This window comes from Malus domestica, chromosome 05, assembly GCF_042453785.1.
Source record: "Malus domestica chromosome 05, GDT2T_hap1".
NCBI classification, from domain to species: domain Eukaryota; kingdom Viridiplantae; phylum Streptophyta; class Magnoliopsida; order Rosales; family Rosaceae; genus Malus; species Malus domestica.
In genome coordinates, this window is record NC_091665.1 from 3,149,642 (window position 1) to 3,221,730 (window position 72,089).

The following is a 72,089-nucleotide window of genomic DNA, read 5'->3' on the forward strand; positions in this document are numbered from 1 at the left end:
TAAATGGTGATTCAATGTTTGGACATAATATGGGTTTTCGAAACCATTATTAAGATAGTCTTAATAATATATGTCTAAAACTATGAATCACAAGACATGTAAGTTGTAGAGATCCATCCATCATGAATCTAAGCAAGCTAGTGGGAGTTATGAGCATCTTATGAGAAAAGGATCAAATCGTTTGATTTCTCATAAAGATGTAAATGAATCTTTTGTTTACTAGGTTTACAAAAGATTAGTGGGAGTTAATCATGTTCCTAAAATTTAAATATATATATTTGATATATTAATTTTGGAAATGAAAAGAATACTTCTTCGTAAAAGTTATGACTTTAAATATTCTATAACGATAGAATGTATGCAGGAGGTAATCATGTTCCTAAAATTTAAAATATATATGATATATTAATTTTGGAAATGAAAAGAAAGCTTCTTCGTTAAAGTTATGACTTTAAACATTCTATAAAGATAGAATGTATATGGGAGACATTGTCTATATACATGGGATGGAAATCTATAATGATAGATTTTAGGATATAATTGGATTATATCAATTCCTAATAATAGACAAAAGATGATAGGAAGTTTCTCATATGATGATGAACTTCAATCAAATAGACAACTCTAGTAAGACTAAGGAGTTGCTCTTCTAAAAGAGAATGTACTCTTTGACTCCCAAAGAAATAATGCGTAAATAAAATCCTTTATGCATACGCATAAAGGGGATTTATGTATTTCATATTGTATGAAAAACATTGATATGAGTTGTACCTAGAACGGTACAAGACAATATCAGTGCAAGCCCAGGATCAGAACCATGGCAACTGTCAAAGGAGTCCTTAAGTATTTAAGAAATACTAAAGGATAGATTCCTCAAAGAATGAGGAAGAATTAGAGTAACGTAATGGAAGCGTAAATGTATTAGATTATGAATCTAATTCATCATTGGATGTTTCTTCATTATGAATGAAGAGATAAACGAATATCTCTTGATTATGACTAAAGAGATATTTGGATGGAAACATTAAAGTAATGACTTTAGTGTGTTCCATTATGAATGCAAAATATATTGCCATATAGAAGTTTACAACAATGTTGTTTGGATGAGAAAGTTCATTTATGAACTCTCTATTCGGTTCCAACCAGAAAGTGTATCTAGTGTACTGACACTATGACACTAATGGGGCGATAGCTCAAGCCAGGGAATCAAGGTCACATCAAGGTCCGCACTCATATGAGAGACTGAACCACATGATTGAGAATCATGTATAATGGTGACGTCGTAATTCTCAAGGTTGCTTCTATGGATAACATATAGATATCCATTGTCTAGGCCTACTATTCAGCCATTTATGAAATGACTACATAGGAGGTATCATCACTGATGACCAAGCTGATTGGCTCTAGAGCAAGTGGGAGATTGTTGGAAATGTGCCCTAAAACCAATCATGTGATGATACTTTACGGACATTTCACATGTTAAACTAATCTAGTTTAATATAAAGGGCAAAGCTTATTGTTTGAGTCGTCTCATATAAATGTTATATGCTTAAACGATAAAGTCCAAGGAATATGTGATTGGGAGAATGCGATCTAAAGAAGTTAGATTCATGAGACCATTCTTTCGTAGACACATCCTAAACGTTCCTGATCATAGGATTGCCAATTGGGCATTGACAGTCCGTTAAGATCAGTACGTACTGTGTCTTCTCTCAGGGAGAGTAACTAGTCTCGAGTCATTGGTGTGTGTGACATCAAGACAAGTATGTAGGTGCTCAATAGAGAATGAGTTCACTGAACACGATCAACGAAGAGTTCTCATATTCATGTCATATGAGAACTCATGGTTGGGATAATGCAAAGTGGTCCTTTGACTTGAGGCATCACAGTTGTCTTGTGGTTAAGTCCTTAATCTTTGATTATGTCAAAGTCACCCCATCGGGGTGTCCACGGCATCATTAGGGTTAAGCCACTTAGTCATGGAGGCAAGTGAATGCGCAACAAGGGATCTCTAACCTTCAAACCGTTTGAGGGAGAATACTCTATGATATGATTAAGAATCTTTGGCCAAAGTATGAATGAGATTTAGGAAAGCGTTCCAAATCACATTCAAGGTAATCATATAAGCACACGAATCACATTGGATAGTAGACATGAATAAATAAACTATCAAACCAAACAATGTGGTCAAGAGTATTGTATTAGAGAAAGACCGTATTGCATTTGTAATCCTAAACTGAATAGGTTCTCCACCTCTTCTGATTAGCTTGGGTAACCATGATATGCTGCTAGGTGTCACTCATGGTTTATGGAAGCCCTAAACGTGTGTAATCACCAAAGGGAGAATTGAAAGTAAGTTTCAATTCACAATCGATGTGAAATGGTTTTAATCGCCCACTGCCTCGCTAAAAGGAACCTAATGGATCGCACACCGTGTAAGGTGGAGATTAAAGAAACAATGGAGATGAGTAAGAATGATTAAATGGTTTAATTATTTATTTATGGCAAGGATTAATTAATATGTTAATTAATCAAACGAATAAGTTCGTTAAAGACCTCGGGATAGTTTTGGACCTTAAGGCCTAATGGGCTTCGAACGTCAAGTCCATTGACTTAAGTTGTATGACAACTTAATTCACTAAGACCCAAAAGCCCAAACTACACCCTAAGGCCGGCCATATTGTTAAGGGTAGTGAACTTGGACTTATTTACAAGTTTGCCACTCAAATGAATAAAGGTATAAATATGACTTTATAGCCAAAATTCATTAAGGGTTTGTTTTGGAGAAAATGGAGAGAACATGTCTCTCCATTTCTCTCTAAAGAGGTCGGCCCCTTGGAGGGTGCATCTAGCAATCCCACTACTCTAAGGTCACTCATTTCTTCTCCAATCTCTCCTTGGTGAAGAGACTTAGAGATTCTCAATTTTGGGACCTTGGAGAAACCTTTTCATCCATCCAAATCCATAGATTTTAGATGCAAGGAATGAAGGCCCTCTCTTTGGGTGATTAGCCTTTGCTTATGCAAAGAGGAATCTACAAAGGTATAAATCTCAACTCACTTTGTTTTGAGTTGATTAATGGTTCACCAATCTACTAGGCTTTGAATTTCATGGTTAATGTTTTGTTTTTGAATGCATGAAAGCATGATTCCGCCTTTTAATTGTTAAATGCATGCTATAGATGTTATTCAAATGAACATGTTTTCACAAAATCATCCTTCATATTCCACCTTCAGTGGAACTGCTTTTACAAATATGGGCTGAAGTCTTCTTCTCACCGCTTGCTTACCTCTAAATTTGTAGGCGGCCGAGGCTCTTTGTAAGTGTTTTACAGTTATTTTTTGTGTGATTATGCATGCCTCCTTTGTTAACATAAACATATTTCCAGAAACATGCAATATGAACCACAGTACTTCAAACACAAATCCATGTTCATAATCCTTTAAACACCTAAAGAAAACCTTACCTGCAGTTGAATTTGAAGAATGTCCGATTTCTACAGCAAAGTAGAAGTGCACCTTCTCCTCTCTTCAGTAATCAGTTTGCTCTTAACTAGTAATAGGTCAAAATTCAAAGAATAGAGCACGTACAAACTGTGAGAGCAGATGCCACTTTATATACAACATAATCCTAGCCAAGTCTTTAGAATCCATATAGACAATCAATTCATTACACATAGTGTTTCAGCATAACATAGGTTACAAATCCATTCCTAATAAGACTTCCTATCTAATCTTGAATCAAATAACTTAATCCACATATTCATACTCATGCTCATATTCTAACATCCTTTGATTGATAGCGCTTAGTTTAGATTTTATGCATTTTGCTTCCAATTCAGCATCACCTTACGAATGTGAAATTTAGTTACTTGGTTATATGGTGCTTACTAACTGTACTTATGTTTGCAATAGACATGAATTTTTGAATTGCTTCTTGCACTTTAAAAAATGAACCACTTTTGCCAAGAACTGAATAGAAGGGCTTCCTCTGTTGCATTGGAAACGTACGGTGGGCACAAACTTCCGTGTAGGATGGAATTGACGAAAATCTACACTGTTGAGGTAAGAAAATGACATAAATTAAAGTGCCCTTGTTTTTCCTTGGTGTATCGGTCCGCGAAATTTTCAAATGACATAAATCATAAATTTTGTTTTTCCTTCATTTCAACTAGTTCTGCACCCTGTGCAATTAAACTACCAAATCTTTATATATAAAGCCAGCAGCCCTAATTTGGGGTCACGGATTCACCAAAAAATATTTGGATCCCAAAACAAAAAAGTTGAAACGTAGTCCAAAATAAAGCATCAAATAATATAAAAGTATTTTCGTCATACAAACAGTGTTTTTTAGTTTTTTTTGTACAATATTTTTTTATTTTATAATTAGTACCTCACAATGGGCTAGCAATAATGTGATTCAATCAATTGTTCATTAAATATTATTTTCTCTATTTTTAAACACGTTCAAAACATCTTAATTGGAGTGTAGTGTCGGTTATAAAAAGGTCTTTCGCACGTGCATAATAATGTGATCAATTAGTTGTCAATTTTTTTTTTGAACAAATGATATTATCTACACTATGGGGGAGGGAGGTGGGCTTAGCCTCATAATGAGTTAACAATAATGTGATTCAATCAGTTGTTTATTAAATATTATTTTCTCTACTTTTAAACACGTTCAAAATATCTTAAGTGGTGCATAGTGCTGGTTATAAAAAATGTCTTTCACACTCACATAATAATGTGATTCAATTAGTTGTCAAATGATTTTTTTTTTTAACAAACGATATTATCTACACTAAGGAAGAGGGGAGTGGGCTTAGCCTCACAATGGGCTAGCAATAATGTGATTCAATCAATTGTTTATTAAATATTATTTTCTCTGTTTTTAATGTAAATTGTGATGACCCTTCCTGAATTATTATATATTTTTCTCCCCGAGTGTGTAAAGTGATGGTAATGCCCCCGTGGTTTAGTGATGTGGATGTACATATGTAGTTTAAAATTATTATTTCTACCGTCGTAGTTAAATTGTACTCGACGCCATGAGTGTGTTGATGTGACCTAGGCCGAATCAGATTCGTAACGAAGAAGTTACGAACAAACGAGTGTGTAAATAGGCAAAAATATATTTTATGGGTTGGCTATACCTTACCCACCAATCACCTTAGTTCCTGATTTCTTTGGCCCAATTAAATTAAAAATCTCTCACCTTTTTCCTTTTGCCCAATCACGCACGCACACACCCTTACTCTCTCTCTTCTCTCGGACCTTCTTCTTCTTTCTTCTCCTTCTGTACACCTGAGCCACCCTTACCTCACAATCATCATCAAAAATCACGGATCGAACTAGAAATCACTACCATCGCACTCACCTCGACCCCACGAACTCATTGGTACCCTTAGGTCGAGGAATAGACATCGGGAATTCGAGAACTCGCGAGCTCCGACGAGGTGTATTTTTCTACGTTGTGATCGTGGTCTTTTCCTAAGGTTTAAACGCTCGAGGTGGGTCCTAATCAAATTTATAGGGACCCTAGATTAGTTTTGGAGCAGTTGGAATGTTGGAATAGACGAGAACACAGAGTTGCAGGTTGGCCGGTTGTTCCAAGCCTTATTCCGACCACTTTCTGTCAGTTTTAGAACCTCAAATAAGTGAGATTGTGTTCTTCTAGTTTAGAGCTTCAAATCCATATAAAATTCGTGGAATTTGGTTGAAAAATGATGAAGATATTAAAGTTTTAAGATTTTCCAGAAACCGGCGACACAGACGGTAGCTGGCGGCGGATTCTGGCGAAGCCACCAGAGAAGGAGGAGAATATTCTGTCAACTTTGATGGAATATACTAATGGCGTTAGGTAACTCGGTTAGTTTTTAAACAAAATATTCTACTATTTAACGGAATATTCCCTAACGGCGTTAGGGACTCCGTCAGCGTGCCAGGCACGTGCTTGCGTGTGGCCGGCACGTGAGACGTCAGGAAATTAATCTAAAAATATCAGAGTGTTCGTGTTGTTGAGTATGTCACGTTGGTATATTCAAACAACCCATTTGAGCAACATATGAGAAGTTATTCCTAGAGTTTGTGTATGTGCTTTAGAATTAATGTAAAATTAGTTATTTCGCATATAGGTGAGACATACCCGAAGGACGAGCGTGGTCAGGTGAGACTTGGGGGCTACGATCCTGCTACTTACTAGTGAGTGAGCTTTTGTTTTCTATATATGTGTATATATGCTTATGATTCCCATAAACTATTTTAAATGAATGTAAGTTTTAAATGTCATGTCATGTGTGCATTATGTGTTAGTATTACATTAGTATAGCTACGCATAGTATTGGATGAGACTACAGAGGCTTAGGTAAGCTTTAGGTGAGTACATCATCATGGTATTGGTTGCGTTGTGTGTGGTTATATGTTGATGCATGATAGGGATTTTACTACACACGTAAACGGGCTAAAAACTCCTATAATACTTGGAGGAATGACAAGGTTATTGTAGTATAAACGGATCTCGCAAGGTCATTCTCCACAGGGATTATTAAATAATTCGAAACAAACCAAATTCCAATTAATTATTGTAAACTAGAAATTGAGATGATTGATTTTATAACCTACTTAAATTAAAAACGAATTTAATTAATAAAAGTAAACTAATATGCAATATTAAAGATGAAAGAAAAGGAACCAGTTTTGGAGAAATCAAATTAAGAAAGCACTAGGGTTCCACCATCACCTAGCAATCCCATGAACTTTTACCAATTACTTATGATCTACACATGCCACTTTGAAGGTTAAATTTTCCTAATTCATATTCTACTTGGAACCTCCAACATAGAACGTATATTAAACATGCAACCCGTCCGGACGTTCGGATCAAATCTGAACATGAAAGACTCATTATGCTTTATGAAAACCCTTTGAAAAACCATGCAATTCTTAAGACGTGGTGTTCATCTTAAGTGAAATTACAATTATTAATCACAAGAAGCCAGCGTCAATTTCAGGGAACCTTCTGACCAAAATTACATCAAATTACTTTTCTAAAGATCCTAATGGTGATCAGGCATTAAGACAATTAGATAGTTTTAATCTCGGTAATTAATAATTCAAAGTATGCATGCAATCAATCATAAACAATTAAATAAAAATCACATATTCATGCTAAGGCTCACGGCTTCGCCCTAGCAAAAGGAATTAGTTATTCATATTCATAATTAAAATCATAGAAAATATTATTAAGAAAATGATTGAAAGCACCTTCAAGTAGAAAATCTCCAAGAATCCTAGCAATTCTTTCTGTCGCCAAAGTTTCATAAAAGAAAGCGTAGAAAAAAAACTAAGAACGGCAAAGCAATATATTTGCTAAGCCATCCACAAACCCTAAAACATAGGTCTCTTATTCCAATTAGGAAACTAAGAAAAATAATAATATATATTAGAAAATAAAACCCTAATTAAACTAGGAGAATCTCCCAAGCACTTGTCCAGCCATGTTTTAGCCTCAGATGTCCTCCAAATCTGACCCAAGATTGTTTTAAAGATTAGGACGTTCCTAACACATCTCCAGAAGGCCACAAAACCATCCGAGGTTATCTTGGGCTCCAAAAACGCAATTTAAGCCCACAAACGTCATTTTTCAACACCGCACATCGCTCCTATATTTTTATTGCCAGAAAATAACTGCTTGGTGGAAAAATCCCAAATTTTGATACGATCAAGCTAAGTGACTCACAAACGTCCCCCAACTAGAATTACTTCAAAATTCGTCCATTTGGTCCTGTTTTACTCCAGAGGAAGTCGACAGTCCTATATTGAAAATACAATTCAAAGTATCAAAATTCTTCCAAAATATTTAATAAAATATACTAAGAATAGGGTAAAATATATAATATAAAATCTACTCATCAATGCATTTTGAGCTCATTATCCTGCACCCTGATGTTAGTGCTCCCGCCCGTGGTTAGGGCACAATCTTTCACGTGATGTTCACCTCCTGAACCGCACGCACACCTTGGATCCAAGTTTGGTGCACAGCCTTATTGTACAGACCACAATAAGTGGTACCGACTCGTAGGTGACCCGTGATTATTCGCACAGCCTTCACGTGATCGTAGCACTTAAGCTTACTTATCTACACCCAGCCTTGTCGTACAGACCACAATAGGTGGTTCCGACTCGTGTGCAGGCATTCTTGATGAGTTATAGATTCAGCCGTACAGGTCACATTAGGTGGCTCCGGCTGTCATACTATTTTACATTGATTCGTATCACTTGGCTTACACATTTTATGGTTGAACATCTTGACATGGCATACCTCTGTTTTCACTGCTTTTAAGCATTAGCTTTATGTACCTACTTGTGATTATTTTTTGGGAAATTATACGGGTTTTACAATAAGGGGTTAGTATGTTCATAAAGACAACTGTGTTTTCAAAAGCTTTGTTTTTGCCCACTCACGTCTTCTGTTTTGCGCCCCGCCAGGTTCTAGATAGCTGGTCATCCTTGGTGGCTCACGAGGACTTTCACAGTGGTTTTGACATCTCTATAAATAAGTAGGGATCTTTTCACTGTTGTATAATTAGTACTTAGTTGGCTCGACTGCACTTACCTATGCTCTGATATTTGTATAACTTGCTTGGTTACCTTCACTCACTTATATTATCTTAGTTTAGATAAGTTTGGTTTTAAGTTTTTATTTATTCACATTTCTTTTATTATCAGTTCTGTTGCGCATTTTGGCTACGTCAGCTTCACATGACGGCTAACACGTCTCGACTTCGGTCGGGGTGTGTCATAAATTCAATAGAATGTAGATGGAATTTAAAAGACCGATTTATTATGTGGATTCAGCTACTTTGATTGGTTTATGAGGGGTTTCTTCTAGCATGGTCTAATATGATTCATTTAGTCCAAATATTTGACTTTCTTTTTGTCATAAAAAAAGATATTGAAGCAATTTATGCATATAAATATATAAATGTGTAAGTTGTGCGTAGCACGCTATAATTCAAAAAATATTTTTTGCATTGATGTAAGCACGTGCATGAAGGCTAGTCAAGAAGAATATGTGCCTTTGTTTGCTTCACTTCAACCAGTCTTGCATAGATACCAAAATCCAAAGGTACCAAGGTCAAACTCTTGGGAAAAAAATTGTGCAAAAGCCAGTGTTTTCTCTATTTCAAACACGCTCCTCTAGTCCATAGTACCCATCCATAGCCCCCTTCCCATAGCCTCTAACCCAGCCACACAACCCACCATCTAATCTCAAGCACAGATAACCCAAACCATCACACAATTGATAAATTCATTCTCAGAGTGGAGTGTATTGCAGTTCGTTTCTTCTTTTTTTGTAGTTCTTCTTTTTGTTTTAGGTAAAGTTTTATCTGAACTTTTGGGTCGCTGGAAGAGACAGTGTCCCTCTCAATTGAAATTGTAAAATGAGAACTCCTTTTGCGGAATTTGAACTGGAAAATTAGAGCCCCAATTTCCCTGAGTTTTTTCATTCGTCAATTGTTGATTTATGGGCGTCAAGTTGACAAACGCAAAAAAAATTGAACTCCCATCCCTCAAATCCCGACTTGTAGCTAATTTCCGACTTATTTTTCCACATCCAAACACACTGTTAGGGAATTTATTGTTTCTTCTTATTCGCCAAAGGGGCAAAGTAGACATAAAAATAAGAAATAAAATATTTAAACCAAAGTTAAATGTCACAACCTTATTCAACAAGGAATGACTTCTTATTCGCTAAGCAATATCCTTATGTGTATATAAACAACTGACTTGAGTCCTTTTGGTTTTAAATTCGAACTAAAACTGTCATGTATCTGTTCCTACCGAGTTCTTCAGTTTGGTTGCATTTGACATCTCTCATGTTCTTCTGTTTGTGTAGGTGAAAAGGGTAGGCCAAGCTTGTAGCTAGCTCCCATCCTATTTATACAGAGAAAGTATATAAGCAGACAACACAACCGTGCTTCTAAGAGCATCTCCAATCTGCCAAATGGGATTGTAAAGCAACGTTTACATTTCCCGCAACCCGTCCGGACGTTCGGATCAAATCTGAACATGAAAGACTCATTATGCTTTATGAAAACCCTTTGAAAAACCATGCAATCCTTAAGACGTGATGTTCATCTTAAGTGAAATTACAATTATTAATCACAAGAAACCAGCGTCAATTTCAGGGAACCTTCCGATCAAAATTGCATCAAATTACTTTTCTAAAGATCCTAATGGTAATCAGGCATTAAGACTTAGATAGTTTTAATCTCGGTAATTAATAATTCAAATTATGCATGCAATCAATCATAAGCAATTAAATGAAAATCACATATTCATGCTAAGGCTCATGGCTTCGCCCTAGCAAAAGGAATTAGTTACGCATATTCATAATTAAAATCATAGAAAATATTATTAAGAAAAGGATTGAAAACACCTTCAAGTAGAAAATCTCCAAGAATCCTAGCAATTTTTTCTGTCTCCGAAGTTGCATAAAAGAAAGCGTAGAAAAAAAACTAAGAACGGCAAAGCAATATATTTGCTAAGCCATCCACAAACCCTAAAACATAGGTCTCTTATTCCAATTAGGAAACTAAGAAAAATAATAATATATATTAGAAAATAAAACCCTAATTAAACTAGAAGAATCTGCCAAGCACTTGTCCAGCCATGTTTTAGCCTCAGATCTCCTCCAAATCCGACCCAAGATTGTTTTAAAGATTAGAACGTTCCTAACACATCTCTAGAAGGCCACAAAACCATTCGATGTCATCTTGGGCTCCAAAAACGCAATTTAAGCCCAAAAATGTCATTTTCCAACACCGCGCATCGCTCCTTTATTTTATTGCCAGAAAATAACCGCTTGGTGGAAAAATCCCAAATTTTGATACGATCAAGCTAAGTGACTCACAAACATCCCCTAACTAGAATTACTTCAAAATTCGTCCATTTGGTCTTGTTTTGCTCCAAAGGAAGTCAACAGTCCTATATTGAAAATACAATTCAAAGTATCAAAATTCTTCAAAAATATTTACCAAAATATACTAAGAATAGGGTAAAATATATAATATAAAATCTACTCATCAATGCATTTTGAGCTCATTATCCTGCACCCTGATGTTAGTACTCCCGCCCATGGTTAGGGCACAATCTTTCACGTGATGTTCACCTCCTGAACTGCATGCTCACCTTGGATCCAAGTTTGGTGCACAACCTTATTGTACAGACCACAATAGGTGGTACCGACTCGTAAGTGACCCGCGATTATTCGCACAGCCTTCACGTGATCGTAGCACTTAAGAGTAGTTATTTACACCCAGCCTTGTTGTACAGACCACAATAGGTGGTTCCGACTCGTGTGCAGGCATTCTTGATGAGTTATAGATTCAGCCGTACAGGTCACATTAGGTGACTCCGGCTGTCATACTATTTTACATTGATTCGTATCACTTGGCTTACACATTTTATGGTTGAACATCTTGACATGGCATACCTCTGTTTTCACTGCTTCTAAGCATTATCTTTATGTACCTACGTGTGATTATTTTTTGGGAAATTATACGGGTTTTACAATGAGGGGTTAGTATGTTCATAAAGACAACTGTGTTTTCAAAAGCTTTGTTTTTGCCCACTCACGTCTTCTGTTTTGCGCCCCGCCAGGTTCTAGATAGCTGGTCATCCTTGGTGGCTCACGAGGACTTTCACGGTGGTTCTGACATCTCTATAAATAAGTAGGGATCTTTTCACTGTTGTATAATTAGTACTTAGTTGGCTCGACTGCACTTACCTATGCTCTGATATTTGTATAACTTGCTTGGTTACCTTCACTCACTTATATTATCTTAGTTTACATAAGATTGGTTTTAAGTTTTTATTTATTCATATTTCTTTTATTATCAGTTCTATTGCGCATTTTGGCTACGTCAGCCTCACATGACGGCCAACACGTCTCGACTTCGGTCGGGGTGTGTCATAAATTCAATAGAATGTAGATGGAAATTAAAAGACAGATTTTATTATGTGGATTCAGCTGCTTTGATTGGTTTATGAAGGGTTTCTTCTAGCATGGTCTAATATGATTCATTTAGTCCAAATATTTGACTTTCTTTTTGTCATAAAAAAAGATATTGAAGCAATTTATGCATATAAATATATAAATGTGTAAGTTGTGCGTAGCACGCTATAATTCAAAAAATATTTTTTGCAATGATGTAAGCGCGTGCATGAAGGCTAGTCAAGAAGAACATGTGCCTTTGTTTGCTTCACTTCAACTAGTCCTGCATAGATACCAAAATCCAAAGGTACCAAGGTCAAACTCTTGGGGAAAAAATTGTGCAAAAGCCAGTGTTTTCTCTATTTCAAACACGCTCCTCTAGTCCATACTACCCATCCATAGCCCCCTCCCCATAGTCTCTAACCCAGCCACACAACCCACCATCTAATCTCAAGCACAGATAACCCAAACCATCACACAATTGATTCATTCATTTTCAGAGTGGAGTGTATTGCAGTTCGTTTCTTCTTTTTTTGTAGTTCTTCTTTTTGTTTTAGGTAAAGTTTTGTCTGAACTTTTGGGTCGCTGGAAGAGATACTTTCCCTCTCAATTGAAATTGTAAAATGAGAACTCCTTTTGCGGAATTTGAACTCGAAAATTAGAGCCCCAATTTCCCTGAGTTTTTTCATTCGTCAATTGTTGATTTATGGGCGTCAAGTTGACAAACGCAAAAAAAATTGAACTCCCATCCCTCAAATCCCGACTTGTAGCTAATTTCCGACTTATTTTTCCACATCCAAACACACTGTTAGGGAATTTATTGTTTCTTCTTATTCGCCAAAGGGGCAAAGTAGACATAAAAATAAGAAATAAAATATTTAAACCAAAGTTAAATGTCACAACCTTATTCAACAAGGAATGACTTCTTATTCGCCAAGCAATATCCTTATGTGTATATAAACAACTGACTTGAGTCCTTTTGGTTGAAATTCGAACTAAAACTGTCATGTATCTGTCCCTACCGAGTTCTTCAGTTTGGTTGCATTTGACATCTCTCATGTTCTTCTGTTTGTGTAGGTGAAAAGGGTAGGCCAAGCTTGTAGCTAGCTCCCATCCTATTTATACAGAGAAAGTATATAAGCAGACAACACAACCGTGCTTCTAAGAGCATCTCCAATCTGCCAAATGGGATTGTAAAGCAACGTTTACATTTCCCGCAGCCGGAAGTTGCTCCAGTCTCGGTGCTTTTGCTACTCACCGGAAAATGCAGGTAAAGATGCATAAGGTGGGCTCCTCAAAGGAAAAAGAAGAGAAGGGTTCACGCGCAAATATGCCTAATACTCGCCAAACAAGCGATAGTTGGAGGCCTATATATTTGGAAGGTCAAGATTCAAGCATACATTAATCCAAAGTTTGTAAATAATCGAATAAATACCATTTGACAAAAAAAAAAAAAAAAAAAAAAACAGACCCCTTCACATATAGGCATAACATTTGTTCATCCATCTACCAAATTTTTTTTCCTTTTAATTCTCACACAAAACACTTCCTCATTCAAATTTTTTCTAGGTTTTCTTCAACCTTCTTCCACATCTCCTCATTCAAAAAAATTTGATCGAATTGTGCGGAAAAAGTGATGTTAACAAAAAACTAAATAAATAGTAAAAAAGTTAAGATAAAAAAAATCTACCCCGGGGTGGTGGCGGCGGTGGGGTTGAGGCAGTGCCGGCTTTTTCACCGGGGGCGATGGTGGTTAGGTTGAGTGACTTGGTTCTATTAAAAATCAAAGGACTTTAGTTGCATTAGCCTGAGGGAGGCTGGTTCAAACATGAAACAGCTTATTTGACATACGTAAAATCTTCACAGATCCATCTTAAAAAGAACAGTCAAATATATATCAGTTTTCGGTGATGAATTTTTATTAGTTACATGAGTTAATCACGACTTCATCAAATGTGAATCCAAGATTATTATTGCTGACCAATATGTGAACTCGTTGAAGGCTCATCAATTTTCACCGCCTCTGCATTGCCATGCAAACCTTTACCAACCCTCTCGTTCTTCCTTATTATTTCGTCGATATGAACATCGTCGTCAATTGTCAACACCACAGCTTTCGACCCATGCAGACCTTCTACGATGTCTTCCTTCACCTTCCGATGTTCGTTGACGTTAACGATTTCGGTTTCCCATTGGACACCTGAACTCTTTGCTTTTCCATGCAAACCCTCGTGACTAATTGTCTCATTCTTCCTTATCTCCTCGTCGATATGGACATCATCCTCAACTGACAACACCACGGCTTGGGGTCCCTTGGGACCTTCGACAATGGCTTCCTTGATCTTCCGGTGTTTGTCGATGTGAATGAAGTCGGTTTCTTGGATTGTCTTTTTCTTTCTCCTCTTGATGCAACAGAGTAGGGCAACTGCAAGGAATCCAAGGAAGAAAACGGAACCTAATGATATGAACACAATGACTATGACGGTGGGATGATTGTCCGGGGTTGGTGATGGTGGCAATTGCGGTGGCGGAGGGCGTACGTGAGGTGGGGGCGGTGGCCTAAATGGCTGATGTGGAGGTGGTGGTATTATAAATGGCTTATGTGGTGGTGATGGGGTTGAGGGGCTTGGAGGCTTTGCCCCCGGGGGTGGTGGTGGTGGGATTGATGGACGTGGTGGCTTTGCTGACGGAGTTGGCGGTGGGGTTGATTGACTTGGTGGTTTTTCTGATGGAGGTGGTGGTGGGGTTGAGTGACTTGGAGGCTTTGCTGACGGAGGTGGTGGTGGGATTGATGGACGTGGCGGCCTTGCTGACGGAGTTAGTGGTGGGGTCGATTGACCTGGTGGTTTTGCTGATGGAGGTGGTGGGGTTGAGTGACTTGGAGGCTTTGCCCCCGGGGACGGAGGTGGTGGAGGGAAAAATGGGAAGTAGTAGCTATTTGGATTGGCCATCTTATTTGTAAAATAAAGTCTGTAACGTGGTAGATGAGAATTGAATTGTTGTGGAGAAAGTGGTGGACTTGAAAAGCCTATTTGTAGCAAAGAGTTTATACTAAATTAAAAGTAAGAGTTCATTTTTTAATGTTCGTGACTTAACTCTCATTCTAAGATTCGGAGCTGGAAAAGGTTTGTTTGCATTCCAAAACACTTCTCAAAGTTTTCTTGTTTCTCTTATATTGCAATTCCTCCACCAAGGTGATATAGTTTTTTAGTTTGCTGAGTGTGTGTGTATATATACACAAGCCCTTTATCCAAATGGATTTCCATTCTTGGGTAAAAATGAGACTAGTTGTAGGACCTACTCTACATCGATTTTCAATGATTTGAACCGTTTATCTTGCAAGTCTCGATTCATAAATCATCCTTGCAGAAATTCAATTCAATCACAAACCATTTGCCTATTTAATTATCACAATAAAATTTCGTTGTTTTTTGTAGAACAAAGTGTCAATTTCTTTGTACTCTTAATTAGACGCCTCAAATATTTCTGATTTTGCTAATATTTTGTAAGGATGATCTATGAGGTGCAACTTGAAAAATACACGGTTTAGATCGTTAAAGTTCAATGTGGTGTGAACTCCACAACTAATCCGCATTTAAAAATAAATAAATAGAGATCGTTAAAGTTCGATGTGATTAACCTTAATATTTATCATTTTGTGTTTATTTTTATGATCTCCAATTGACAAATTAAAATTCAAACTCCCAGTACTAAAGTTTAGCACAAAAGAAAATTGGGGTTTCGGAAAATTGAAAATTGAAAGTTTCAACATTTCAATCAATAATTCCACTCTTTGGTGAACAAAGAGACATTTCACAATATGCAATATATTAAACAAGATCAAATTACTAGTTGATGCCATCACACAAGTGATACAAAGTAATCACACAAAGCAACAAAAAAAAAAAAAGCGTTGGTTCAATGGGGCAGCCCAGCTATCCATGATGGATCCGGATGGCACCGACCCGTTATCCTTCCACTGCCAAGAGCGGGAGGTAATCGTTGCTCTGTGAAACCAGCCTTACGCGGTTCCATCCGCTCTAGAAATCGTGTAGCCTAGAGCCTTCGCTCAAGCCACACAACTCAACTCCTAGCTTGGAATGGGCAGGCCGGAATAGAGCCACTCCAGACCCGAACAGCCAACGCTGAACCAATGTTCCAACACCTCAATGCCCCCACTTGGGTTACAAGCTTGCGTTACCAAGCTCGACGATTATTCATCCTTGTGCTGGTATTATGAAGAACAGTTTTGCACTTCACTTGCCCGATGTGGGACTGTTTAACTAGCTTAAATTTATGTATGTACTTTAGAAAAATTTAATTATTATTATCAAAGAGAGGGATGATTCAAAACTATTATAATAATTTAATCGATGAAGAGTTTTGAAATGTTAAATAAGCAATTGGATCACCATGTTTTTGAAATGTTAGACAGATTTCTAGCTGCTCGACAAATACTTCTTTGGTCTTGAATATTTTGTTGTAGGCAATGGAGCGACGGTACGCGTATGACAGGATAGGTGGCTTCCGAGGCCGAATACATTCAAAGTGTTATCAGTGGCACCAGTTTCGCAGAAACATATGAGGGTGCAGGACCTACTTGATCCGGTAAGCAAGTCTTTGAGCCTCGAAGTTTTATCTGCGTTATTTTTGGAGGAAGAGGTGAATCTTATACGCACTATGCCTACTAGTATTTGTATGCCGGCGGATTGTTTCATGAGCGGGGATTCAGAACATTGAAAGTTCCAACATTTCAATCAATAATTCCACTCGTTGGTGATCAAATTACTGATTACCTAACAAATGAACAAAAAAAGCATTGGTTCAATTTAGGCAGCCCAGCTATCCATGATGGAACTGGATGGCACCGACCTGTTATCCTTCCACTACTAAGAGCAGGAGGTTGTCACGGTTCCCTCTGCTCTAGAAATTGTATAGCCCAGAGCCTTTGCTCAGGCCACACAACTCAACTCCTAGCTTGGAATAAAGCCACTCCAGACGCAAACAACTAACTCTGAACCAATTTTCCAACACTTCAATGCCACCACTTGGGTTACAAGCTTGCGTTACTAATCACGGCGATTATTCATCCTTCTGCTGGTATTATGAAGAGCAATTTGTGCTTCACTTTGCCGATGTGGGACTATTTAACTAGCTTAAATTTATTTATTTATTATAGAAATTTTTATTATTTTTAAGAGGAGGGGTAGGGTTCAAAACTATTATAATAATTTGAGCGAAGGGAAGTTTCGAACCAATGACGCATAGGTAAAAATCAAATACCCTACCCACTAAGATATTCAACCACATGCTACCACCTTCAATTTATGAGTATGCATCAAGGGTCTAATTGTAAGCTCAACTTTTGGGCATTATGCAAGTTCAGATAAGCAATTGAATCACCATGTTCAAGCACACAGACAGATTTCTAGCTGCTCCACAAGTACTTGTTGGCCTTCAATATTTTGTTTTTCAAGATAAAAGATGGGAAGTAAAGTTCACAAGGACATGCATTGACTTGAATCATGATTGAATGGACCTGGTAATGCATATCTGTGTGTCTCATTCGGGGGAGAGACTCTCGTGTAACCGGAGAGGCAAATATATACTAGACAGTTGATACACTATTTGAACACATAACGATCATTCATTAGATCGAGAAAGCCACTAAGACTGTAATGGTTGCAAGAGAGAATCTCTCCTCATTTCGACATCAAATTATAATAAGATTGAACTCGGACCACTACTCTGATACGTCATGTGGTATACCATCATAAACAACAAATTTTCGTTCCACTGCTCACTCTTTCAATACATAAAAATTGAGGAGGCTTTGATAACATCATAACATTGAACTATTTCCAGTACATACTTATGGGAAGTATTTGGCCCTTCTTCAGAAGTATAGAAGTGTGCAACAATCAAATAAAATGTATAAGTTGTGTTAAAAGATGCAAGTGATTAAGCAAGGCATGCCCTCCTTGGAGCTGCCACGACTGCAAATCCACCTCTGGCACATCAACTAAAAATTCAATGAAAGAAGAAGCTCATCTACCGTAAAACATGTCAGACGCCTGGCAGACCAATTTGTACACTTTCCTTCATCAGTTCATCCCCAAACTCGGATTGATTTTGGCCAATTGTAGATTTTGGCCAATTGTAGAAACTTCTATTTCGCTTTGGAAAAATATGCTTCCACAAATGGACACTTGTTATAACTTGTAACTACTAGCTAGACCTCGTGAACACATATTACAGCAACGCAGCTTCATCTCAACTCCCCCATTTAATTTGGATTGTGGTTCTTAATCTTCACTAACTGACCGTGGGGAAACAATACTACACAAAACGACAAACAAGAATTTTGTGAGAGGCAAAGTTCAACTTACAGGCAGGATGCCAGGATCTCTCTCACTTTTTCGATCTGATGCTGAAGAGTGACACTAGGAGCTTGTTGATGCAAGCAGCAAAAGAAGGAAGCATATTAGCGGCTCTACACTTCATTTAAGGGAAACCTGATTCCCGGGTAGCAGGTTCAAGAGAATTTCATTCCACATATCAGGTACGCCAGGTAAGCACCAATGGCTACAATCAGGGACTGATGGATTATCGCTCCAGGTACCCACATGCCCATCACTACGGAATGATAACATCGGTGTAACGTGTAGAATTGTCACAGGAACCTTCATTTTTTTCACAATCTTTATAATGATGTCTGAAATTGTGCTTCGGTCCTTTCCCCATGAGCTTGACCAAGGGTGTTTAGTCACTTTGCACGAATTATGGTTTCGGCCACTGGTACATATACAGAATCACCAGCAGTCAATTATATCAGCTTATTTGCATCTCAACTCAGGAGCAAAATGAATAATTAAATATGTACCAGAATTTAAAAGATTTAGCTTCTACAAAGAAGAAAATAGGACAACTTTATATATTGCTTCAGATCAGCCAATCGAACCGGCATTTCCATGAATAACCATTAACTAAAGCATTTAGAGGCCAATAAAGACTTGAAATTCCTTGCTACCCAAACACATTAAATCAAACTAAAAGTAGGAAAAAAATCAAAAATACAAGCAACCTTTTTATTTCTGTAAATAGTTTGTTAAGTTCCAAATTCCATGAAGATTTTTAGCAAAAAATGTCCATTAAATTACAACTACTTGGGACTAGCATGGATGTATCATGGCACATTATTTTCACCAGACGTAAATAGCAAAGCAACATGGGGAATTATAGAATGCTTTAATAATATAGTATCGATACATGGAACAAAACAAGATACTCCCTATCTTTAAAGGGAAGCCAGAAGAATAAAATAATTTTTTTCATGAAACACAAGTAGGAGATGCTAACTAATAGCCAAATGTATCGCCAACAAGAATAGATTTGGTAGAGCTAGATGCAATCAAACCCCAACAGCCTTAGACACTAAAATCATTGGCAGCAAGTATCATAACAAATAAAATAAATAACGCACCTCCAATGCGATGACTCAAAAGTCCTGAAGAATACACTTGTCCTATTTGTGTTGACCATGGTCTCAACCCAAGATGACCAGGTGTTTAAAGCTATCCTGAACCCCGTGGTGATTGGCATTCCAAGCTTCAGAGATTTACCTACTTGAAAATAGCAGCCCCTGTACAAAAAATGTTAAACTCGCTTTTTTTTTTTTTTTTTTTTTTGAGAAAGCATGGAAAGCTGATTAAGAAGTCGATTGTATGTTGAGCAAGCATAATCATTCAACAGGTGCATACATCAAGACAAGATATACTGGTTGACAAGGAAGGAAAACAGAACACTACTATCTTACATCAGAATGCCCAACATGCAATCACATCCACTTCCACAAACAATCATAATCACGTGAAAAAGCAAAGTGGAGTGAGAGAAAGAGGGATCCATCTGCATAACTCTACTACAGGCTGCACAATGTTTTGGGAATTGTATCCTTAATTCTTTTTGGGGTCTGAAATGTATACTGAAGCAGCAGTATTTTGGTGATAGTAACTGGTAAGTACTCTACCTAAGAAGTTGATCAAGCAAATTGGACCTGAAGTCGAATGTTAACATAACCGTCATTTATCCTTTGTACCCATCATTTATGATCTAACATGTATTTTTTATTACAATTCCATACCCCTTTCCCCAGCTGGTGAAAAAATTTTAAGCTAAAACATAAGCATAAATATCTACAAATTATACAATAATCATGGCTTCCATGGAGTTTGTATCAGCAAACTTCAACCAAGACCTTGGCCACGCCCATACTAGGGATCTTCTACCTCTCTAGTAAATTAGGCTTCTGAAGGGGCACTAACATGCATGGGGCATTTAAACCATTCTATAAATAATAAGTAGCATGCATGCCATAAAGATGAATACATTCTAATCCACTGCTTGCATTAGTCAACATTTATACGATCAAGCATGGAGTATGAATGCACAATGACAAGCTGTTAATGGTGAAGACTCTGGAACTGAATGTTGGAGGGGGCGTGGATTGAAGATAAATGTAAAGTAATTGAATGGAGGGGAAAAGACAGACAAATGCATCCGGTAAATAGAGAATCATGAAGCAAGTTTTTAAATGTTTTTGACGTCAGAAAGCATTCTACAACAATAACTGAAATTAGACAACGCTCAGAGATTAAGATAACTCACATGTCAAAAAGTTTACTTGGTGTCCACCAGTGACCTGAATTGAAAATCAAAATATCAGAATCGATCCATTCTTGGCTAATGTCATCCAACTTGTCAACTCTGAGAGTTGATTTAACCCTCTTTGGTGATCGGATTGGAACTGAAGCAGGCTGTACTAGGAAAACTGACCGATAGAAATCAATTCTGAGGTCAAATGAACTAAAGTGTACCGATAAGAATCTAATCTGCTTAGTGATTTTTTTCCCATTCACTTCATAAACACTCTTCTTATCCTCCACCCCTGTCATGAGTAAACATATCAAAGACTCCCACTGTGTTCTACTCAACGAATCGCCAACAAAAACAATCCTCTTTCCACGAAGTTTTTCAAGAACCGCACGCACATCAAACCTAGGAATATCACAATTCTTTGGCTTCCACCTCCACTTGGCATAACCCCCGTCTTTCCGCCCATTAGCAAAGCAATTAAATCCAATTTCTGTAAATGGGCATTCTGAGGCATTGTACAAAGGGTAACTTTCATCTTGAATCCACCTTCCTTCGAAAACATCACATTTATCAGTTGCACTACTACTGGAATTCGAAACCGGGTAACTATTAACCACTGGGGGAACACTGGGAAACAAATACAAAAAGGCACAAGACATTGCAACAACAAAGAACACCAATGAGCCAATTGCAACTAATCCATTGTAAGTTTGAAAAACCAAGATTTTACAATGACCCTTCATCATCTCATTACCGAAATTCAAAACCCTTTTGTAGAAAGGCCTGAATTGAACAAACCAATCCCAATTAACATTCCTCACCAGCTTCATCATTTGGTAAAAGAACCCAGATGAAAAAGTTCCCCAATTGCAATCATATAATATGCTACAGCAAACCAGAAGAAAATCCAATTATGAAATTAAAAATCCCTCAACAAAGTATGAAACTTGAGCCAAGAATTAGCAAAATTTGGGCTCTTGGAGAAGACCCATCAAGCAAATGAGCAAAGTAAACAGCAATCTTACAGATTCACCAACTGGGGTCTTGCAGAAAAGCACTTTCTGGTGGTGGGGTTGGCAGCTTCTGTTAGAAGCAGCTATGAAGAGAAGTTGGTTGGTGGAGTGGAGGAAAATGGGATACTAAGTCAGAAGGTGAAGGATGATGACATTTTTGGTTAGCTTAGAACCTGGTCCTTCTGGGTGACTACAATACAAAGACCTCTCAACTGAAATGTGGGGACTGGGATTTGCAAAGTGACTCTTGTCGGTGGGTTTTTAAGCAAAGACCAAGGACAACTCTCGTTGGGCTTCAACGCGTAGAATAACTCTATTGCTTGGAATTGGATGGAGACAAGTTCAACTCGGAACAAAGGGTGGGTTGGTTGTTGCTTCTTCATCCCCAGCTGTTCTTTTGGACTGTAGTTGACTGATAGATTGTCTTTTTATTTTTTTTTTATGTAGTAAATTATGTAATCGTTTATTTGTCTTAATGATTCATTAAATTTTACGTTTTTATCAAACTCAAACGTATAATGCACATATATTCGCAGTTTTCACGTTTAACAAGTAGAAGAATGCAAAAATACAACATCATTTACTGCCAAGTTCGTATATTTCTTAAAACAAAGTAATGGGAATTGCTCTTAAATTGTCTAATCTTTTTGTACAGATAGATAACACGGTTTCTTTGTTGAATGAATTTCATCGTATGCAAGTCTATCAAAAAGTGATGTAATGTTTTGTCATCGTATGCAAGTCACGGTTATCTATCTCTTTTAGGACCGAAGAGGCTATGAAAAAATATATATTAAAATAATTTTTTTTTAAAAGGTCTTAAATAAATTCTTACCATTAGTTTGTCTTTTATTATTTAGCCAATAATATATTTACACAAAAACATGGGAAATTTGGTCTAAATCACACAATGAGTCTCAATCAATAATAATAAATTACTAGATTCGAACATAATACTTTTTACTTTTGAGTCCAAAAGTATGCCACTAAATTTTTGTTACCATTAGATTGTTGTACATAATAGTTTCAAATTTGCAATCATAATATATTTCATTTTCGTGAATTTGTTGAAAAATTGGTCATCTGGGATGTTGTCACTCCCCATCACCACCAGATTCCAGACGTGGACAGAAGAAGGAACCTTTTGGTATACAACCTATTATTGTTGTCAAACCCGTTTTTGTTGCTTCGAAAAGGAAAAGGAAAAGCAAAAGCAAAAGAATAGGAAAAGGAAAAAGAATGAGGCAAAAACTAATTCTGTCTTTCATTTTCTAGGACAAGGAGAAGGAAGCAGAAGCACACAAAAAAGAACAACTACAATGCAACGGCTTCAAGTGAAATAACCAAGGAGGAACCAAAGTTAAATTATGAGAAAAACAAAAAGGAGGATTGTGGAGTCAAAAATAATCACAAGGCGACAAGTGGATTTTTTGACAGAAAATGACAAAAATACCTTTGCGGTACAACGGGATTCCTACGCGCGAGCAGCGGGCAACCCTTCTTCAACCAAGTCAAAAGTGTCCAAAATAGGTAACAATTTAAAGCATATTTCATCAAATCCTTTCTATAAGGTAATTCTCAAAACCTAATTTATTCCATATATTTTCTATTTCATTATTTAGCTAACCAATTAGCTAAATAATATATTCCTTTCATATTTCCTAAAATCTTCCTTTAAAAACATAATAATTGACTAATTAAAGGATTAATTGTCTAATCAATCCCCTAATTGTCAATTAAATCACCCATTCAACCCCAAAAACAAGTCAAAGGCCGGCCATCCCCATTCCAAAATGAGTCCACCATACTTTCTACCCTTTTTTTTTTTTTTTTTTTATCATTTCTCCCTTTTAATTGCACTAATTAGCTAGCCAATTAATTTCATAACCACCAAAATTGACACATCCCGATCGAGGTCAAGGCATGCTAGCCGTCACGTGAGAGCGGCGTAGCCATGTGCACAATGCGAAAGCGATAAAGATAGCAAATATATGAATAATTAAAAACCACATTTATAGAGTGCACTACTAACAACAAGTGATAGGAGTTAGTTACAACTGTAAACTCTCCTAATCAGAGCATAATAAGTCTAGGTGCAGGCCAGTAGGACAAGTACTAGTTACACAGTACCAGGAATGTCCTACTATACTATAGAATAGTCAGAACAGCCGATGTCCTCGAGCCACCAACAGCAAGCTTTCTTAAAACCTGGAGGGGCGCAAAACAGAAAACGTGAGTGGGCAAAAACAAATGTTTTACAAAATCATTTCATATATCAACATAACTAACCTCTCGCTGTAAAACATGTATAATTTTTCCCAGAATCAAGATATAAGCATATACATATATATATATATATATGTATATATGTATATATATATATGTATATATATATATATCTGAAATCATATCAATTCAGTTCATGCTTCACATAATCATATTCATAAGTATATATGTCATGCCAAGATATAATAGAGTAAACAATTCAAGTAAGAATAATTTCATAGAAATGTGATATGTTAGCCGGAACTTTTGTGGTAGTATATATTGCTGAATTCATAGCTCAAACTCAATATAGCTGGAGTCACTACTATGACCTATACAGCAATATATTGCACATAAGTCGGAACCACTAAAAAGGGTCTGTACGACAAGATTGGGTGAAATATAATTATGCTCAATTCTATTCTCTCATAATAGTCGGACGATAAATCGTTAGTCACCTACGAGTTGGAACCATAATAAGGTCTGTACAACAAGACTGTGCACTTAAGTTGGATCCAATATGAGCATATAGTGCGGGAAGTGACGTAAATAAATAGGCTTGTACTTCATATCTCTGGCTAATTCACAATCACCCTAGGTGCAGCTTTATAAGCTCAACATTACTTAATCACATATCACATCATCGATGATTCACACAACCAAACATAACTTACCTGAACTCACATGTGCCTTCACAGCACCACATTTATATATATATGCAACCATGCAATGCATATTCAAAATATAGAAGCATTTGGCATATTATTTCAAAGCATACTTTCCTAAAAATGCATTTCTGGGAAATATATCAAGTATATAAACATATAATGAAAACAAAAGCCCACTTATTGGTATGTCGAAGGCTCGTAGCCCCCGAGTCGCCCGTGGATACGCTCTTCCTCTGGATAAGTCTCACCTATATGCGAATTAACTATAAAAACGTTATTTTAAAGCACATAAGCAAAACTAGCTAATAATTTCTCATACATTGCTCAATTTTGGTATTTAAATATACCAATGTGACCTACACAACCTCACGAACATCGTGATATTTTTAGATAAATTTTTAGGTGGCTCACGCGCCCCCACGAGCCGGGGAGGGCACGGCCTCACGTGCCCAACACGCGCATCATCTTCAACCTCCAGACGTCGGAATTGTGTCACCAGTGCCGAATTATGGGCAAACCTGCAACTACCTTTTTCTCACTCGTTTTTACACCATTTTTCACGCAATTTATACCAAAATGAAGCTCTTAGCTTGTAGAACATGATCATACTAATTTAAAGCTCTAAAAGTCATGGGATCTCACTGGAGAATTCCAAGAAAATCGGCCAAACTTCGTCCACACGATCCCGACGTCCAAAACCTTCAAACGAAGCACTCCGAGCTTCCTTGGGACCTCACTAAGCTCACTATGAGCTTGGATTATCCTAAAGCATAACCATTTAAAAGTTCGTGAATAGTGCTCAACTCGGAGCTTGAATTTTCAACGTGATATCGAACGAGTTCTTACCTAAAACGGGTACATTTGAACTCGTATGGTCCTCACGAACACAATGGTACTAATTTTGGCCACGATCCGTGAAGTTTCAAGGGTCTTGGGTGCTTGTCCGTACCATTTTGAAAGAGAGAGAGAGTGAAATCGAGAAAGAGAGAGAAGAGAGAGCACAGGAAAGTGAGAGAGAGACAGGATGTGTGGTCCAGATTTTTGGGTAACAATCAAAACAACCCATTTTCCTTACTTCCAATTAGGTCCAAAATAATAGGAACTTAACACATTGGTCCTCAACCACACATAGTCCCACAATGCCACAAACGCTCAAGGGCATTTTAGTCTTTTCACATCAACGATAACAAAATAATGTACATTTCCAGGACGGGTTGTGACAAAAACATTCCCTTTATATTTAATTAGCCAATTAATCATAATAAATTGGCTAATTAAACCAAAATTAAACCCAAAAACCTTACCTCATGGTCGGCCACTCCTTCTCCAAAGAGGCTGGCCTATCCCTATAAATAGGCTCCCATTTTCACCAAAAGATGATTCCAACACACTTGCAAAATTCTCAATACTTTCTAAACACGTTTCTCTCTAAATTCTAAATTTGGCATCAGAGGTTTTTCGGCCAAAGCCCCCCTCATTCATCGTGGGCGCATAAGGCTCTTGGCCTTGACCCTAAGTTGTTAATTGTTTTGTAGGTGCAACTTTGTCCAAGATCAATGAGGAAGAAATTTGCATCAACAAGGATCTTTCTCTTCGAAGAGAGAGCTCTTCTCTCTGAAGTGAAAGTCATTCTCACTATTTTTGTGAGACTTTCAAATCTAAGCATTTACGGTAGCACCGGCCCTAGCTTCAGCTGGGGTCGGTTGCTGTGTCCTCTTTTCTCTTTTTTCCTTTTTTTCTCCTTGCATCTACTGGTGGTTCTCCCAATTTTTCAATCGGGACTGTCCAATTCCTCAACCCATTCAAGTATACCTCTTCCAGGCTTTTCCTTGCTTTGATCTTTAGCCATGTTTTCTATTGAGTTCGTGTGTAGAGTTCCAGCGCTTTTACCGGCTCGGGTGTTTCCAACACCACCACGTTCTCCTTGTTGTCTGCCATTTCCGGCAATGTCGCTCAGGGATTTCCCTGGTTGTTGGCTTCTCTCTCTTGGTTGCCAACTATCTCTTGCTTATGGTTGTGCACAAGTGATGTCTGAGGAGGTGATGATCGGTGGTGGACGGAGAATCGGATAGCTGGATGCTTCTCAGAACGGCGGTGGAGAAAGCAGTGGATGCTTCTCAGAATTTCTGTTGTTTTTGGGCTTTACTGTTGTTGAGCTCACTTTCTATTATTTCTTTATTTTTAGGCCTTTTTTTGTTTGTTTATATGTGTAAGTTGGGTCTTTGTTTGTTTGTAAGTGTGTGTTTGGTGTTTTAATAAAATCTTTCCCTTGACCCAAAAAAAAAAAAAAAGGGTTAAATTATAAGTCCAATTAAAATTCACGGTGTGTTCAAGGAACATGATAAACTCACAATTTATAATCCAATCTTCTTTCTGTCTATATCTAGTTCGGAAAAATGAAAACTCAAAATTAAAAAACAACATTTTTTTAAGCCAAAATAGTACCTAAGATTAGCATAACTTCTCACTTTAGTCCTTGAAATCATTTTGGTCTTCTTTAAAGGCGATTATTCAAATAATGACTAAAATAATTTACAGTTGACAAATTCGAAAACTACTTATATCAATTTTAAATTTCAGGAATCAAAAATAAAAAATTATTTCTTTTAGGAATCATTTTGGTTAAAATACCGAAAATGAAAGAGTCATCCAACAAATCCGAAGGACCTTCGTTCATAAATCAATTTATTTACATGAGCGAATGTAAAAATAGAGGGAACTTGTCAGACTACCGTGCAACCAACCCATACAGAGAAACTGGCTGAGAATGATCGTCTACCGCTGATGGAAATCACGCTCTGATTGCACGGTCATTATTCATCTACCGAGTTGGGATTCCTGTCTCCTTAGAAATCAAGGATACAGAGGTACAATTTTATAGAACAGATCCTGTTCAAGTAAGGTCGTGAACTACTATCCTTTGTTCGGGTATTTGACCAGCTATACTATTTTGGACACGGTCGATGTGGGACTCAAGTGCGGTGTTCTGCTTAACAGCTAAAGAGCTCGCTTTCTCTTTTTTTTGTTCGATTACTTTCTAAGCCTGAAACTGCCGTCTTTATATTTAAACAATACATAAAAGTTGTGTCATTGTTTTGGGAGATTTTTACAAGTTAAAACATGATTAATTGTGTTGGTAGATTGTAATGTCATTGTTTTGGGAGATTTTTACAGGTTAAAACATGATTAATTGTGTTGGTAGATTGCTTGTACGTTTGTATCAAGTTTCTCTGAAAACTGAGCTTTCTTGGTGGTCACTGATGGGGTCTCATGTGATAATTCTAAGATTTAGCTATGGAGAAATGCAGAGAAAGAATTCGAAGAGAGAGAGTAGTGAGAGAAACTGAAACTTTTTCATATATTCACTATTACATCCTTTGCCTTTTTATAAATACAACCACACACAACTAACTTCTAGATTCACCAATACAATAGAGACACATGGCAGTGCCTAACAACTCTATCAACTAACAATACATCATGTAATCTAACATTCCCCCTCAATCTTATGCTAGGCATTCCCAAGCATAAGATTGGAACAATGAGAACTAAACAATGGAAAACACAAACCCTCGGTAAAGATATCAGCAAACTGTTCTGATGATGCAACAAACTGCAACAAAATTGTTCCTTGCTGAACCCTTTCACGCACAAAATGGCATTCTATTTCGATGTGTTTAGCTTTAGAATGCAAAATGGGATTAGTTGCTAGAGCCATGGTAGATATGTTGTCGCAATGAAGCAATGGTGTAACTGAAGAAGAAAGAGACAGATCCTTAAGTAATTGTTGAAGCCATACCACTTCAGCAGTTGTATTTGCCATTGCTCTATACTCGGCCTCAGTAGAAGAACGACTAACAGTATGTTGTTTCTTCGAACTCCAAGAAATAGGATTATGACCTAAAAACATAATGAAACCAGTTGTTGACCTTCTGTCATTGGGATCCCCAGCCCAATCAGCATCTGTGTAAGCTCTAATATCCAAATTGCCAAGTTTAAAACACAATCCAAGCTGCATAGTCCCTTTAAGATACCTCAAGATGCGCTTGACCACAACAAAATGACTTGCAAGTGGAGAATGCATGAATTGACAAACTTGATTAACCGAATAGGCTATATCAGGTCTAGTAAAAGTCAAATACTGGAAGGCACCAACTATACTTCTGTAAATACCTGGATCAGGAATTAGAGGGTTACCATAAGTTAAGAGCTTTTGATGAAGATGACAAGGAGTTGTACAAGGCTTACTGTCTAGCATATTTGTCTTGTGCAGCAAGTCCTTGATATATTTAGACTAATGAATAAGTATTCCCTGAGATTGATACTCAATTTGCAGACCAAGGAAATAATGTAGAATTCCTAAATCCTTCAAATCAAACTCCCTAGTTAATTGGTGTATCATAGATTGAACATAGGAATCATCATCTCCACTGAGTATAATGTCATCAACATATAGGAGCAACACAACAATTGAATGACCATTATTTTTTACATATAGAGCTGGATCAACATAAGATGCTTTAAAACCCAAACTAAGAAGGAATCTGGAAACCTTTCATTCCATGCTCGAGGAGCCTATTTAAGGCCATACAAAGACCTTTCAAGTTTGCACACAAACTTTGGACGATCCTTGTCAATAAACCCCTGTGGTTGAGACATATACACTTCTTCATCTAGAAATCCATGCAGAAACGCATTTTTGACATCTAATTGTTTAAGTTTCCACCCATTTGTAGCTGTCAATGGTAACATCAATCTGACTGTAGTAGGTTTAACTACATGACTAAAGGTTTCATAATAATCAAGGCCAGCTTCCTGAGAGAACCCCTTGGCCACTAAACGAGCCTTATACCTTGCAACAGAACCATCATGATGTCTTTTAACCTTATAAATCCACTTACAACCCACCAAGTTCTTATGAGGTGGAAGTGGAACTAAGGTCCATGTTTTCTATTTAAGAAGAGCCTCCATCTTCTCATTCATTGCACATTTCCACTAAGAACACTTTGAAGCAGCATTGAAAGACTGAAGTTCCCAATCCATAGAGGAATCAATTGACATGGTAGCAAAAAAGGCCTTCTTTTTAGAGATCCCAAACTTGGACCTTGTTTGCATCGGATGTGTGTTAATGTTGAGCACAGGAACTTGTTGCAGATCTGGAACTAGAGAGGTAGTCACATCAAGATTGTTTTCAGAGGACACCAACGAAGATGTAGAATCTGAGACAATTGAACCTCCAGTAGAGACAAGATCACCAAGTGTTTGAGAGTAGAACTGAGTAACAGGGACTGGAGAATATGATGATAGATATGGAAATGGTATTGGTATGATTGGAGGATGATGAAAGGTATTAGAGTGACTAATCAAGGCTGGGTGTGGTTGAGTGAATAAATCAGACTTGAGACAAGAGTTGGACAACCCATGAGCACTAGGAAAAACAGTTTCATCAAACAATACATGCCTGGACACAATAAGCTTATTATCCTTTGTAGCATAACAAATATATCCCTTATATTGAGCAGCATACCCCAAGAAGATGCGTTGTATGGTTTTAGGTTCCAGTTTATGTTGTCGATATGGTTTCAGGGAAAGGTAACAAGCACAACAAAAAATCCTTAAATTCTCAAGGCAAGGTGGAGACTTAAACAACATCTCAAATGGAGACTACATCTTTAACACAGAGGTAGGCATTCTATTAACAAGATAAGTAGCTGTAGCACAAGCATGAAACCAAAACTTTGGTGAAAGGGAAGCTTTTTGAAGTAATGTAATAGCAGTTTCAACAAGATGCCTATTCTTTCTCTTAGCTAAACCATTCTGCTCAAGAGTGTAAGGACATGATTTTTGGTGTAAAATCCTTTTAGATTTGAGAAAATTTTGAAATAGAATACTAGTATACTCTCTCCCACCATCACTCTGTAGTACTTAAATATGTGCAGAAAAATAGGTATGAATATAAGCTTGGAATTGCACAAATATCTCAAAGACAGCAGCTTTATTAATCATGGGAAATATCCATGTATATCGTGTACATTCATCTATAAACGACACATAATAGCTATACCTTTCTAAAGACTTAGTAGGAGAAGGACTTCATACATCAATATGAATGACTTCAAAAGGAACAAGAGACTTTGAAGCCGCTAAAGGAAAAGGTAACTTGGTAAACTTTCCTTGTAAGCAATCAATACAAGTTTGAGATGTGGAATTACAGGGAAAATTAATATCTGACTTACTAAGGGCTACTTGAGTTACAGAGTTGGTTGGATGACCCAATCTGCAATGCCAAAGATATGTATTGATTTTCTGTCCAAGAAATGTTGCAGGAGTTGGCTTTGGTTGTTTGAGAATGGGAAGTGGATAGACAGCTTGGTTACTCAGTCTTTGATATAGTACCTTGTTGGTGACCTTGTCCTGTATACACAGAAAAAATTCATCAACAATACACCTACAATTGTTGTCTTTACGCAATTGATGCATAGACAATAAGTGTTGTGATAAGTGTGGAACATGTAACACAAATTTTAACTCAAGTGTATGTGATGAATTAGATAAACAAGCTTGACCAATGTGTTTAATTTGTAAACCTTCACCACTAACACTAGTAACTGTCTCTGATGAAGAATAAGGAGTAGCAGCTTGCAAATTGGACAGATCAGATGTCATGTGATTGGTTGCTCCAGAATCGAGTAACCAATACTCTTGTTGTGGTGCTGTTGGAGAGAAGTTGGTTATTGCAGTAAAGGCACCAGTTGAACCATGTTGAGGAGAGAACATCCCATTTGAATACTGAGAGTGAGACATCATATTAGGGTTTTGCACTTAAGACTGAAATGGATGTGAAGACTGAAACTGATGTGGCAACTGTGGAGTAGAAGAGTGAAATGGATGTTGCTGAATCACATTGGGAGATTGAGAGAAGTTTTGAGATTGAGGCACAGAAATAGGTGCAGAATTGAGTCTGTCAAATTAGGTGGCAGCAGTATGTCATTTTCTGTGACAGATTTGACAATCATTCTAAAAACCATTGAGAGCTACATGTCCCTTTTTATCACATATTTGACAGATGAGCAAAGGTTGAAATGATTGATCTGAAACTATCTGAGAGCCAGAATTCTGAAACTGAGACTGAGATTGAAAAATAGGTTGTGCAGAGCCTTGATAACCAGATGGTTGATGAAAACCAGTATTGAACTTCTTGCCTTTACCCCTGAACTTGTAGTTATTCCCCCTTGAAGTTGTTATAAGTCCCAGAGCCAGTCTGAGAGGCAAATGCAACATGACCATTGGTAGGAAAAGAGGACAGTGGCTGAAACTGAGACATCTGTGAACCAGAAGGAACATATAACCCAAAATCAAAGTTGCCAATGGGAGTGTTAGTATTGGAAGAGCTATCATAAACTGAACGTGAAGTATTTGCAAGCATAGCTGCCATTAAAGATGGTGACTTGATAACCTCTTACAATGTAGACTCTTCTGCCTTCAACTGGGATCTAAGCTCTTTTAGTGAAACTAGATTCTCTCTCCCTCGAATTATAGACTTAATGATATTATATTCTGTAGGTAAGCCTCTCAGAGCTACAATGACAATATCCTCATCAGAAATCACAATACCAGCAATAGTTAATTGATCCCTACAATCTTTAATTCTCTGCAAATAAAGATCAATGGATTCTAGCCCTTTCTTGATGTTTTGCAGATCAATCTTCATTTGGACAATGCTAGTACGAGTCATATTTACAAATCGCTCTTTAAGATTATTCCATATTTCTCTTGAGCTTTGACAACCAATTACACAAGATAAAGCAGCAGTGGATAATGTTGCAGTAATCAAAGTCATAAGAGCTTTATCATGTATTTTCCAAACTTTATAAGCATCAGTGATTGAAGAGTTATTAACTACCAATTCACCATCAGAACCTAAATCATCATATTTCGAAGGACAAGTAATAGATCCATCAACAAACCCCATAATGCCATTCCCTTCTAGCAACAATTCTATCTGAAAGTTCCAAGTAACATAGTTCGAATCATCCAACTTCACAGTAACAGTGTTTCCAACATTGGGTATAAGCGAAGAGATAGGAGGTTGTGTGAGTGCTAGTTGTGCAGTAGTAACCATGACTAATTAACCAAAAAAAAAACAATAGTTTCAGAGATTCAATAAATCCAAGAGACAGAGAATCATGAAACAACAATTGCCAAGAATCAACAAATCAAGAACCAGTAATGAATCGAATCAAGCAGAGAAATCAAAAGAAAACACCTCAACTGCAGCGACGAGACAAATTGAAGATGGATTCAACCACAGATCCAAGTAGCAACGACTAATTCAACAAGCGACGACGATTAAAAGATCGACCGACATAAGAAATGCCACCGACGAGCTCAAGAAATCCCAAAAGAAAATTTCTAGGGTTTGAAGAAATTCCACTGACACGCACCGACAAATCGTCACCGGAACAACAAAGCCGAGCGGAAGCACAGGAATCGTCAACCAATGGTGTTAACCTTGGCAGGCGAAGATACCATGATAATTCTGAGATTTAGCTATGGAGAAATGTAAAGAAAGAATTTGAAGAGAGAGAGTAGTGAGAGAAACTGAAACTTTTTCATATATTCACTATTACATCCTTTGCCCTTTTTATAAATACAACCACACACAACTAACTTATGGATTCACCAATACAATAGAGACACATGGCAGTGCCTAACAACTCTATCAACTAACAATACATCCTGTAATCTAACATCACGATCCTTTGATTCGAACCACTCCAACCACTTGCAACATAGCTATTACACATTTCGGATTGAATTTGAATGACTGAAATTGTCTAGTTTTTAGATCTCCATCTAAGCGTCATCTTATTCAGAATTGTTTGGCTTCATTTAATTATAATGATGAACATTTATTTCTTTTAGAAACATCGTGTTCATCCATTTCTTGTGTTGATACATCTGACCGGTGTTACAAACCCATCCGGCTTATCAATTTCTCCGTAAGACTGCGACTTGAATGGGATTCCCAGTTTCATTTTATATAAATCAAACACCAAAGTTAAGTGATTTTCGACTCACAGCAGATCTTTCCATAAAAATGTATAAAATATACAAGCTATCGAGGAAGTGTTAATCGAACAAGAAACAAAGAATGCAGAGTTCTTCATTGGCCTCAAATGAATGTTTTTGCAGATGCTGCTGAAATAATCTTTTCTACACTTATCGCCCCTCCCTCTTTTATTTTTCGTGCTCTTGCCAAAAACAAATCAACTTTCTTTATTGCCCTTGCGGTAAAGAAATGAACTTCTGAAACTAGTAGCTTCTAAAACTACATGGTACCAATTCGTATAACTTGTTTACTCGTCAATGGGAGGACGCGTTGTGTTGGGCAGTCTTCGACCATGAACAAATGAACTGAAGAGGTGCAATGCTCTTGATGGTTGAGCATAGGGGACCATATGAGCAGCGCCCCTTACTGTGGCAAACGTCAACAGATTTCCGTACTCTGTAGCCCAACCGCCCACCTATTCATAAAATACGTACAGATATAAGCAATGTTGAAGAGAGACGGACATTCAAATTTGAATAGAATTACTAAGGAAGTGCATAAGCACCTGGCCTTTGTGAAACCAAGCTCCGTATGGGACAGTTATCGGGAACTTTAGGTCAAGTGCTAGTTCACGTATCAGTGTCCGGGAGCCAAGTAATGGTACAACAGAATCTTGATCCCCACTGCATTTGGTTGATAATCATGTTATGTAGCAGCACTAAAAATTAGAGTATGTACTATTCAACTTAGCTCCTGTACACATTAGCATGACGAATTACCTGAAAACCCAAACGGGAATATGATTTTGAACTATCCTTGTGAGCAAGGGAAGGATGTTGATGTTTTCATCAGTATCACTGTAATTAAGAACGCTGTACAATACAAAGACGAGAAGATCAGTCATATGACAGATGCGAGGATAGACTAAAGATAAGTCATCAAATTCTACCAAAGCATAAGAAAGGTTTTATTCACTTACCCACTGCACATACTCCAAGTATAAGGCAAGTTTGTACGATTTGCATGAAGGGCTTTCTGAACTTCAGGGAGGTTCAAATAAAAACTTCTTTCATATGTCATACATACATCAACTCCAACACTTATCTTAGTAGCCTGCAGCAAACGGGAGTGGAGGAAAAACTCGTTGAAACAATGAAATGACAAGTTGCATGAAATGCGAATATGAAAAAGAAAACAGATATTAAACAAACAGAAGTATAGAGAATACCATTTTCCGCAGTCTCAACTCTTGCTCCACTATAGATGGATAACAAACATCAAGGATCACATCGTAATTGTTTATGTAATCACCAACTATCTGATTTGCTTTAGATATTGCTTTGTTGCATTCAAGGCTTACATTGTGCGGATTTGCATAGACATAATCGTCAAAATCGCATTCGTTCATGATAGTAAGGCCAATTTCATCAGAAATCATTCCATGAGACCAGAAGTATTCATATGTTGCTGCAGCATCACGATCAAGTCTCAGCAGTGGATTCCCAATCTGCAAAATAACAAATAAGAAAAGTTTAAAAAGGGAAGTGACAACTATAGAGATAGATGAAAGCAAGGAATTCAAAAATATGTGGAGTCTTCTTACAGCAACCCCTTTGAGATTGAACTTGAAACCAGTTGATTCTTTATTATGGTCTAATATGGCAATAGCCAATTGTGGTATGTAGTGCCCTGTACATAAAAAATACAGATGGTAAGAACCGATTCCTGATGATAAGTCATGTAGACGGGAGATGTGGAGATGAAAGTAAAAACTAAATGCGTAACTGCAATGATTATATTTAGAAAAGGTTTGAATATATTGTAAGAGTTCCATTTGCTAGTACTCCATTATAGAATTGAAATTATATCAGACTTTGCAGACCTGCATAGCTTTCTCCAGTAAGAAACAGCTCTCGGGATCTGAAAGTTGGAAACTTCTCATACCATTTCAGCAAGAATGTGTGCATATCCTTTGCTGCCAAAAACAAATGACAGTGAAAAAAGTTGTTAAGCTTGTTTGACAAGTTTTATGAACCAAAAGCAAACATCTAGAACAGGAACACCCTTGAATCAGTGTAAAGAAAAGAAAGCGGAATCAGCAATTCACTGTACCAGTTGAGGCATCCCCAGAGTTATAATCTGAACTAGTATTCGAGTATGACCATCCTACTCCAGCAGGAGACTCAACAAAAAGGAGATTTGATGCTACACGAAATAAAGAAAAGGTACACTATTTAGTTAGATTCCGATTAAAAGCTGAACAGTGACACTCTGAAAAGAAGGAAAATTGACATGTTCAGTACATGTTCTATACAGATATACCTCTGTTCCATGACATTTTATTACTCCGGACGCCTCTACCGTCACCTGTTGGATAAAATGGACCCAACTCCGTAAAGGCACCTCCGCCAATGGAAGAACACCCCGGACCTGAACACAGAGTTAACCATCCGAAGTTATCAACTATTTGGTGTTTAAGATCCTTACTTTCAAGAACAATCACACATTGAGATAACATTTCATTCTGCAGAAAACGACATGTTAATATGGTATACATAACAAGTTCTTTTAACAAGCAACCAAATTCAAGTTGGTTACAACAAATCCAAACTATCCTAAAAATAAAAAACGGCAGCAGATTGAATAAAAGTCCAGCTGAATACGACGGATTGTCAATTGCTTTTAAGCACACCCTATATAATACACACGCGCGAGTGCGCGCGCGCACACACAATATATATATATATAATTTGAAGAATGCATCATTGCAAATAACATGAAAAATATCAGTTGAATACACCCATGAATTACACAACAGAATCTAACTAATATTTACAATCTAATATTTACAATTTGGTTTCAAGAAACACAGAAAAGGGTGAGAGTTTACCTCCATTGAGCCAAAGAGTGAGGGACTTCTTGTCAGGCTGCTTATCTGCTTCAACAAAGTAGTAAAACAAACTCCTCCCAGCTTTCACATCCACGTCAACATACCCAGCATACTGTTTGAACCCAACACTTGGCTGACCAGGCAGACTCACTACCAGATCCTCTGCTGGGTATCCCTCCACTGCACCCAGCAGCACCAACCACACACACCCCAACACAATCAAAACCCCACTAAACCAACACCTACCCATCTCCTGAAATCCCTAAATACCTCAGAAATTCTACCCTTATTTTAGTTCCTAGGCAATTCACTCTTACACAATGTATAGATATATATATGTATTATAATCTGTATGATGACACTTGCATACACATATACATTTTATACAGCCTCACTCACTCAAAGCATGATTCTTGTTTAGGAAGGGAGACAAAAAAGGTGACCCAAAAAGAAATATAATATGAAGGGTGTATGCAATATCTTATCTTTAAAGAAACAAATTCAAAGTATGGCTGGAAACGTGAAATCTGGATTGCTTTAACAGAAAGGCGTGTGTGTGTCTGTAAATATAATTAATGGTAAATGCTAGACCTGAATTTGTAGGATTTGATATAATAGGCAAGGATAAATGTACAAATGTATAAATGCAGCCTCTCAAGAACGAATGGAAAGAAAGAGACGTTAAGGAAGGTGCAGAGAAAGCAGAGTTGGGTTTAGTGTGCTTTGCAGGACTTGCAGTCATGCTTATAAGAGTTTTTTAGAGAGAGAGATGTTGAGAAGTGGAATATTGGCATACATAGTAATAATCGGACTGGCATTTCGAATGTTGATACGATAATAACTAAGCAAGTACATAGTAATAATCGCATTGGCTCGAATGTTAATTATTTCTTGTTGTTTCTTTTTTTTAATTGATTTATTATTCTTCTTCCTGCTCTAAATATCATCATAGATTTTATTTTAAATTTTTATAATCAATCTATATCACAAGTTAATTGTTTTATCTATCTGACATGTGCTTTTATTCCTTAAAAAAACATGAGAAATATTATCATATTCTCAATTCTAAATTAACACTTTTATTGGGTTTGAAAAGAAAACAAAAACAAACAAAACCAATCATATTAGTCATATTAAAATAAATATAAACTTCATTTTAATCCTTAAAAAAGATGAGTTTTAGACTATAACCTTATATAAAATTAAAATCAAATTTTAGTCCCGATACATTTAATCATCTCATTTGTTAATTATATTTTAATGTTTTATTGCTTTCTTTTTTCCTATTTTTAATGTATTAATTACATTTTATTTTCATTTTCATTTTCATTTTTATTTCATCCATCATAATATATGTAACGACTCGTCCCCAATTATTATGTTTTTTTTATAATTTTAAAAAGTGAATTTACGAAAATGCCTTTCGAGACAAAATGTTGACTTTTGTTGACTGCTGTGTCATTTCACGTAAGGTTCATTTTTTTTGGCGTATCCTCGTAGTACTCATCGCTACGAACGCGTGGGTGCAAACGGATCGTAATTTGAAGTTATAACGAATGAAGTCGAGGGTAAAATTGTAAATTTATTTATTTCTAGAATGCTCCAGATTTTTGGAGCAAAATCTGGTGGAGCCACGTGTGTGGCCCAAATTAAAAGAACGAAAGATGGTCGGTGGAGATGGAGGATAAAGGAGAGAAAAGAGGGAGGAACCGGACAAATGAGGAAGGGAGAAAAGGAGGAGAACCAAAGGGAAAAGAGGAAAGGAGGAAAAAGGAGGGAAGAGGAGAAGGAGGGGAACCGAATCGATTTCCCCTTAACCCATGACCCGGTGGTGACTCGTGAGTTTCTCCAACGAAATTCATTATTTTTCCGATGAATTGAGCTGATCTACCACTCCTAACGATCATCTCTACCCTTCCTCTACCATTTCCACATCAACTTTCAGGAGATTAGGTTCAAAATTGAGAAGAAATACATTGGTGGGTGCGACGGCTTCGGGGTGGCGATTCATCAAATCTGAAGGTAACTCCGTCAACCACCACCACCATTAGACTCCCCTTGAGTTTAGGAACGAAGCCTAGGGGTTTGTTGAGGCGTTGGAGTGAGTTTGGAGGCCGAATCAAGAATCACCTTTATAGGATTTCCAGCGGGTTTGGATGAAATTGGGACATTTCTCGGCCAAATTGGCCTTAGTTATAGGTATGAAAGTTGCTCTATTCATTGAGATCTTCATTTCTGTGAAGTTTGATAATTTTTAGAAATAGTTGAATTTTTCGACGAGTCAGGGCGGTCGACTGCCACCTGCGGTGGCACGTGGGCCGAGACATCCCCTTACCTTCTTAGGTTAAATTTGAATACTCTAATTCCATTGGTGAAGTCTGATTGACGAATTTCCATCATTTAAATGTAGTTCCATTAAGGTCCGCCGCTTGATTATTATAGCAATCGACAATCCGACCGTTGGATCGTCACCAAACTTTGATACGTTATAATTCATAATAATTGAGGATATTAGAAACGTACGGATCTTCCCGAATAGGGTATGTAAGTTACATGTTCTATTGATAAGAATTCTAATACATGATTTGATAATTGTTCTAGGCGCCGATCGTTCGTGACACCTTGATATTTGTGCTAGGGAACTGTAGCGCGGACTCTAGGTGCGTGGGCTTTTGGTTTTCTATATATACGTATATATGTTTTACATTTTACCAGAAATTGTTTTAAACAAGCGTATTCTTTTAAATGCCATGTCATGCTTGCATTTCATTTTATTATATGCATTGGTATGTATATGCATACTATTGTATGACGCTACGGAGGCCAGGTAAGTTTCAGGTGAGTATTGTATGATATTAGTGGTTGCATTGGTTATGGTTATACGTAGAGACATGTAGAGCTCATTATCTTGCACCCTGGTGTTAGTGCTCCTGCCCGTGGCCAGGGCATAGTCCTTAACGTGATGTTCACCTCCCGCACCGCACGCTCACCTTGGATCCAAATTTGGTGCACAACCTTGTCGTACATACCACATTAGGTGGTTCCAACTCATAGGTGACCCACGATTATTTGCACAACCTTCACGTGATCGTAGCACTTGAGCTTACTTATTTACATCCCACCATGTCGTACAAACCACAATAGGTGGTTCCGACTCGTGTGTAGGAATTGGTTAATGAGCTATAGGTTCAGCCATATAGGTCACGTTAGGTGACTCCGCATATCATTTTACATTGATCTGTTTCACCTGACTTACTTATTTCATTGCTGAGATACTTGACATGGCATATACTTGGTTTTCACTATTCTCGAGCATGATTTCTATATACGTATGTATTATTATTTTCTGGGAAATTATACGGATTTTACGGAGAGGGGTTATAACGTTTTCAAAAGGTTTTTATTAAAAACTTTATTTTCAGGCTCACTCACCCTTGTTTTTGTGCCCTTCCAGGTTTTAGCTGCTGAAAGTCCGTATTGACGAGGATTATTGGCAAATCTCAGTATAGGTGACTACCTCCGAGGGTATGATCCTTATCCACACACACTGTACTTTACTTATGCTTTGACGTTGCGTGTGAAATTGGTTCATCCCCTAGGACTCCGAATCGTCGCCTTCCAAGTGTCAGCCAGCACAGCTCGATTCGGAGTCCTAGTGGATATTCCGGGTCAGATTGTGTCAATATATTTTGATTTTCACATTTAGGTAAACTAACTTTTAATATAATATGGGAATACAATTTGTATAATCTTCATTTAGGTACAATAATTCATTTGATATTTTTCGCTATATCCATTGATACAAATATATAGATACATGAATTCAATATAATACATTTTGGTCCGTACATTTTGGTACATACATTTTGGTATTGACATTTAGGTATACTAATTCAATATAATATGTTTCGGTACATACATTTAGGTTCATTATAATATATGTTGGTATAAACATTTTGGTACAGTACACTTATGTATTTACATATTTATGTGTCACTAATTTCTTTTAATATTTTCTCATTTATGTTCAATTATAATTGAAAAAACTAATAAGTGCATATTAATAAAATTAAAATTTTAATATGGAGACATTAAATAACAAAAATAGAATATAAAGTTTAATAAAAGTACACTTTAAGAGATTAAATTGAATATGTAATCTAGTACTAGGTTTTTTTTTTTTTAATTCTAATCTTTTGCCAACACTAATGTTAAAAAACCCCTTAAAATAATGCAGTTTAAGGTGAATTTTGACTACTAGTGTATTGTTTAGTAGTACAACATTATAGTAAAGATTTAGTTATGTGCATGTACGTGAAAAAATTTCCAAATTGGAGGAACTCATTGGACCTTTTTCATGTTTATGTGCATTTTGATTTCTCACTATACAAACGTTATCGAGAGGAGGGATCAAATGCAAAACCTTGAAAGTAAGACGAAAGTTCTTGAATAATGTTAATTTTTTTTTCAACTTTGAAGTTATTAAGATGCTATAAAATGATCATTTTACACTTGATGTAGAATAGATGACCGAGTGAATAGAAGAAGAAATAGACCGAAGGAAGACAAAATGATGTAGTGAAAAGTTATAGATTTGACATCCAAGCTCCATTTTGGGCCGAAAAGCGTGGCGTTCTTGTTCAAACTCACAACTTTGTCGTGATGGATTTTAGCCATCTAAGGTCGTTTAGGCTTCCAAAACTGCAAAATAAAGTTTGTAACAAATTTTAGACTTTTCAATTTCTTTTTGAATTCATGTTGTTTAATTTCCTAAGCCCCTTAGCTTCCCCAGGGGTGCGTTTATATATATTTTTAAACCGTTTGGCTCCCAATGTAATTCATCAATTCAAAGTAACTCACAATAACTTTTGGGTTTTTTCTTAGACTCTGGTGGATTCTAAAAAACTTGTTCTTCAAGGTTTTTACATGGGTATTCCTCTTTGCTTGTGTTGCGTCAGCACTACTCTAAGTACTGTTCTTTTTATAATTCTATCGTTTAGAATTTCAAAACACAAAATGGTATATTTCGTTGCAATTCAAGAATAATTATTTATTATTATTATCTAGGTTTTTGACATATTAGCTCATAAGTGGCATATGCGAGGATAAATTGGACTTTTAGGAGATAGTTCCTCTCTGAAGTCGCGGCTACATATGTTTAATCGCTGTCCGTTTGCTCGAGCCACCCATTTTGCAGCCAACATCGACCCAGGGCCTAGTAGCACTGCCTCTTCCTCCTTCATGGATTGGCTCTCCCAACGTGCTATTACCCTACCCTCTGGACATAGTTTGATATCTTATTGGTTATTATCAACTCCATATGGTGTCTTAACAGGGAAGATCAGAATTGCAGAAAGAAGAAGAAGGAAGCAATACAGAGAATGTTGAAAACCTAGAGATAAAACTAGAGAGAGAGAATGAAAGATTTTGTATTGATAGAATGATTATTTCTTACAAACATTAAGCTGCAATCAGCCTTTTTATATCACTCTAGTAGCCTAACAACCTCGCTTACTGTGTAAGCTACAAATAACCATCCTAACTAACTTTCAACAGAATATTGATGACATGGCAGATTATGTGGCAGATTATGTGGCATTCCCTTGAGTCAATATCAGTCAACATCCCCCCTCAATCTCAATTAGGGAAACCGAGTTTGAGATTGAAACAAAGGCGAGTGAACGTTGGACTATGTAGACCTTTAGTAAGAATACCAGCTGTCTGTTCATCAGTAGATAGATACTCAACCAACAGATCACCATTATGCACCCTTTCACGGACAAAATGATAATCCGTATCAAGGTGTTTGATTCTCAAATGATACACCGGATTAGCACTAAGTGCTATTGCTGATTTATTATCACAGAATATAGTTGGTTGAAATAGGTAATGCAACTCCCAAATCTCTCAAAATTAGTCGAATCCATGCTACATCTGCTGTAGTATGGGCAAGTGCCTTGTATTCTGCCTCTGTAGAACTTCGAGCGACGGAGGATTGCTTCTTTGACTGCCAAAAGATTGGATTCCCACCAAGATAAACCACATAACCAGTCACAGATCATCTTGTGTTCAAATCAACAGCCCAATCAGCATCAGAGAATGCTGTCAAATGAATGTCAGTATCAGCTGCATATGTAATTCCACATTCTGCAGTGCCTTGAAGATATCGAATAATCCTTTTGACAGAAGTGAGATGTACATCTGTCAGAGCAGTCATAAATTGACACATTGAATTCACAGCATAATCTATATCGGGACGTGTAAATGTGAGATATTGCAGTGAACCAACCAAACTTCTATACAATGTAGAGTCTTGCCATGGTATGCCCTCATTCAATAGCATTTGATTGTGAAGTTTGCATGATGTATTTGCAGGTTTACAAGACTCCATTCCAGCTTTATGGATAAGATCTTTAACATATGTTGATGCACAAAACCGGAGGTCTTGGAACAACGTAAATACGACCGTGAATCTGCAAGAAATGTAAATAACACAAGATGTATTGTGGTTCACCCCAAGGTTTGGGCTACGTCCACACTAATTGTATTTCTCTGAGAGTATTTGTGAGGGAGAGAGTGTGAGAGCTTTGCTCTAAATAGGAGCGACTTAGGGTTTGTGAGGGTAAGGAGGCCCTTTTATAGAATAAGGGATCTTCCCCTAATTACATATTTGCCCCTTCTTTTATTACATAATTACATTTGAGTCCCCCGAGTATTTATACGAGGTCTAAATACGGAGGCCCTAAATATGGTATAAACAGTAGTCCCCCAAGTCTTCAGTCAAAAAAGTCTTTTGGCTGGAGACTTGAAATTCAGTCCATGTGTAGGCCGAAGTAATTAGATGTTGTCCAGGACTGATACTCGGTATAAGGTGGTGCCCAATCCAAAATGATGTTCAACCAGAAGTAGCACATGTTATGAAGCTGCTCTACTTGTGGCTTATGTTGCCTTGGTTGGCTCGGCTTGTGGCATTGGAAATGAGAGAGTCCCTTTTATAGAATAAGGGCTCGCTCCTTAATACATAAATGATGGGCTAAAGTCGATGCTGGTAGCTAGGCAGTTGCTCAGAGATGCTCTCTAATGATGGTGAGGGAGTCCCTTTTATAGAATAAGAGTTTGCTTTTCAATACATGAGTGATGGGCTAGGAGTGATGCTCACGGTGAGGCGGTTGCTCAACTGGCGACGTTGCTCTCTAATGAAGGTGAGGGAGTCCATTTTATAGAATAAGAACTCACTTCTCAATACATAAGTGATGGGCTAGGAGTGATGCTCGGGGTGAGGCTGTTGCTCAGCTGGCGGCGTTGCTCTCTAATGAAGGTGAGGGAGTCCCTTTTATAAAATAAGGGCTCGCTCCACAGTACATAAATAATGGGTGCTCTCTAATGAAAGTGAGGGAGTCCCTTTTATATAATAAGGGCTCGCTCCTTAATACATAAATAATGGGCTAAGTCCCCCAAGTATTTTCCATGAGGCCCAATATATGGTACATAATGTAGTCTCCCAAGTCTTCGGTCAATAGAGTCTGTTGGCTGGAGACTTCAAATTGAAACCATGTATGGGCCGAAGTGGCGGTTGTTCGGAGGTGGTATTTGTATACCCTGCACTGAAGCTTTGTAGGTGAAGCTTTGCAAGTGAAGCTTTGAAGCTAGAGCTCTGTAAATGAAGCTTTTGAAGCTAGAGCTCTGTAAATGAAGCTTTTGAAGCTAATTGTCATGAGTGATGCTCATGAATGTTTATGTTGATTGACATGAGTGATGCTCATGGATGTTGTTATGAGTAATGCTCATGAATGTTAACATGAATGATGGTCGTGAATGTCTATGTATGATTGTCATGAGTGATGCTCATGAATGTTTATGTATGAATGACATGAGTAATGCTCATGTATAATTTGGAGTACTGGGCGTATTTTTGATCACCTGGTTGGTGGCATGAATGAGAGTACGGGTTGTACATTTCATCACCTGGTTAGTGGCATGAATGGCTAGTTGCCAAATGATATTAGAGTACGGGTTGTACATTTCATCACGTAGTTGGTGGTAATAGCAGCAAATTGCCGAATAATTTTAGAATACTGGGCGTACTTTTGATCATCTGGTTGGTGGTAATAGCGGCGGGTTGCCGAATAATTGTGGAGTACTGGCCGTACTTTTGATGACCTGGTTGGTGCTATTTTAGGCTTATGGGCCTTCGCTCTCTACACAACATTCCAGCCCATTTATTTTGGGCTTTGTCGTATTTTTTTTTTTACCCTCTGATGGGGTCTATATAGATGTCTTCGAAAGATATGAAAAATAATTTACACCATTCAGAAACAAAAAAGTAAATCAAATCATTCTGGTGGGGTGTTTATTCCTTGCTTTTGCTTTCTCTTTTCCCTTTTGGCAGATGGCAGACAACGCTTCCGTATTGGTTGAGGAAGTGCGCATGCAATTATCAGCTATCACAACTGGGCTTCTTGGGTCATCCTCGAGAATATTTCTTTCAACCTTGTCGACAAGATCTGCACCGACATAAGCAACTTTGGTATATATGCCTCCTCATTTTTTTCTTTTTCTGCTGTTTGAACACAAGCTGGTGTACTCCAGCTGTAAAACCCCATCAGAGTACTTTTCTTTCTGCTTTTCTGCTTTTACTTTCGACCTGTTCAACCAAAAGCAAAAAGAATCCCCAATTGCGCCCTTGCTTCCTTACTTCTCTTCCCCGTTGGCTGCAAATAATCTCACCTCCTCCTCACCAATCCCAGCTGCCCCACCAGTTATTAGGGTCACCTTGTCCTCCAACATTGGCTTAAACATTGATTAATGAGAGTGCTCAAACTTGCAAATGAGGCTCTCTTTGGATTTGCATCTGCTGTTTATCATGTTCCTGTGGTCTCATACACAACTATATATAATATTTGTTGGGTTGCCCAGCTCAAGGCATGGACATATGATTGGAAAATTTGAGTGAGGACAATATGATTGGTCTGTACTGCTCCAGAACTGGCTCCACGGATGTCTTTATCAGCTCGGACGCTGCCTCATTGACATAAGGCCACATCTTTTCGAGGTGAGAATTGAGTCATGCCAATTCTGGCAGTGAGAAAAGAGAGAGAGAGAGCACGATGAAGATCACCGACAGTTTTCGTCATATTCATGGAATTACACACCCTCACCGACTGTATGTACCATACTTCAATGCACCCCATCCTATCGGGAACTCGAACGATTCCTTCAATGCTCTCATAGCAACCACTTGTTCTGGAACAGTGGCAACATCAACAGGAACTAGAGCGTAGTTTTCGAGCCCGCTGATCAACACCGCGCCGACAACATTCTGAAGCTTCATACTCAGAGCATTACTGCTTAAGTTCTTCACTGTGTAATTCCATGAGTATGGTACAAACCGACGGTAGTGAACGCGAACCTGCCTTTGATTCGCGGCTGAGTTTCCGCGCGTACTCTATTATCTTCACTCCGCCGCCATTAGAAAAGACGAGTTCTGGGCAGTTCCGTCTGCAAGCGACCTCCTTGTTTCCTATACGACAACTGGGCATTACTGGGCTTTTGACAGATCCTCGTTCCTCAAGCTCGTGACTGGTAGCAGCTAGATGAACTTCTTGAGGTTTTTTTTTTAGAACGGAGGTGGAAGCGGAGGCAACGTAGGCACAGATTTGGCCAACGGCCTCGTTGAAAGGGAAGACGTCGAGGAGATTACGAACCGACGGGTGTGATTGAGAGACGAGGATCTGCATGAGGCTGAGGTGGCGAGGTTTTGGAGCTGAGCTGAGGAAGTAGATGCCATTCGCCTCCACAGGCATCTCGGTGAGAATTTGTTTGGTGTATTTGATTATTTCTCCTCTGCAGAGTGCGGGACTCAGCGATTGCCAAATAGGTTCTGTGTTGAGTTCTTTTTTCCTGTGTGGGAGAAGATTGCCCCCAAAATAAAAGAAGGCAGACACGGAGTAGGTTTCTTTTTTTCTTTCTGGGTTTTTTGTGATTTTGTAGATTCATGACGGAGGTGAAAAATTGAGAGAGAACCAATTTAGCTTTTCGTGTCGATTCCCACATACGGCGCCAAATGTTGATGCACAAAACCGGAGGTCTTGGAACAACGTAAATCCGACTATGAATCTACAAGAAATGTAAATAACACAAGATGTCTCGTGGTTCACCCCAAGGTTTGGGCTACGTCCACACTGATTGTATTTCTCTGAGAGTATTTGTGAGGGAGAGAGTGTGAGAGCTTTGCTCTAGATACGAAAGACTTAGGGTTTGTGAGGGTGAGGAAGCCCTTTTATAGAATAAGGGCTCCTCCCCTAATTACATATTTGCCCCTTCCTTTATTACATAATTACATTTGAGTCCCCCGAGTATTTATACGAGGTCTAAATACGAATGCCCTAAATATGGTATAAACAACATACTTTGATTGATTCACAAATATGTCTCCATTCTCCTTGTAGTGAATCTGAAATCCCAAGAAGTAAGTAAGTCTGCCCATATCCTTTATGTCAAAAACACCTGCCAAATCTTCAATAACCTACTGAACTTTGCTAGCATCTGATCCTGTCAAAATGATGTCATCCACATATAGTAAAAGAACCACCACATCCTTGTCATCACTCTTCACAAATAGACTGGTATCAGATGAAGATGCCACAAATCCCAAAGCTAGTAAATAGGTTGTGAACTTTGAATTCCATGCCCGAGGGGCTTGTTTCAACCCATACAATGATTTAATCAACTTGCAGACATAATTGGGTTTAGTTTGATCAACAAACCATTGAGGCTGTTTCATATACATCTCTTCTTGTAAGTCACCATGCAGAAATGCATTTTTGATAACTAACTGCCTCAATTCCCATTTATTTGTAGCTGTTAATGACAAAATGAGTCTCACTGTAGTGTGTCGTACTACTGGACTAAAAGTTTCGAAGTAGTCAATGCCTTGTTCTTGGGAAAAACCTTGAGCCACAAGTCTGGCTTTATACCTCGATACATTTCCATTAGGATTCTTCTTAACTTTATAAACCCACTTACTTCCAATAATGGTTCTGTTTGGTGGAGAAGGAACCAACTGCCAAGTTCCTTGAGCTTTGAGTGCATTAAACTCTTCTTGCATTGCACTTTGCCAATGTGGGCTTGTAGAAGCTTTTCTGAATGTTGATGGTTCCTCCAAATCTTTTATTGCAGCAATAAATGAAAAACCCCCAGTAAAGTCACACTCATTATCTATCTGTAGTGTTTGTAATTTTAGAAATGAGCCAATATAACCTGTTGATGCACAAAACCGGAGGTCTTGGAACAACGTAAATCCAACCGTGAATCTGCAAGTAATGTAAATGACACAAGATGTATCATGGTTCACCCCAAGGTTTGGGCTACGTCCACACTGAATATGTATTTATCTGAGGGAGAGAGAGAAAGGATGAGCTCTGTAATGTGAGAGCTTTGAGAGGGGGTGAGAGGCTTAGGGTTTGTGAGGGTGAGGAGGCCCTTTTATAGAATAAGGGTTCCTCCCCTAATTACATATTTGCCCCTTCCTTTATTACATAATTACATTTAAGTCCCTCGAGTATTTATATGAGGTCTCAATACGAGGCCCTAAATATGGTATAAACAGTAGTCCCCCAAGTCTTCAGTCAAGAGAGTCTTTTGGCTGGAGACTTGAAATTCAGTCCATGTGTGGGCCGAAGTGACTAGATGCTGTCTTGAATTGATGCTCGATATGAGGCAGTGCTCAATCTGAAATGACACTCAACTAGAAGTAGCACACACTGCGAGGCTGCTCGACTCGTGGCTTATGTTGCCTTGGTTGGCTCGACTTGCGGCGTTTGAAGGTGAGGGAGTCCCTTTTATAGAATAAAAGCTCGCTCCTCAATACATGAATGATGGGCTAGAGTCGATGTTCTCTAATGATGGTGAGGGAGTTCCTTTTATAGAATAAGGGCTCGTTTCTTAATACATAAATGATGAGCTAGAGTTGATGCTCGCGGCGAGGTGGTTGCTCAATAGACGGCGATGCTCTTTAATGGTGGTGAAGGAGTCCCTTTTATAGAATAAGGGCTCGCTCCTCAATACATAAGTGATGGGTTATGAGTGATGCTCGCGGCGAGGCGATTGCTCAGCTGGTGGCGTTGTTCTCTAATGATAGTGAGGGAGTCCCTTTTATAAAATAAGGGCTCGCTCCTCAGTACATGAATAATGGATGCTCTCTAATGAAAGTGAGGGAGTCCCTTTTATAGAATAAGGGCTCACTCCTTAATACATAAAAAATGGGCTAAGTCCCCCAAGTATTTTCCATGAGGCCCAATATATGGTACATAATGTAGTCTCCCAAGTCTTCGGTCAATAGAGTCTGTTGGCTGGAGACTTCAAATTGAAACCATGTATGGGCCGAAATGGCGGTTGTTCGGAGGCGGTATTTGTATACCTTGCACTGAAGCTTTGTGGGTGAAGCTTTTGCAAGTGAACCTTTGAAGCTAGAGCTCTATAAATGAAGCTTTCGAAGCTGGAGCTTTTGTAAATGAAGCTTTTGAAGCTAAAGCTCTGTAAATGAAGCTTTTGAAGCTAGAGCTTTTTGTAAACGAAGCTTTTGAAGCTAGAGCTCTGTAAATGAAGCTTTTGAAGCTAGAGTTTTTTGTAAACGAAGCTTTTGAAGCTAGAGCTCTGTAAATGAAGCTTTTGAAGCTAGAGTTTTTTGTAAACGAAGCTTTTGAAGCTAGAGCTCTATAAATGAAGCTTTTGAAGCTGTTTGACATGAGTGATGCTCATGAATGTTTATGTTGATTGACATGAGTGATGCTCATGGATGTTGACATGAGTGATTCTCATGAATGTTGACATGAGTGATGCTCATGAATCTTGAATGATGGTCAAGAATGTTTATGTATGATTGTCATGAGTGATGCTTATGAATGTTTATGTATGAATGACATGAGTAATGCTCATGTATAATTTGGAGTACTGGGCGTACTTTTGATCACTTGGTTGGTGGCATGAAGGAGAGTACAGGTTGTACATTTCATCACCTGGTTGGTGGTAATAGCGACAGGTTGCCGAATAATTGTGGATTACTGGACGTACTTTCGGTCACCTGGTTGGTGGTAATAGTGGCAAGTTGCCAAATAATTGTGGAGTACTTGGCGTACTTTTGATGACCTAGTTGATGTTATTTTGAGCTTATGGGCCTTCGCTCTCCACGACATGCCATCCCATTTATTTTGGGCTTTGCCTTTTTTTTTTAACCCTCTGATGGGGTTTATACATATTACCCTCTAATGGGGTTTATACAAATATAAAAATAAATTACATCATTCTAAAATAAATAAAGCAGTCGTTTGCTTGGATGGTTTTTTGAGAGACTGGGAGTAACAGCTGCTGTCAGATCTGAATTCGAATGAGCTGGCTTGTTGGTCCATTATCATCATGGTTGTGGACTGCACCACCCCCACTATGCATCCCATCAATATTATCTGCTTTTGCTTTTATTTCCTTTTCCACCCCACATCTCTTTCTTACTGCATTTATTATTCTGTTGCTGAGGTTCAAGTGCATTAGCCTCTGCAGATGGCGGACAAAAGTAAAGTAAAGTTCTCTTTACTTTGCTTTACCTCGCAGATTGCAGATGGCGGGGGCATGGGCTTGTCTTTCTTCTCTTTTCCTCTTTACACACAGTCATAGTCAACACCCCATTCTCCATCGCTGCCTTTACCTGATTAATCTTCGCGTTCTCCACCTCCACTTTCACTTCCTCCTTTTTGATCACATGGGAGGTCCACCTTGAAAAACATAACATAGGTGCAAAAGACACAATAGAGCAATTTCTCCCGGGGCAAGTTAGAAAATTCACGTGCCATGACCATCTCCGTCAAATAGAGAAGCGTGGTCTTGAGATGAATTGAAAACGCCTCTGGTTATAGCAGATGATGCAAAATGGCGAGCTGCAATAAGCTTCCTGTTGCAGGACCCATATGGGAAATCCGGAGTAACCTCACAGATGCCAGAAAACTGGGCTGGAACTGGATATGGACGTTCAGATGTATGGTCATCGAAACTACTGTGAATTGGATCAATGCTGGTTGTTACTGGTCAGGAGGAGGACTAAAGCTGGACTGAAGTTGGGTGACCCAAGGTCGGTGAAGACAGCGAATTAGTTGCCGGAAATTTCACCAGCGAGACTCTTCATAGAGAGGTCTAAGCGAGTGATAGTGAGTTGTTGGTGTTGTATTTGACACCGGACCGAGAACATGCATAGATTTTGCCATATGGGTTTTCTGCAGAAGGAAGAATCCAATTTTTCAAGGTGCCATTGCAGTAGGGTGTCTGAGTATATATCGGCGGCGGAAACTACTGTGAAGCGGAAGAGAAGAAGGAGGATAAGGCCACTTCATCTTTTTCACCGCTTCAAGGAAACGCATCATCAACATTTAAGACCTTCACCGCCGTACAATCCTTTGTTTCGACCGATCCTGTAAACCCACTTGATCCGTCACTCGAAAACCTGACCCAGGAGAAGAACTTTGACTGGTCCACCCAACGGTATCCGTTGATGCTGATTTGCGATCTCGATAAGAGGGTCCCACATGGAAAGAAGGTATTGATGTTTCCGTTGTTTGAGAGTAGGGTTTGTGGCTGACAGGGGAATCTTTTTGAGAAATACCATAGCTTTTGCAGATTTTGCGGAGGTTGAAAAAGACAGGGATTTGAGGAGAGAGAAAGAGAGTGTCTATAGAGATAAAGACAGATTGGAAGAACCAGATAATGAGTCTTCATTTTTGCATTTTTAAGAGATGAGTTTTTGTAGTGACTTTGGTTCCTGGGTTTTTGTAGATTCACGGTGAAGGTGAAAAAATGAAAGAGAACCGACACTACTTTTCGTATCGTTTCCCACAGACGGCGCCAAATGTTGATGCACAAAACCGGAGGTCTTGGAACAACGTAAATTCGACCGTGAATCTGCAAGTAATGTAAATGACACAAGATGTATCGTGGTTCACCCCAAGGTTTAGGCTACGTCCAGACTGAATATGTATTTATCTGAGGGAGAGAGAGAGGAGGAGCTCTATAATGTGAGAGCTTTAAGAGGGGGTGAGAGGCTTAGGGTTTGAAAGGGTGAGGAGGCCCTTTTATAGAATAAGGGCTCCTCCCCTAATTACATATTTGCCTCTTCCTTTATTACATAATTACATTTAAGTCCCTCGAGTATTTATACGAGGTCTAAATACGAGGCCCTAAATATGGTATAAACATAACCTGTGTAAGATCTTCTTAAAATTGCACCTGACTTCAACCTGGTGACCATATTGTGAGCTGATTCTTCATTAGTTTCAACCCCAGGAGAGAAGAAATTGGTAGTATTACCTTTAACTGGGAAGGACTATGGACAGGCAGCAATGATATTGTACTTGGAGTTGATGTTGAGAGAGGAATAGAGCTATAAGTATGATCATTGAGATTATGTGAATCTTGACTTGATGAGCTTTGAACTTGTAAGCTATCCCATGATCGTTCTTCCATAATTTCTGGATTTTCATATGACTCTTCATGTGTTGGAGATGATGTTATAGTTAGATCAGGAGCAAAACATGGCATTTGAACAATGATTGGAGACATTGTTGTACTCTGGACCTTATTTGACTTCCCAGAAGACAACTGTAGTCTTGTTTTAAATGGAAATGTAGTCTCATCATGCACCACATGTTTTGAGAGTACCAGTTTATTGCTACTTAAATCATAGCATACTATCCCTTTATATCCAGCCACAAAACCAAGAAAAGCACATTGCTTAGATCTAGGTTGCAATTTATGTTGAGTATATGGCCTTCAGAATGGATAAACTGCAGATCCAAATATCTTCAATGTATGCAACACAGGGTCTTGTTTAAACAATAGCTGATATAGAGATTTCATCCCCAAAACCTTACATGGCATTCTATTGATCAGAAATGCAGCATGATTACAAGCATAATTCCAGAACTGTAATGGGACCTCAGCCTTAGTTAAAAGTGTGATTGCAGTCTCTACGATATGCCTATGTTTCCTCTTAGCCAGACCATTCTGCTGAGGTGTGTAAGGGCATGATATGGAATGTGCAGTTCCTTTGCGTGCCAAAAAAAGACTGAAACTTGTTACTCATATATTCAGAACCACCATCTGTCTGTAAGCACTTAATTACAGAATTGAACTGAGTTGTAACAAATGCAAAAAACTTGACAAATACTTGGAAAACATCGGATTTATTGATAATAGGGAAGATTCATACAAATCTTGAGAACTCATCCACAAAACTTACATAGTATCTAAACCCTTCTAAGGACTTAACTGGAGCAGGCCCCCATATATCAGAATGTACTTTTTCAAATATAGAACTAGCCCTAGTTTCTTTGACAGGAAAGGGTTATCTACACATTTTTCCAGAAAGACATGAAGAACAAACAGAAGGTGAGGAATCTACACTAACAGTTTGTCCAACATTTCTAAGCATAACATCAAGCACTTCTGCAGAAAGGTGCCTAAGCCTCTTATGCCAAACAAAAGTCTTTACAGCTTTCCCAAGTAATGCAACATCTTTATTTTGACCAGCAACCAATCTTCTTGAAAACACAGTCACAGGGATCTCATATAGCTCTCCTCTACTCTTGCTGTGGTACAATATCATTCTTGTTGCCTTGTCCTGTATAAAAAAGACAATCTCATCACATATGAACCAGCAATGATTATCATCACACAATTTCTTAACAGATAAGAGATTAATAGTAATGGTTGGAACATGTAAGACATTCTTGAGAAACAATAAATGTTGTGGAGTTGAAAGTGTTGTAGAACCAATATGATTAACAATCAAACCTTCCCCATTACCAATAGTGATTTTCTCATCACCATTGTACTGCACAGGTTGATTTAGATTGCCAAGATTAGATGTCATATAGTGTGAAGCACCAGTGTCTAACACCCATGTATCAGCTGCAGAGAAATTTTGAGCATTCTGACCATATTCTGCAGCAGTCATGTGAGATAGAGCTTGAGCAGAAAATGCAGTAAGAAAATGAGGTGTAGGTGCACCCTGATAGGAATAGTTATTCCTATGTCTACATTCCAGAGCATTATGACCTTTTTTTCCACAAATTTGACAAATTGTAACCTGATAACCATTACTCATATTCGAACAGTTTGCAGCAGTATAACCTCTACGAGAACAAATCTGACATTTAACTATAGTCCCTGTTTTGAAGGTTGTATTACCACTCCAAGAAGACTTATTCCCACTCCAAAATGACCTATTCCCAGTAGAAGAACCATTATAGTTGTTTCCCCATCGCTGTATATTCCCATTGTAGTAAGGCCTTGAATTATTGAAAGACCCATAACCACTTCTGTTGTAGTTCTGAGAAGTATTATACCCATTTCTGGTTTGAAACCTGTTGTTCCCTTGATAACCTTGAGTATCACCAGATCGTGATCCAGCATTCGAACTCTCTCCTTATGAATACCTTAAATTCTGATGAATACCTTTGCCTCGATCTCCTTGAACATACATTGCAGCCATGCCACTTGCCAAAGTAATGACCCTTGCTTCCATAGCAGATTCAACACCAATCAACTATGCTCTGAAATCTTTCAGCGGAATAGAAGTATCCCTTGCCAAAACTACAATCTTTACAATATCAAACTCCGGTGGTAATCCAGATAAAGCAGTAATAACAACATCATTATCAGTAATCCTCTCCCCTGCAAACACAAGCTGATCACGAATGGCTTTCAACCGAAGCAAATACTTATCAACAGAATCACTGCCTTTTTAAATTGTATGGAACTCAATTTTGAGTTGATTGATCCTAGCCATTGACACAGAAGCATATCGGTTTTGTAAATTTGTCCAAGCTTCATGAGACGTTTTACACCCTATTACATATTCCATAGCATCATCCGACAGAGTAGCAATTAACAGACTCAATAGTGCCATATCTTTCTGAACCTAAGATTTATAAGCTTCTGTGATTTCTATAGTCACTCCATTCTCAGTGTCAATCACAAACTTTGGAGGGCAAGGAGATTCATTAGTAAAGAATTCAAAGAAATCATACCCTTTTAAAACCGACTGAAACTGATAATTCCACTTAACAAAATTGTCATCTTGCAACTTCACAATTAACATACCAAGCAAACTTTCAACGCGTACTGATTTATCAGACATCTCTATCACTTAATTCTTCAAACAATCAATCTCAATCACAAATCACCATACACTAACAATCAATCTCAATCACTAATATGTTTAATTCCAAACTTCAACAATTATCAACTCTTCAAGATAACAAGCTCATTCTTTTGACATTCTCACTACTTCTTGGCACCGGCCTTCTAGATTTATACATTTCAAATGCATATATTTCAGCAATTTCACAAATGTTTGACTTCAATCTTATCACACCACAAATACAATTCTTCTATCGTCAACAAATCTTGGCATCGGCCTTAATCGAATCCAAAAAAGAACCCATATATGAAAAACCAAAAGAAACATCCCAATTCGCCATATATCTTCACTGAAGCAAAAACACAAACACTTGATGTGCAAAAAGTAAAGACAGAAACCAACAACCTGATTGAAAGACCATCGACCCAAAATCTATCAGAAAGCTTTCAAGAACGTCGCCAATCCTCCAAGAACTCCAACAAAGCCTTCAACGATCGACCCTAAAGAATTACTCAGCGGAAGAAAACACCCAAAAAAAATCGACCCTGGCTCTTATACCATCTTAACAGAGAAGATCAGAATCGCAAAAAGAAGAAGAAGGAAGCAATACAGAGAATGTTGAAAACCTAGAGATAAAACTAGAGAGAGAGAATGAAAGATTTTGTATTGATAGAATGATTATTTCTTACAAACATTAAGCTGCAATCAGCCTTTCTATATCACTCTAGTAGCCTAATAACCTCGCTTACTGTGTAAGCTACAAATAACCATCCTAACTAACTTTCAACAGAAATATTGATGAAATGGCAAATTATGTGGCAAATTATGTGGCATTCCCTTGAGTCAATATCAGTCAACATGGTGTGCATGAAATGCTTTTCTCTGGGACGATAAGGTTGCGGATCTTGCTGTGGTCAGCCACCTTGCAGGGCTGTACCTCTCTGATTATCCTAGTTCTCAGCCTGCCACTCTCTCTCGCACCATTCAGCCTCTTCACATTGGCTCCCTCCCCCAGCGCATTGGATCAAGATTGATGTGGGTGGCTCCTTTTGTTCGTCTTCAAATTTTGGGGTGTTGGTATGGTATTTCGCAATGAAGCCGGTAGTTATGCTGGAAGTTTGGTCTGCCAAAATATCTCAGTTTTGTCTGCAAAATATCTCACGTGACTTGCCCGAATATGGTGGAGATTCTTGTCGTTCGAGAAGGACTTGAACTAGTTGTACAAAAAAATTGGCAGCATGTAATCTTGGAATCAGATGTGCTCAGGGTTGTTCAAGCTATTGGCAACCTATCTAATGGCCTTTCTGCCTCTGATTTATTTATTGAAGATATCAAGACCCGCTTGCGAGCCTTAATTCGATGACTCCAAAATCTGTCATTTTCACCGTTCGGCTAATGTTGCGGCACATAGAATGGCCAAATAAGCCATAGTGTCTAATTCATCAAGTTGTTGGTTCAAGGAGCCTCCGGATTTTATCCTAGATGCTCTCCTAACAAGTGTATGCATACTTAATCTTATGAATAAAATCACTATTGTTTCTCTTTAAAAAAACAAAATAAAACATAAAACATAAAAAAACACTACTCGTGCCTTTCATGTGATTATTTTGTTGAAAAAAATCCTCTTCACTTGTAAGTAAGAGGTCTTAGGTTCGATTTTCGCCAAATGCAAATTTAAACCACATTATTGTTAGCCCATTGTGAGACTAAGCCCACCCCATCTTCCTTATTGTAGATAATATCGTTTATTAAAAAAAAAAGTCATTAGTAGTAGGGGTGCAATTTAGGTTGGGCCAACTTGAACTCGCCCATGTCCAACCTGAATTTTAACCCGAACAATTAGGTTTTTTCTTAGTTGTAACCTGTTCGAACCCAATCCAACTTCAATCCTATCATTTATTGGGTTGGGTTGGGTTGGGTTAATCATTTGCCTGCATATACCCAACCTAATTTATCAATCCACTCTAACCCAATTATAACCCAAATGAACTAATGCACATATTACACCCAAGTCTAACAACCAACAACCTTTATAAATTTTGGTACAATTTCATTTATAGGTATAGTTGATAGCATTGAAGCTTTTGACATTGGGGTTTCATGTAGCACTAAACTTGATTCTATTTGGTAAATTATAGGTCCTCATGTACTTTGTTTTAAAGGATAATAATGATAGTTGTGAATATATGATATACAACTAACTATTTTTCTTATTTAATAGGAATATTGCAAATTGAATTTGGACAACAAGACTTGAGTTTGGTGTTTGTTTATATTTGGATATGAAGTGTTGCTCTTTTTTTATCTTTTAGTTTTAGTACAAGCTATGGTATTTTCTTGTATTTTCAATTCAAACTTTGCATGATTAAAACTTGTGTATTTGGTTTAACGTTTAAGTGGATATCAATTTTTGGAGCTCAATTGAAGTTTGATTGATTTGTGATATTTAAGTTAACTAGCTTTGATGCTATTTGACTTTTTTTTAAAAAAAAAAAAAAAAGTATTGCAAAATAAGTTGTTACATGATTAAACTAAAAAAAGTTAGGCAACCCGAACCCAACCTAAGGAACCTGATGAAACTCAATCCAAACCCAAACCCAAATTATGAATGTTGGGTTAGAATTTGGTTGACCTTCTAATCTGCCCGAGTTGACTTGTAATTAGTAGTGTATTCAAAATCTAAAAGACCACAAGTTATGGTTTCAAAATTATAAAGAGAAACAATATTAGACCACTAGCTAATTAATCACATAATCAAAATGGAGTGCAATGAGTGTTTTTTTTTTATCGATTTATGTATTTATCAACCCGTGGCCTGCTCGTACTATCATGATTGCTGCTAACACTAGGTGCTTATTTAAGAGCCAATTGGAAGCACACAATAAATTTATACTAAAATACGAGGAATTTGATGTAAGTCACACAATGAGTTAATAATAACAAATTACAAGATTCAAACATGAGACTTTTTACTCTTAAACCCCAAAATAATGCCACTAAATCAGCGGTTTGACAATTAGATTGTTGTACATACTACATAATATTTCCAAAATTGCAATCATACATAGATTTCTTTTTCATCAATTAGTTAAAAAATGGTTCATGTCGTTATGACTAACAAGTTGTCACTCCCCATCACCATCAGGATGTAGATAAGAGCACCTCCACTGGGACTCCTAGCCCAATGGACCGGCGACTTTTGCAACCTAATAGCCAGAGCTGCAAGCTCCAACCTATGTGGGCGTGTGGATGGGGGGGGGGGGCGAGTGAGAGGCCCGACTCGAATCAGTGGCCCTAGAGCCCGAGGGCCAGGTGACACCAGGCTGACATCAAGACGATGTCAGCCACAATATAAAATTAATAAAAATCTAAAATATTAATAAAAATGTAAAAAATTAATAAAAAAAAGTAAAAAATTAATAAAAAAAATGTAAAACCCAGCAGGCTTTGAACTCAACGGCTTTCACCGAAGTTCTCGTCACCAAGGTGGATGATACACCCACAAACAAATGGCAGAGACTAAACCTAAGGGTTTAAACTCGAAACACATCAAAACCCAGAGAATAACTTAAGCAATTGAAGTAGGGCAATAACCTCACCTAGGTTTGAGCAATAGAAGCTTGAAGTTCTCAGCTTCAATGGTGGATCACCCAAATGGTGCTCTGATGATGCATGCAATGATATATTGGAGTTCCTCTCATCTAAGGGATTGAGATTTCAGAGTTTGTTAGTTTGATTTGCTTCGGTTTCGAAGAAGATGAAGGATGAGAGCTCTCGGAGCTGTAGAAAGAGAATGAGAGTGTCGAGAGATTAAAGAGAAAGAGAGAGGTTTCAGAAATGAGGGAGAAGGGTTGCGTCGGTAGAGAGAAGGCTAGGTGAGGGAACCGGTCAAAGTAAAAGAAATGATGGAGTAAAAAAAATTGATTTAATTTTTTCTATAAATATGTTATCATTATCTTCCCACTTACATCATAATTTTATATTTTCTCAAGTACTTTGGATTGTAATTTCTTATTTAATGACACGTAGTACAATGAGATTGATTAAAAATCCTATATGAAATTATAAATAAAATTATTTTGTATTATTTTATAAAATAAAAAAATACTAATATTTTATTGTTTATTGTCATGGCTATTCAATTTAGGGATGGAGATGCAAAAGACTATTACTGTTCATTAAAGGCAGTTACTGTTCACTTGAGGCTATTCAATAGTGAGTTGCCCTATAGGCCTTTGCAACGATGGAGTTGCTATAAAAGAAAGAGTGAAACTTTTTCTTTCTGAATGCAACCAATCATTATATCAAACCCCTTTTTGTTGCTTCAAAGATGAAAAAGAACGAGGCAGTCAGGCAGAGTCTTTCATTTTCGAGGAAGAGTAAAGGAAGCAAAAGCACCAGAAAACAACTACAATGCCGCAGCTTCAAATGAAATAACAAAAAAGGAGGAACCAGGTTCAATTATGAGTACAATTAAAATTTACAGTGTTCAAGGAACATGAAATATCTAGTAAGAAAAAAAAAATGAAAACACGAAATTAAAAGCGAAATAGTCTTCTCATTGTAGCTTTGCCGTACCTTAGTATAAAAAAAATCGATGTAGTAAAAAAAAAAAAAAAAAAAAAAAAAAAAAAAAAAAAACACGAAATGGTCAGGTACTTAAAACCCTCTGTGTGGTTGATCAATAGGAGCTTCTCCCAGCATTTGAAGGGTCCCAAGCCCACCGGTTCCTATGTGAATCCGCTCCTGAACACAGTCCTACATTTTTTATCTATCAATCCTGCGATTTTCTTTCTATCTTTAGTCAGCAGAAATGAAAAATCAATATTAAAATCGAAAGAAGAAATAATTGATATCCGTGGGTGAGCTGGTGAAATAAACCAAAAACGAACGTTAAAGAGAGGGGAAAAGAAAAGGAAAAAAAAAAAAGGAACCTGTCAGACTACCGTGCGACCACCCCAGACAGAAACTGGCTGAGAACGATCATCTACTGCTTCATGGAACCAAGGAACCAGAAACTGTTATTCACGCTCTGATCGCACGGTCATTATTCATCCACCAAATTGGGGTTCCTGTCTCCTTAGAAATCAAGGATACAGAGGCACGATCCTATAGAACAGATCCTGTTCAAGTAAGCTGGTGAACTTCTATTCTTTGTTCGGGTATATGAACAGCTATACTATCTTGGACGCGGTCGATCCGCTTTCTCTCTTGTTTGTTCAATTACTTTTCAAGCTTGAACAAACTGCTATCTAGATATTTAAACAACAGAAAAGTTGTGTCATTGCTTTGGATGATTGTTTAAAGTTAAAACATGATTAATTGTGTTTGTAGATTGCTTGTACGTTTGTATAAAGTTTCTCTGAAAACTGAGCCTTCCTGGTGGTTTCTCTGAAAACCGTGCTCTTGCCAAAAACAAATCAACTTTCTTTATTGCCCTTGCGCTAATGAAATGAACTTCTGAAACTGGTAGCTTCTACCACTACATTGTACCAATTCCCATAACTTGTTTACTCATAAATGGAAGGAAGCGTTGTGTTGGGCAGTCTTCGACCATGAACAAATGAACTGAAGAGGTGCAAAGCTCTTGAAGGTTGAGCATAGGGGACCATATGAGCAGCGCCCCTTACTGTGGCAAACGTCAACAGATTTCCGTACTCTGTAGCCCAACCGCCCACCTATTCATAAAACACGTACAGATATTCATAAGCAATGTTGAAGAGAGACGGACATTCAAATTTGAATAGAATTACTAAGGGAAGTGCATAAGCACCTGGCCTTTGTGAAACCAAGCTCCGTATGGGACAGTTATCGGGAACTTTAGGTCATGTGCTAGTTCACGTATCAGTGTCCGGGAGCCAAGTAATGGTACAACAGAATCTTGATCCCCACTGCATTTGGTTGATAATCATGTTATGTAGCATCACTAAAAATTAGAGTATGTACTATTCAACTTAGCTCCTGTACACATTAGCATGACGAATTACCTGAAAACCCAAACGGGAATATGATTTTGAACTATCCTTGTGAGCAAGGGAAGGATGTTGATGTTTTCATCAGTATTGCTGTAATTAAGAACGCTGTACAATACAAAGACGAGAAGATCAGTCATATGACAGATGCGAGGATAGACTAAAGATAAGTCATCAAATTCTACCAAAGCATAAGAAAGGTTTTATTCACTTACCGACTGCACATACTCCAAGTATAAGGCAAGTTTGTACGATTTGCATGAAGGGCTTTCTGAACTTCAGGAAGGTTCAAATAAAAACTTCTTTCATATGTCATACATACATCAACTCCAACACTTATCTTAGTAGCCTGCAGAAAACGGGAGTGGAGGAAAAACTCGTTGAAACAATGAAACGACAAGTTGCATGAAATGTGAATGAAAGAAGAAAAAGAAAACAGATATTAAACAAAAGAAAGAAGAAGTATAGAGAATACCATTTTCCGCAGTCTCAACTCTTGCTCCACTATAGATGGATAACAAACATCAAGAATCACATCGTAATTGTCTATGTAATAACCAACTATTTGATTTGCTTGAGATATTGCTTTGTTGCATTCAAGGCTTAAATTGTGAGTATTTGCAAAGACATAATCGTCAAAATCGCATTCATTCATGATAGTAAGGCCAATTTCATCAGAAATCATTCCATGAGACCAAAAGTATTCATATGATGCCGGAGCATCACGATCAAGTCTCAGCAGTGGGTTCCCAATCTGCAAGATAACAAATAAGAAAAGTTAAAAAAAAGGGAATTGACAACTATATAGAGAGATGAAGGCGAGGAGTCCAAAAAATATGTGAGGTCTTCTTACAGCAACCCCTTTGAGATTGAACTTGAAACCAGTAGATTGTTTATTATGGTCTAATATGGCAATGGCCAATTGCGGTATGTAGTGCCCTGTACATAAAAAGTACAGATGGTAAGAACCGTTTCAAAATGATAATTCGTAGACAGGAGATGTGGGAAAGAGTAAAAACTAAAATCGTAACTGCAATGGTTAATATTTAGTAAAGGTTTGAATATATTGTAAGAGTTCCATTTACTAGTACTAGATTATAGAATTGAAAATATATCAGACTTTGCAGACCTGCATAGCTTTCTCCGGTAAGAAACAACTCTCGGGATCTGAAAGTTGGAAACTTCTCATACCATTTCAGCAAGAATGCGTGCATATCTCTTGCTGCCAAAATCAAATGACAATGAAAAAAGTTGTTAAGCTTGGTTGACAGGTTTCATCAACCAAAAGCAAACATCTAGAATAAGCACACCCTTGAATCAGTGTAAAGAAAGGAAAGCGCAATTAGCTGTTCACTATACCAGTTGAGGCATCCCCAGAGTTATAATCTGAACTAGTATTCGAGTATGACCATCCTACTCCAGCAGGAGACTCAACAAAAAGGAGATTTGATGCTACAAGAAATAAACAAATGGTACACTATTTAGTTATGATTCCAGTTAACAGCTGCACAGAGACACTCGCGGAGAAGAAAAAAAAAATTTCACATGTTCTACCCGGACATACCTCTGTTCCATGACATTTTATTTCTTCGGAGGCCTCTACCATCACCTGTTGGATAAAATGGACCCAACTCCGTAAAGGCACCTCCGCCGATGGAAGAACACCCCGGACCTGAACACAAAGTTAATCATCCGATGTTATCAACTATTCGGTGTTTAAGATCCTCACTTTCAAGAACAATTGTAAAACCCACAAACATTGAGATAACATTTCATTCTGCAGAAAAGGGTATGGTATAGTAATATGGCATACATAACAAGTTCTTTTAACAAGCAACCAAATTCAAGTTGGTTACAACAAATGCAAAAATATCCTACAAATAAAAAACTGCAGCAGATTTGATAAAAAGATCGAACTGAATATAAAGGATTACCGAAAGCTTTTATGCACACCCTATATAAATATGTATACATAAACATAATTTGAAGAATTCATCATAAATAACATGAAAATATCTGTTAAATACACCTATGAATTAAACGGCAGAGTTTAACTAATGTTTGCAATTTGCTTTCAAGAAACCCAGAAAAGGGTGAGAGTTTACCTCCATTGAGCCAAAGAGTGAGGGGCTTCTTGTCAGGCTGCTTATCTGCTTCAACGAAGTAGTAAAACAAACTCCTCCCAGCTTTCACATCCACATCAACAGACCCAGCATACTGTTTGAACCCAACACTTGGCTGACCAGGCAGACTCACTACCAGATCCTCTGCTGGGTATCCCTCCACTGCACCCAGCAGCAACAACCACTCACACCCCAACAACACAGTCAGAACCCCACTAAACCAACACCTACCCATCTCCTGAAATCCCAAAATACCTCAGAAATTCCACCCCTTTTTCAATTCCTAGGCAATTCACTCTTACACAATGTGTGTGTGTGTATTATAATCTGTATGATGACACTTGCCTACACATATACATTTATACAGCCCCACTCACTCAAAGCATGTTTTTTTTTTTTTTCTTTTTTCTGAAAATGAGACAAAAAAGGGGGCCCAAATAGAAATATAGGCTTATCTTTAAAGAAAAAACTTCAAATTATAGCTGCAGACGTGAAATCTAGGCTGCTTTAACAGAAAGGCGTGTGTGTGGATAAATATAATTAATGGTAAATGCCAGCTCTAGGATTTGGTATGACCGGTAAGAATAATGCATAAATGCAGCCTCTCAAGAATCGAATGGAAAGAAAGAGACGTTAAGGAAGGTGCAGAGAAAGCAGAGTTGGGTTTTTTACTGTGCTTTGCGGGAGTTGCAGTCATCCTTATAAGAGTTTTTTACAGAGAGAGAGATAGACGTTGGGGAGGGAAGTGGAAATTATTGGCATACATAGTAATAGTCGCATTGGCATTTCTTTTCTTTTTTTCTTTTTTTTTTCTTTGTTATTTAGTGTTTTTCTTCTTGTTCTAAACACCATTTATAGATTTTATTTTAAATTTTTATAATCAACTATATATGACAAATTCTTTTTATAATCAACCTGTATCACAGATTAATATGTTTTGTTTGTAGATATATTATGTTTTACTATCTTTTAGTTCGGGCCGTATGTTCTGCAAATGAATTTATCTTGGTATATTAATTTTTGTTAGAAGAAATTAGGTAGATTTATTGGAATTAGAAGATGCATGAAATTACATTATTTTAATTTATCTTTGAATTAAAAAAATGTAAAATGAGTATAAAAAAATAAAAGTAGAGAAAATGTAATACTGGACTTAAGCTAATAATCACTAAGGAATGGTAGAGAGAGAGTTTGAACTTAAGACACAATGAGGTGAGGAAGAATACTCAAAATACGAGAGCATCCACTTCTTGCAATTATAATTTATATTAGAGAAGAATGATTCATATTATGTATAAGAGTCAAGTATTTTTCATATGTAGTTATGACAAAACTTTTGCATCATTTTTTTGGGTACAATCGATACTTTAGACTAATATAACGAAGAAGGATGAGGATCTAGACCCAAAATGCATCAGTTACATCAGTTACAACTCAACTAGTAAATTTACAAATTTCTTAAGAAGGATGAAATTGGAAGTGCAATGAATGTACAAAAATTTAATTATATGTGAAAAAATACTATGGATTTCAAATGATTTGTTGTATCTGGTTATATGAAATTTGTAATAATACATTGTATCCAATCTTTTATGAACCCCATTTATGGTTTTCTCAAATGAAGGTACAGCTTGACCCAAAATAGTTAAAGTAGGTGATAACTTCTCATCCTATCATAAAGGTAACATTATAAAACAATGTAACAATAACATAAGGTGGTAGCCCATGAAAAGTTTTCTTTTAGAGAGAGCGTCCTTAGAAAATCTTCACCGGTTGGTAAAAGAAAGTAAAAACAAAAGCAACAATTACTTTCCAGTAACGGGTGGAGATGCTCTTAGCATTATTCTTAATCACGAGGAGGAAGTGGAAAACAAGATTTCGATGGACAAAAAGGGACCCGGAAAGAGATCCTCTCCGGATCTCTTCCACCAAGACCATCGAATTAAGTGATCCGGACCTTTGAAATTTTATCCAACGGCCCACCTGTTTTGATCTCTTAAAAACTATAATAATTTTTTATCATTAGATGAAATTTCAAAGGTTCAAATCATTTAATCTGATAGTTTTGGTGAAAGAGATCCGGAGAAAATATTTTTCGGACAAAAAGATCATGTTGAGTTTTTTTTTTTTTTTTAAATAAGCATGGAAATAAGACAACATAGCCGTCCTCAAATGTCAAACAGTTTACTCTCCCTCAAGGTCACTCTGCAGCTTACTTTACTACTTTACTCTGCGGCCACACGAATATCTTTATTCATTGAAAAATAGGCTTGGATCCTATCCGGATCCATTTTGTGGGGTCCTACAAATGCTCACATCTTAACCATTCATCGTGTATTAGGTGGTCAGAAATCATTTGATTTTTTCTTATTTAAAATTAAACATAAATAGTATCTAACGAAAATTAACCGCACGATATACAATTAACAGCTAAAATGTAGGAATCCCTAAGATCCTCTTCCTAAAAATCCATTCGAATTATTATCGTTTTATATAATCCATTCTCGTGGGGCTCAATTGAAAGAGCCAAACTTGTCATTCTCAATTCTAAATTAACACCTTTTATTGGGGTTTGAAAAACAAAACAGAAAAAACAAAAACAAAAACAAACAAAACTAATCATTTTAGTCAATATTAAGATAACGCATTTTAAAGTGAAGTTTGACTACTCTAGTATATTGTTTAGTAGTAACATGCAGTTATGTGCATGTACGTGAAAAAAAAAACAAAGTTCCCTAATTGGAGGAATTCATTGAGACCTTCTTCATCTTTCTATTCTTTTTTATTTCCCACTATACAGATGTTATCGAGACAATGAGGACTCGAATCAAAACCTCGAAAGTGGGATGAAAGCTCTAAACTGAACATTTTGCACTCCTTCAAGTACATTTTCATTTTATGTTTTTACACTTTTGAGTTTTGAAACACAAGATGACATTTTTTTTAGGCGGGTCTGGGCGGGTACGTATGTGAAATCCCGTTCCTAGATTTCATTATTGCAAACTACGTATTTATATTAAGGAGATTTTATATTATTTTTGGGAATTTATATTAACTTTATATTTTAATTAAACTAATTACGAAGTTTGAATTTTTGTCAGTAATCATTAAAAATTCGTGGACTTTACGAGGTCACACTAAGTATAATTGGATAGAGTTCGATCTTACGAGAGCATAGGGGAAAACTATTCGCGGATCGGAGTTGAAACAAAGAAATTAGAGACGTTTTAGTTGTTTGGAAGGAAAAAAATAATAATAAAATAAAATGATTAGAAGCTGTCAGGTGGCAGCAAGAGAGAGGGGAAAAATGAGAGATGCGGGAGAGAAAAGGAAGGAGGGGGAGAGCCAATGGAAGGTAGAGCAAAGAGGGGAAAGGAGAGACCGAGTTGAGTCGTTTTGATCCATTTGTGGATCCGCAAACCATCATTTTTGACCCGGCTGTCAATGGCGGAGCTAGAAATTTTTCACCGGATGGGCTAGTGACACACCCCGTCCCGAAGGAGGGCATGCTGGCCGTCACGTGAGAGTGACGTAACCATTTACACAGTTCGGAAGCTTTACAAATACAATTACTAAGATGAAACACCCGAGGGTGAGTCCTACTTTTGTGAATTCTGTCAGAACACCGTTGGATTCCTCGTGGCCACCAAAGCTCTGCTATCAAGAACCTGGAGGGGCACAAAACAAAATTGAGTGGGTCAGTAAAACAAAGTTTTTCGAAAACTTTTCATTTAAAACATTTCTAACCCCTCGCTGTAAAACCTGTATACTTTCCCAGAAAATAGCATAATAGCATAATACTTTTCATAAATCTCAAATCATCATTTTTTTCTCAAAAACCAGAAAGTATGCCATGTTATAATTTCAAAAACAGAATGAATGATGCATCAATGTAACAGGTGAAATGGTGAATTAACCGGAGACCCTGCAATTGGTCATGTACGGTTAATTCTATAGCTCAACATCCAATCCAACCGGAGTCACCTCGGTGACCTGTACGACACTACACTGCATATAAGTCGGAACTACCTGAAGTAGTCTGTACAACATGAATGGTGTAATAATACGCTCTAGTGCTTCTCTCATCAATCATCTGTGCACATAATCTAAGGTCACCTATCAGTCGGAACCCTCTCATGGTCTGTACGACATGTCGGAACCCTCTCATGGTCTGAACGACATGCACCTACTTGGATCTAAGGTGAGCGTGCGGTGCAAGGTGAATAATATAAGCACTAACACCATGATTGCAGGTTATGAGCTATCAACATAATATACATCATCAATGATTCACATGAATAATATAAAACTCACCTGATACTTACATGTGCGTCCACAGCACCAATTCACATATATATATATATGCATCAATTATCAATTCATATAACTCATATCATTCATATCATTCATATTATGCATGCATGGCATTTTAGAAACATACTTTCATTAAAACTCAATTTCTGGGAAAATTAATAGTATATAGGTATAAACAGAAAATACTACCCACTCACCTGGAGTTCGCCCAACAACTCCCTAGCACCACACATCAAGGCGTCATGACGATCGCCGCCTAGAACAATAATCAAATCCAACCTTAGAAATCATATCGATAGAATATATAACTTATATAAAACACGTCACTACGAAGTTCGATCCGGAAGATCTGCAACTCAGATTTCAAATCCATAATTTCCAGAGGTCCACAATATACCTTTAGGACACCATCCTAAAATTTCATTACCATCCAACGGTCGGATCTCCGTCAATTTCCAAAACCAAGTGACGGTTAACATTCTATTTTATGAACTTACAATCCAATTCCGGAAGATCCGTAAATCGGATTCCCAATCTGTAAGTCCCTATAATCCTCAAATATTACGTATTACAACGTATCAAAGTTTGGTGACGATCCAACGGTCGGATCGTCAATTCACATTTTCACCTAACCACGAATCGTAACGAACTTAGGTTCAATTATTCAATTTACGTCCATCAATTATCAAAACTAAACCTAGAACCTTAAACACATGCTAAGAATGACATTGGCGGGCCATTGGCCACGCGCCGCCGCACGGGCCGCCGCGGGTGGCGGTTGGCCGCCCCGGTTCGCTGGAAAATCCAACTATTTCCAAAAATTCTCAAAAAATACAGAATTGAAGATCTCAATGAGTAGAGCAAACTTTATACCTGTGGCCAAGGCCAATTTGGCCTGGAAGAGCTCCAATTTCACCAAAACCGTGAAGAACCTTAGAACTGGATGTTTTCAATTCGACCTTCAAATCAACTCCGTCATCCCAACCAATGCTAGGGCTTTGTTCTAGGTCCTAAGAGAATGCTAATGGTGTTAGTAATTGAAAGAAAACATTTCAAAATTTGAAGAATTTGAACAAGAAAAGTCGCGGCACCACGGGTGCGTTCTTCACCAATTCACCATCAAATTTCATGATTTTTGGGGTGAAACATGAAGAGGGAAGGCCTAGGTGTTGATTGGGAGTGGTACCTTGATCCAATTAGTCAGAAAATTGAACGAGAACGGCAAGAACCCGCCGGTTTGAAGGCACGGGTCGCACGGGTCAAGGATGACCCGTTTCCTCCTTTTCCCCCGTTCACCACTCTCCCTCCTTTCCCTCCTTCTTCTCCCTCTGATTGGTCCTCCACCTTCTCTTCTTTCTGGTTGGCCCAACTCCTCCCTCTCTCCTATTCCGATTGGGCAGTTTGCCCTTCTCTCATCCTTTCTATTTCTTTTCTTCTTTTCATCACATACATACACACACAAAAACCTATCTCTCATCCCAACCATCCATTTAATTCTTCATTAAATCTGGACCGTCCATTTTCATAAAAGAAATTTTAGATTTTACTAAAATTATAATTCTTTAAAATCCCAAATTTCAAACGTTAATAACTTTTTCGATATAACTCCAAATCACGAACCGTCAGCGCCCACATGACCATAGTGATGAATACTACGAGGATATGTCAAGAAAACGAATCTTAGATGGCACGACACAACGATTAACCTCGAATAATGCGCGTGCCTCAAAGGGCATTTTTGTAAAATCCTTTATTAAAACTTTAAAAATTCTTAAAATTAAGGACGGACTGTCACAGCTAGCTTATAGATTTAAATCATTATAAACAAATACACTTGATACTATATTTTTTACCATATCAACCAACTTAAGAAAATTTTCATAAAGTGAGCCAAGAACTTTCGTTATTCAAATAAATTCAAACTTGTACATGTACAAGAAGCGATGATTTGTGAACTGTATTATATAATTAAACCGAGAGAATCCAAAACAGTGACTAAATATATGATGGGTTACATTCGAAAATCAATAAAAATTACATGTAAAATTTTATTTTCTACCAAAAGCTACCTGGGCTACAGCCCAGGAAAGCCCTTAATGTGGCTCCGCTGGTGCCGACTGTATCTCCCTCATCTGACTTCCATTTTGGGTGATCTTGGTGTCCGTGAAAAGCTCGTGACGAGACCAACATCTTGGTGCTGTTAGATTTTTCCATTTTCTCACTTATTTTTCCAAGTCGAAGCCACAAAGTGCCAAGAGTTTCCAGCGAGTTTTCTCATTTTTCGGTGATTACCACAATGATTACCATCAATCACCACCACCAATAGACTCCCCTCAACCCTAGGAACAAAGCCAAGCAGTGGTGGAGGTGTCAGATCGCATATGGAGGTCGAATCAAAGCACACCAATTCCTAAGGTTTCCGACGGTCCAAGGGTGATTTCAGGTGATTCTTGGTTGAATTAGACTTTGGCCCAGGTATGAAAATTACTCCCTTCATTGAGATCTACATGCTTGTAAAATTTGGTAATTGTTGGAAATAGTTGAATTTTCTGATAAGTCAGGGAACCCGACTGGCACGTGGCGGCGACGCATGAGCTGGGACCCTATCTAACCATCCTAGGTTAATTTTGATGCTCTGATACCATATTTGATATCCTTTTAGTGAAATTCTGAGGTTTTAATATAGTTTCGTAGTTGACCACCTAGTTGGCCGCCACATAATCATTATAGGAATTGACGATCCGACCATTGGATCAGAACCAAACTTAAATACGTAATAGTACATAATATTTGAGGACATTAGTAACTTACAGATCGGGAATCTGACATACGGATATTTCCGAATTGGATTTTTAAGTTCGTAAAATCAAACGTTGATTGCCACTTGAATTTACGATTGGCGAAGATCCAACTTATGGATCGTAATAAAATTTTAGTATGTTGTTCTAGAAGATTAATGAGACCCTTGAGAACTTACGGATAGGGAATCCATGGGCGGATGTTTCAAATTGACTTGTATAGGGTTGTGGACCCTACCTTGATAGAGACTTGACTTTTGATCAATATGCTATAAATTGATCTTAAATATTAAAATCAGTATTACTAAAGACTATGTAGGACTTAGAGGGCCTATATTGGTTAGTGAGTTATCCCATATAATATATACATCGGTTTACGTGTATGTGATGTCATATTGTGATATATATGTGTTTATTTATCTTCCTAATAATGTGAATGATAAGTATGATAAATGTTATGACAATGTGATCCTAGAATCTTATTAGAAGTATTCTGTAGAACTTATATGCTTGTGTGACATACTAATTGGTGGCCACGAGAAGTTGATGGTGTAGGTGACTACATTGTAACTCATAGGGGTTAAGGTATGGGTAGGTTGTGTGTTGAATTTACTGCATCCTGTAGCAGTGGTACATGGATGGTCCTGCTTGGTATATCCACGATGGGGGACCATACGTATTTCAGGGGTGATCATGCTTGGTATATCCACGATGGGTGATCACTGCCTGCACGATTAGACTATGCTTATGGTTTTGGTATATCCGCGATGAAGGACCATACGCATTATAGGAGTGATCATGCTTGGTATATCCGTGATGGGGGACTGTTATGGGTGATCATGCTTGGTATATCTGCGATGGATGATCATTGCCTACGTTATTAGACTATGCCTAGGGTCCTGCTTAGTTTATCCGCGATGAGGGACCATACGCATTTTATGAGTAATCATGCTTGGTATATCCGCGATGAATGATCACTACCTAGAGTTATAGGATACAGTCCAGCTTGGTATATCCGCAATGAGGGATTGTTAGAGGTGATCATGCTCGGTATATCCGCGATGAGTGATCACTGCCTATGTTATTAGACTATACATATGGTCCTGCTTGGTTTATTCGCGATGGGGGACCATACACATTCTAGGAGTGATCATTCTTGGTATATCCGCGATGGGTGATCACTACCTAGAGCTATATAATACAGTCATGCTTGGTATATCCGCAATGAGAGACTGTTAAGAGTGATCATGCTTGGTATATCCGTGATGGGTGATCACTGCCTACGTTATTAGATTATGCCTATGGTCCTGCTTGGTTTATCCGTGATGGAAAACTATACGCATTCTAGGAGTGATCATGCTTGGTATATCCGTGATGGGTGATCACTACCTAGAGTTAGGATGTGGTCTTACTTGGTATATCTGCGATGGGGGACCATACGTATTATAGGGGTGATCATGCTTGGTATATTCGCGATGGGTGATTACTGCCTGCACGCTTAGATTATGCCTATGGTTCTGCTTGATATATCCGTAATGGGGGACCATACGCATACCAAAGGTGATGAGGATTAGTGGTACTTGGTACATTTCGGTAAGTGCCATATTTTAGTTGGATTACATTGAGTGGTCCGGAATCCTTGCTCTTGCTCATTTTCATAAGTTAGTTCGAAACCCTAGATTCGAGTGAATGGGGATTAACCACACTTGATCTTGTGAATATAAATGAAATTTACCATGTTATTACTTATAATCCAAGTAGGGAATTATGTAGAGTTCTTTAATTAAATTCATGAAATGATATGTTATTTCATTGATTGATTAACGTAGTCAGACGTTAATATCGTGCATCTTTGATTCATGGAATTGATTAATTGACATGATTGTGGAGTGTCGTTGGATATGATTGTTATTATTATGAATAGAGTAGTAGATCAATATGGTTTGAGAATAATACTGTGCTTCGTTGGTTCTTTGATATTTTACATGCGGTGGATTGAGGTATCATGTTGAAAACATAGTGATTTATATGATGGATGGAATTGAAATCTTGAATGTCATGTGGGTTTGTTATGCAGCTCTGGACCTAGCAATTTCATGTTTGTCAAGTTCTAATAAATGATTGAGGAATGCTATGCTTTTCTGCTTAAATGTACTGT

The 72,089-nt window shown here is 37.7% G+C and overlaps 4 protein-coding genes, 1 long non-coding RNA gene, 1 other non-coding gene and 1 pseudogene across 7 annotated transcripts; all 7 read right to left on the minus strand.

The window, feature by feature from the left end:
* Nucleotides 1-13,818: 13,818 nt before the first annotated feature.
* On the minus strand, nt 13,819-15,011 carry LOC103437240 (protein TRACHEARY ELEMENT DIFFERENTIATION-RELATED 7-like). Its single transcript, XM_008375712.4, has one exon. The coding sequence runs from the start codon at nt 14,946-14,948 to the stop codon at nt 13,968-13,970; it is 981 nt and encodes a 326-aa protein (XP_008373934.1). The 5' UTR covers nt 14,949-15,011; the 3' UTR covers nt 13,819-13,967.
* Nucleotides 15,012-17,676: 2,665 nt separating this feature from the next.
* Nucleotides 17,677-22,055, minus strand: LOC103437220 (protein trichome berefringence-like 7). 2 transcript variants are annotated; one of them, XM_008375690.4, is made up of 4 exons: nt 21,678-21,987; nt 20,665-21,537; nt 19,481-19,639; nt 17,677-18,792 (listed from the first exon to the last, which is right to left on the minus strand). In XM_008375690.4, exons 2-4 carry the CDS (start codon nt 21,483-21,485, stop codon nt 18,498-18,500), a joined length of 1,275 nt encoding a protein of 424 aa, XP_008373912.1. In that variant the 5' UTR covers nt 21,486-21,537; nt 21,678-21,987; the 3' UTR covers nt 17,677-18,497. The 2 variants fall into 2 exon arrangements, with proteins under 2 accessions (XP_008373912.1, XP_008373911.1); XM_008375689.4 differs by having other exon boundaries at nt 20,665-22,055.
* A 5,260-nt stretch (nt 22,056-27,315) lies between these two features.
* Nucleotides 27,316-27,505, minus strand: LOC114825317 (small nucleolar RNA U3; annotated as a pseudogene).
* Nucleotides 27,506-33,613: 6,108 nt separating this feature from the next.
* LOC103437222 (serine carboxypeptidase-like 42) lies at nt 33,614-37,311 on the minus strand. Its single transcript, XM_070822104.1, has 10 exons — nt 36,541-37,311; nt 35,973-36,080; nt 35,763-35,855; nt 35,533-35,625; nt 35,254-35,339; nt 34,879-35,157; nt 34,630-34,763; nt 34,430-34,522; nt 34,216-34,333; nt 33,614-34,125 (listed from the first exon to the last, which is right to left on the minus strand). Exons 1-10 carry the CDS (start codon nt 36,788-36,790, stop codon nt 33,958-33,960), a joined length of 1,422 nt encoding a protein of 473 aa, XP_070678205.1. The 5' UTR covers nt 36,791-37,311; the 3' UTR covers nt 33,614-33,957.
* A 22,025-nt stretch (nt 37,312-59,336) lies between these two features.
* On the minus strand, nt 59,337-59,793 carry LOC139196332 (uncharacterized). Its single transcript, XR_011581154.1, has 2 exons — nt 59,659-59,793; nt 59,337-59,504 (listed from the first exon to the last, which is right to left on the minus strand). It is a non-coding gene; the product is annotated as an uncharacterized lncRNA (long non-coding RNA).
* On the minus strand, nt 59,656-59,865 carry LOC139196656 (small nucleolar RNA U3). Its single transcript, XR_011581753.1, has one exon. It is a non-coding gene; the product is annotated as a small nucleolar RNA U3 (small nucleolar RNA).
* A 259-nt stretch (nt 59,866-60,124) lies between these two features.
* On the minus strand, nt 60,125-63,503 carry LOC139196331 (serine carboxypeptidase-like 42). Its single transcript, XM_070822105.1, has 10 exons — nt 62,802-63,503; nt 62,261-62,368; nt 62,056-62,148; nt 61,826-61,918; nt 61,550-61,635; nt 61,172-61,450; nt 60,912-61,045; nt 60,712-60,804; nt 60,498-60,615; nt 60,125-60,402 (listed from the first exon to the last, which is right to left on the minus strand). The coding sequence occupies exons 1-10, from the start codon at nt 63,052-63,054 to the stop codon at nt 60,235-60,237; spliced, it is 1,425 nt and encodes a 474-aa protein (XP_070678206.1). The 5' UTR covers nt 63,055-63,503; the 3' UTR covers nt 60,125-60,234.
* Between the last annotated feature and the right edge of the window lie 8,586 nt (nt 63,504-72,089).

Excerpts from the sequence above, each read along its gene's own strand:
- LOC139196331 (XM_070822105.1), bottom strand. The coding sequence starts at position 63,054 with ATGGGTAGGTGTTGGTTTAGTGGGGTTCTGACTGTGTTGTTGGGGTGT. Across the intron at positions 62,369-62,801 it reads CACTCTTTGGCTCAATGGAG|GTCCGGGGTGTTCTTCCATC; the intron begins GTAAACTCTCAC and ends CTTTGTGTTCAG. Across the intron at positions 61,451-61,549 it reads TCAATCTCAAAGGGGTTGCT|ATTGGGAACCCACTGCTGAG; the intron begins GTAAGAAGACCT and ends GTTATCTTGCAG.
- LOC103437220 (XM_008375689.4), bottom strand. The coding sequence starts at position 21,485 with ATGATGAAGCTGGTGAGGAATGTTAATTGGGATTGGTTTGTTCAATTC. Across the intron at positions 19,640-20,664 it reads CCAAGTAAACTTTTTGACAT|GGGCTGCTATTTTCAAGTAG; the intron begins GTGAGTTATCTT and ends TTTTTTGTACAG. Across the intron at positions 18,793-19,480 it reads TTTGAGTCATCGCATTGGAG|TGGCCGAAACCATAATTCGT; the intron begins GTGCGTTATTTA and ends TATATGTACCAG.
- LOC103437240 (XM_008375712.4), bottom strand. The coding sequence starts at position 14,948 with ATGGCCAATCCAAATAGCTACTACTTCCCATTTTTCCCTCCACCACCT.
- LOC103437222 (XM_070822104.1), bottom strand. The coding sequence starts at position 36,790 with ATGGGTAGGTGTTGGTTTAGTGGGGTTTTGATTGTGTTGGGGTGTGTG. Across the intron at positions 35,158-35,253 it reads TCAATCTCAAAGGGGTTGCT|ATTGGGAATCCACTGCTGAG; the intron begins GTAAGAAGACTC and ends GTTATTTTGCAG. Across the intron at positions 34,334-34,429 it reads ATTCCCGTTTGGGTTTTCAG|TGGGGATCAAGATTCTGTTG; the intron begins GTAATTCGTCAT and ends AACCAAATGCAG.